Source organism: Pleurodeles waltl, chromosome 11 (assembly GCF_031143425.1).
Source record: "Pleurodeles waltl isolate 20211129_DDA chromosome 11, aPleWal1.hap1.20221129, whole genome shotgun sequence".
Taxonomy (NCBI): domain Eukaryota; kingdom Metazoa; phylum Chordata; class Amphibia; order Caudata; family Salamandridae; genus Pleurodeles; species Pleurodeles waltl.
Genome location: NC_090450.1, coordinates 602,003,051 through 602,075,139, shown reverse-complemented (window position 1 = coordinate 602,075,139; position 72,089 = coordinate 602,003,051). Strand labels below are relative to the sequence as shown.

Here is a 72,089-nt window from a genome sequence, read left to right as displayed (position 1 = left end):
CAGGGTAGGTACATCCTAACCCCCTTGCTATGGTCTGGGGGTTCCTGATGGAACCCACCAGTGCTAAAAACTATTTTCTTTACATTTTTAAATTTTTGGCAAAATCTGTGGGTGGATCCACAGATTTTGTTTAGAATTAAAACAAACATATTTGCAGTAAAACTTTGATGAGATAACTGTGCATGGTGGAGAGCAATTTAAAAAATTCAGAACCTAACTATAATGTCCCTCTAACCTTTGTTTTTTAAGTGAATATATATATATATATATATATGAAATTAGATATAGATATGTATAGCCATTTAGAAATACATATACATATGTATATCTATATCTATATCTATCTATCTATCTATCTATCTATCTATCTATCTATCTATATCTATCTATCTATCTATCTATATATATATATATATATATATATATCCACACAGTTAATATTTGCCGTACCGACGCCCAACGTTGCGGTTGGCTCCTGGAGGGGTGGCAAGCCCCAAATATCACCAACAAAACACGATGTCTGCTTCTCCTGAATATTGGGTAGGTCCAGAAGCTCCTTTAATATTGCAAGTAAATTATTTATTTAGTGAAAATGGCAGAAAAAATCAACGTGTTTCGGAGCTCCTGCTCCTTTTTCATGAGTTAAACAAAATATATATATATATATATATATATATATATATATATATATATATATATATGCCACAACCCGCACACAAATCTCCCACAGCAGGCTCTGACACTCAGGGGCTTCAATTTACCAAATTTATTGTTCACACAAGGCTGTGATAACGTGTTTCATCTTCAAACACATAAGATGCCAATATTGCACAGCTTGAAAAGGGTTGCATTGCACACCACTTGAATAAGCAACATTATGAACATGGAAGAGTTACTGCCTCTACTCCCCATCATTACTGGCAATTTTGTCAATATCCTACCACACAATGTTTCTTTATGAAAAAATGTGCAGTTAAAGTGCTAAGTGCATTAACTTTCTTAGCAATATATTGAACAATTTTAAAACAGTTAACAAAGCTTTTTTAGAAGGGTAAGCCAAAATAATATTAATTACCAAATTCATCACATGTCCCATTTTCATCAATTTATCTTTTCATTAGTCTCAATAAGGCATTATATGCTAAACAACTAATTGCATTAAATCTGTTTACTTTACAGGGCAAAATGCAATATAAATCATTTACTGGTAAAGCACTTTTTCTTAGAAACCATAATCAAACAAACTAAATGCCCCCCCCCACAAGTGGGTGTTCATTTGAGCCTATCTCATGTAATATAATGTCATTTTAATGTACACATACCATCTGACATCCTAACTTATTATTCTCAACATGGGATGTAACTCTTCCCTATTCTGAATTAAAGTGCTCAACCTTAACCATTACCCCCAGTTACTAGTGCATCTCAGTGACTGGCTGAAGGAAACTTTATTTGGCCAGCTATCCAATTCTTTTTATATAATCTTTACAGGTTACACTCAATTCTTCTTCTATGCTCAACCCTGTAGGGACCTTACAGTCTCAAAATGTATCTTGAATCTAGTCGTCTCAGTTGTTTCTCCTCGTTGCCTCCCTTGATGTTACTGGTTACTGCATCAATGACAAAACAGCTGAAGGCAGTCTCATCACTGTTATGGACCTCCTCAAAATGGCAGACCACAGGGTAGCCTTTGTCCTTGTTGTTTATTGCTCTGATGTGTTGGAGTATCCTTTTGTGCACCTGCAGAGTGGTGCTCCCTATACTCTTTGGGGCAGGTAAATTTTAACACATATACTGTATATTCATTCTTACAGTGGAGCACTCCTCGAACCCTGAAATAAGCTCCTGATGATGAAACCTTAATCTCAGTAGTGTTAACCCTGTGCCTACAGCATTTAAACTTTTGACACATTTGGAACACACTTCTGCCTTTTAGCCAATTGTTAGAGGCCATTTCTGGACTAGTGACCACTAGGTCCTGTCGCATAGATCTTGCTTTTTGGAATTTCACCAAAGGCCTGTTGTGCTTTCTCTACCACAAAATAGGGTCACTTTTAATTAGGTGGCAATGTTGTGTCATAATGTTTTTCAAACCCTGTGATGAATCTCAGTTCCTGCTCAGGGTTTATGGATATAGTTTTATTTTTAAATAGGAGTGTCTCTCTGCTGATCTCACCTACCTTATTCTAATCGGAACTCAATACCTTGTCACTGTACGCCTCTGCAGAAATCGCTTTCTGAGCTCATCCTGCACCCCTCTCATCTGGATGTCCTACCTGCAACTGTGTTTCATCCTCAAATTTTCTGCATAGGGTATGGTATGCTTGAGTTTGTTAGGATGAAAACCAATAGCATGCTACATTGCATTGCCAACGGTTGGCTTCCTGTATGTTTTCATGTGGATTTGACCTTTTTCTACAAATATGACCAGATCAAGAAAGTGGTCATGTTTGCAGCTAATATGGGAGGTGAAGTGAAAATTCAGATGGTTATCATTCAACCTTTCCGTAAATCTAATGGCCTTCATTTCCATGGCCCTCCAAAACATCTATGTTTCGGGTCCACATAACCACAATGTTCGTCCACTCACTTGCAAATTCTGACGAGACCACGTGCTCCTTGCACCAACCCATATGCAAGTTAGCATAGCTGGGGGCTAAGCATGTACCCATCACCATGCCTCTTTTTTGCCTGTAAACAGTTCTGTCAAAATGTAAAAAAAAAAGTTGTTATGGAAACACCAATATAGCATTTGGAGAAGCATTAGAGAGTGTTTATTCAGGAGGATTGGACTACTGCCCAGAAGGAATTCACCTACCTGCAGGACATCCTCATGGGAGATGCTAGTATAGAAAGCAGTCACATCCAAGGTGATAATCACAAAGTCATCCTCCCATCTCTCATCATAAATGCTCCTCAAAAAGTCCCCAGTGTTCTGAATATAAGTAAGCAAGTATTAGATGTATTCTTGTAGAAAAAACAAAACGTATCTAGTGTTTTTAAATAAACTCCCAATTGCTGAACGTATTGGCTGTCCTGGGGGTTCACCAACATCTTTGTGGACTTTGGGGATGACATATAAGATGAGTATGACTGGATGATCAATTCTCAAAGAAGCATACTCTTCATGATTGAGCAACCCCACCTATCTTTCTATACACACACACACACACACATACACACACATATCTATATATATCTGTGTGGGTGTTTGTACATACTTATTTAAAATTGGGAAATAGCTTTTGAAGGGTTTTGTAATTGTGGTGTGGATGGCACTAGCTAATTCTATGCTTAAAGACTTTGCTGCATACATGTCAAGCAGATTTGTTAGTTTTCTTGCTTGGTAGTGATGGCACTTTGCTAATCCTATGCTTAAAAACTCTGCTAGAAAAACTGATATTTGAGGTAACAGTGGTGTTGTAAAGTGTTCCTTATGAAGGAGCTGCTCTCCACCTAAAAGCTTGTAACTTCCCAGGGTTCCCTGCTTATCTTTTCCACATATTTTAGTATTCATTTAATTTATTTTACAAAACTTCCTGTTTGATGGGGTTTTAGAGTTACTGTTCCTTTTTTTTCTAGGCTCACTTGCTGCAAGCTTGGCTGGCATATATTTCCTTGTTACAACTGAGGTAGAATTAGAAGTGTATTTTTGAATAGCAATTGACATTTTTATGTGTGTTTTCTATTAGCATATCCCTGGTAACCCTGTTCTTAGATTTCTTTTAAGTCCACCTATTTTGTAGTAACTATTCATCATCCGCCACCCACATTTACTAATAAATCCTATACTTAGGTGGAGGGAGACCTCTGCCTATCTATCTTAGCTCTCCATATGGGAAGCTTAAGCGACACATAGATGGAGATCTCTTGTTGTACATTTCTGAATTGTGTTTTTTAGTAGATGAAGAGTACTACTATATTACAACATTGGCGGTATATACCGCCTACCGCCGTGGCGACGGCCACCAAAAGACCATCACCGCGGCTCGCACCCATCCTCCATATTATGACTGTAGCCGGAATTCCAATAGAAGGATGGCGAAAATGCGGCTGGGGCTATGGTGGCGGATGGTGGTAAGGTGGTGCTGCTGCCAGCAGCAGCGCCACAAAAGTAGACCGCCGCAGACTGTATCATGACACATGATATGGCCTGGCGGTGTTCTGCTGGTTGACGCTGCTGCTGGCAGCTGCGCCCCGTCCTGTCTCCTGCCGGAGGACCACCTGCAATCAGGTAAGTCAGGTGCTCCAACTGGTGAGGGAGGTGGAGGTGTTGTGTGTGGGTGTGTGTGTATGGCTGGGCATGCGTGTATGCGGGTGTGTGATGCATGTTGTCTGTGTCTGCATGTATGGATATGTGAGTGTGTGTATGTTGTGTTGTGTGCATGACTGTGTATGTGTATGTATGTCAGTGTGTGTGGATGTGTGGGAATGGATGTATGCATGCGTGGATGAATGTGGGTATGAATGAGTATATGCGTGTGTTAGATGGTGCGTGAAGGTGCATGTATGTCGTGGGGGGGTCTGGAGAGGGACGGGGGTTGGTGGGAAACCAGGGGATGGGGAGGGGGCGGGGAAGACCCCTATCAGTGACAGGGAAGAAATTCCCTGTCACTGATAGTGACTACCGCCATGATTTCGTGGCAGTAAGGAAGCCATAAAAACCAGGGCAGTAGGCGGGGTCATAATCCCACAGACGGGCCAGTGATGGCCGCCTGGCTGGAGACTGTAGTCTCCAGCCCGGCAGTCGTTACTGCCGTGGTGGAAGGTGTGGTACATTGGTTTGAGCCAAACCACCAATGTCATGTTATGGGGATATTCCGGCCTGTTGGCAGTACTTGTCACCATTTTACCGCCATCCGCCAGGGTTGTAATGAGGGCTTATGTCTTTATATACTTTGAAATGCCTTTTGTGAATCAGTCTGATGGTATTTGGCCTGCACTAAGTGATTGCCCTATTTTTGAGTGGCTCACATAATTTAAAGAGACAAGCTCCAGAGAGAGGCTCATCAATACACCCTACAACCCTTTGACCTCCAAGCTCTAATGAAACCACTTCTATCGACAGGAAGTCCCTTGCATTTCAATAAGGATTTGAAAATATTTAAGTTAGTAAAGAAGGAAAGGCCCCTGCTACAGTCAATCAATCAATCAATAGTTTATTCGGTCCAAATTTGGGCCATTTAAAAGATTTAAAAAATATATACATACGTACAGAAAGATAAAAACCATAGACCAGTACACAATAAAAGGAACAATAGTAAAAAAAAAGTAGGGGTCCGGTAGCTGCCCGAGAAAGATTACATAAATAGGAGGGGTGAAAGAGGTGCTCGGAATAGTCTCTGGATCTTACCCTGTACATAACCCTGAACAGTAGAATAATGATAACGTAAAAGCTGTTGTGTGGCACATCTCTATATAAAATCAGACATTGAAACTCCAGGCAGTAAAACTGATTAAAAAATTTAAGAAGTCAGACAGTGGTAGATGATGCTCTAGGTTAATTAGTTCTTTTGGGTTAATTAATCCAATAAATTGCATCTTGACAATTATAAAATTAAGTATAATTTTAAATTTATAAAACACTTTGGTTAAAATAACTCAATATAGCACTTATTCAGAGATACGGTTTTTTTGTGCTCAATAAGTCGCGGTTTACAATTAGAGCCCAAGGCTGATATAACAGGATGCTGATTTACTGTTTTCAAGACAACTCTTCAAACAGTGAGTTAAAATCTAGAATAGTCCTATTACGAATTTTCCATGCTGCTGCCAGATATTTAGAAACAGCGCTGATTATCAGTATGGAAGTGTCGTATTTACATATTCTGAATAGACTGTTGCGGGATAGTGGTTGGAGTGTTCTGCACAAGGGAATAATCCACTTCCCTCGGGGGCCTTTGTACAGAGGGCAGAAAAATAGGATGTGTTCAGCTGTTTCCTTGCATAAATGACAATTTATGCATTTGTCCGATGGGGAACTGTTAGTCGACCAACCAGCCGTGTAGCTATTAACCGCCAATGTCCCGTACCTGAGCTGGAGTAGTAGAGAGCGAGCACGGGCTGGTATGGGTAGATCCAGGGAGCTTTCAGGGAAGGGAACGTGTTTGACCAGCAGGAATTCAGCTGTCAGCCGACCTGACACATGTGAACAGAGAGATTCTTCGTTGATTTTTGCCCAATAATGTTCTTTGATCAGGCGTTTAGCACTGCCAGGAATCGTCTCGGGGTTCTCCCAGTACTGGGATAGACTCAGTTTGGTCCATGCCGCTTTCATCTCCCTGAGCCACCGTACCTTTTCCCATCCGTGATGAGGTGGTAATAGTTCTTTAACTGCTGCCCTGTAGGGTTCAAGTTCGTCTGTTTTCCATAGTCTAACCCAATACAGGAGTGGTCTTAGATATGCTATGTCTTTGATACTATTTAAGCCCAGGTCCAGTCTGAGGGGGAGCATTGGCGTGCCCCTCCCCAGTCTAGATATGTGTCTGAGGAAGTTGTTTTCTTTGGTTTGGAAAGTATCCATCTGTCTATGTGATCCCCAAAGTTCTGCTCCATATAGGGCCGCAGCACGGATTTGTGCTTTATATATTTCAGAGATAAGGATCAGAGGGGGGCTTGTGGCAGTGCTAGCTTTGCGTCCTATTACTCCACATCTTTGGCTGATTGTTAGTGCCCCTTTCCTTATGGCTGGCTCCCAGCTGCCCTTGTCGGATAGTCTAATGCCCAAGTAGTCATATTCCATTACTCTCTCCAGGGGAGTCAGATCCATCTTTATGTTTGCGCTGAGCTTCTTGTTCGGGGCGCTGTATATCATAAGTTTGGTTTTCTTATGGTTTATGTCTAATCCATAATTTCTGCAGTAAACACCAAACTGATTTACCAAGTTTTGAATTCCCATGGGTGATTTAGACAAAAGAATAGTGTCATCTGCGTAGAGTAGGCAGGGGACTTTGGTTCCAGCCTGCTTGGGAGAATCATTTGTGCAGTTTGCTAAGTACTTGATGCAGTTGTTTATGTATAATAGGAAGAGAGTTGGGGCCAGGACGCACCCCTGTCTAACTCCCCTATCAATAGCCACTGGTTCTGTGAGATCACCCTTCTTGCCGTTCCTGATTTGGGCGTAGGTATTTTCATGTAGGCGGGTAATAAGTTTCAGAAGGCCGTGCGGGACACCCATATTGGCTAGCGTCAGCCATAACTGGTTTCTGGGGACCAGGTCGAACGCGGCTCTGAGATCAATAAAAACTACGTAAAGGTTACCCCTTCCTATTTCTACAGTTTTCCATTTTATTGTTAAAAATCTTAGTACCTGATCTATAGTACTGACTGCTGGTCTGAACCCTGCTTGTAGGTCAGAGATGGCGTTTGTTTCTAAAATCCAGTCTTCTAGACAGGACAAAATTTGCTTTGCATAGATTTTTTGGAAGTTGTTGAGTAAGGAGATTGGGCGATAGTTGGCAGGGTTAGAGGGGTCGCCTTTCTTAAAAATGGGGACTATCTCTGCTCCCAACCAGGAGCTCGGAACAGGTGCTCCAGCAGCTATCTCGTTTGAGATGAGGTTTAGGTATGGGGCCCATACATCTGGATTTGACTTGTAAAGGTCTCCTGGTATTTTATCAAGGCCGGGGGCCTTTCCCCATTTCATTGAGATAATCGCAGCCTTGGTATCTGCCAAAGTGAATTCAATTTTGGGGGTCTCGGAGGTCATGATATGGATCAGATCCCGGGAAGCAGCATCGGTGGTCCCCAGGTATAATTGGGAAAAATGGTCGGACCATTCTGCAGGGAGTATTGAGGCACCAGGCGAACGGTGTGGTTCATTGCTGGCATCAGCTACCAATTTCCAAAATTTCGTGGTGTCGTTTGTTTTAGCAGATTCCAGGAGGAGGACCCATCTTGATTCATCCCATTCCCTACGGGCTCTACCTTGTTCCTTTTTGTAGTCTTTTCTAGCTTCCCTTATATAATCCATCTGGCCACCTCTTAGGGCTCTCAGTAACTTATGCTGTGCTTCTCTGCATGCAGTGTTGAACCATCTTGCGTTAGAGTTCTGTTTAGGCTCTGTTGCCGACTCTTTAGTAAGTAGAGTTTTTAAAGAGTTAAAAAACAGTGTGTGGGCTGCTATAAGCCCACCACTATCTTTCGTGGGTTGAAGTATATATTCCATATGATCCGCCAGCTGCCAGTACACTTTTGCCAAAGTGGTTATGTCAGTGTTCAGGGATTTCCATCTAACATTTCGCCTGTTGTTGGTCAGTGCGAGCTGCTGACTATAGGACTTGGGGCAGGAGGCTTCAAGTAGGGGTAGTAGGTTCCTGAGTGATAAAATCAATGGTTCATGGTCGCTTTCCTCATGTTCTGTGATGTTCATATCGACCATGTGACCCCAAAGGCGGATGTCGAGCAAGATGTAATCAATCTGGCTCTTCTGCAACCCACGTTTAAATGTGGGGTGAAGGTTAAGATCCGAACGGGAGCGGCCATTGCAAGCCCGGAGACCGTGTGCCAATGTAATGTCCATGAGCTGGTACGATAGTCTGTTGATTTTAGGTCTTTTGCTTGACACCAGCTGGGGGATGCCCCATGAGCATCTTCATCTTTATATAGTTCCTGGGCCAGTGAGTAGGGTTCAAAAGTGGTGTTAAAATCTCCGGCAATAAGAATAAAATGAGTGGGTGATTTATCGGTGAGAAAATTGTCTAAAATAGTCAGTGCGTTGGACTCATATTTATTGCCCAGGCTCCTATTATAGATGTTAATTATTAAAAGTGGTTTCTCTCTAAGGGATGGTATTGATAAACCCATTAGATCAGGGCAGCCCAAGTCAATTGGTTCAATTTGGCATTTGAGAGAACAGCTGAGCCATATTAGCAGGCCACCTGAGGGTCTCCCTGAATTCACCTTATTTGCTGGAACCCAGTAACTTTTGTAACCGATTCTATATTTAGGCTCCAGCGCCCATGTTTCTTGGAAGAGACATATTTTATGTTTGTCTATGAATTTTCCCCATTCAGGGTTGTTCATTTTACTCTCCAATCCGGCAATGTTCCAACTGAGGATGGTATCTAAGCCATCTGGTTTGTTATGGGGAGCTTCAGCCACGGGATTCTCTCTCGGGGCTAGGGTACCGTGGGGAAGCAATATGCCCTTCTCGGTCGTGTCTAGGGTGCTTCCAGCCCCATCTGGGACAGGGGGTGGTCTAAGCCAATCAGAAACCTGGAGTAGGGGTGGGTTTGCGGGTTTGCTGTGATCTAGTGGGTCTGTTGCTAAATTAATCTCAATCACCCAGCGCTCCTTATCTGTTCCCTCGATATGAATTTCGGAAGATTTAAGATAGTCTGACTGGGCGAGAGCGGGGGTTAGAGTAGACTCACTAGTGTTGCTAATGGGAGTATATTCGGCCCCACAGTTGATTTGCCCTGTTTTATGAGTTTCATTTTTCCCAGCTATAGGATAGGTTTTGTTCCAGTTGCTTGAACCTCGGGAATTAAGAAAAGTCATGTGTGATAGTCAATCGTTTTCGGAGAGTGTGGGCGAGGCAGGATTGCAACTTGGCTGGAAATCAGTTGGCATCTGAGCCCTAGGAAAATCTCTGGATGTCATTGTCACCCCCTTGAAACCTGGTGCAGGTTTATGGGGGTAAAAGGCCTGAAGCCTGCAAAGTGAAGTGGCCCCCCCTAGGGGGTTGAGATGGCATGCATTTAGGGAAAGCTGATCGACGAGGGAGGGCGCATTAAAGTTAATAACAATACAGTCCCCAGTACCAGGGTTTTTTAGTGGACCCACCCAACCCACCCTCCTCACCATTAATATTGAGGGTATCATATGGAATGCGAATCTAGCATGTTTATGCAACCAATGAATAACCTTGTTTTTTAGTTCTGTGAATGATTCGGGGATGATGGACTTGAGCTTAGGGACATTCGTAATAACAAGCACGTAGGGGCAGGCTTCTGGAGGTAGATGTAAAGTTCCCATGTTGATTCCTGAGTCCCTGCGCATCCGATCTACTGGGATATTTGGGTGGGTTCTATGGGGTATGGCGCCCGTGTTTGTGGAAGGGGCAATTTCACCAGTCCGCCTGCTACAGTCCTTTTCAGGGTAAGTGTCAGGCAAACCTAAATTAACCTGCGCTCACCCTCTGGTATCTTGGCACAGAGCAGCCAGGCTTTACTTAGAGGCAGTGTGCAAAGTATTGGTGCCACATGTCTAACAGTAAAACAGTGAAAACACCACCAAAAGAGATTCTACACCAAGTTAGAAAAATAGATCACAATTTAATAAATACAGGACCAAAACAATGAAAATCCAATAGTTAGAATTTGAGATATGATTTTTTAAAGAATAAACTGTAAAATAGCACTTAGAAGCAAGAAGCGCCAACCAGGGCTATCTGGTTGCACTGGACCGGGACAAAGTCAAAAGTGAGCCCATGGTAGTCTGCAGAGAACCTAAGCTCTGAAGTGACGCCTGGAGGGGCAGCCTTGATGACCAACACCCTGGGCTGTACCAAGGGATGTTTCAGGGCTCATTGACCCCATCACTCCAGCATCTTGGAAACCCCACTCTTAATGCTGGACCTCACCTTATTAGACAACCTGCAGATTTTACTCTTGAAAGGCAGGCTGCCCTCAGTATCAATATGATGAGTACACCATGTAGTGAGCCATGTGTAAGGGAAAATTAAAAAGCAAACTTTGCCCTCAACTGTTGACAGTGTCTCTGTTATTCTATGGTGAATGTAGAGAAGAGGCGGACACCCTCCACTGACCCATCCTGTTACTTTGGAGAAAGGAGGTTAGGAAGAGATTCACTCTCCTCTTTAACCCCGTCATCCGTGACAAGGAGCATGGTCAGTTCAGACTTCTCAAAGCAGGGCTTGTGGCGCTTGACCTGGAGGACCCTTAAAGGGTTTCTTGGGGTTTTTAAGTCCCCCAGGCAAGTTCTCACTCTTGCAGTCACTCACCTCCTGAAGCCCAGGCTAATGATCTTAGAGGGCCTTGGACTCCTCTGGCTCTACAACCCAGAGTTTTTGACCAGGATGAATCTTGACTAGACTGGTATTCTGTCCATACCACAGGGTTAAGTCCTCCTGGCTGGCTTCTGGGTTTTCCTGTGCTAGCTTCTGGAAGCATTTTGTCTGGTTAGGAAGTCCCAGCAGGTAGAGGCCCACATCCTGAGAGTCATTCCTATCAGCTTGCTCTCAGCCCTCCTTCACCAGACTGAGAGGTCCACTCACAGAGTGCTCATACAGAAGTTCAAAGGGGCAGAAGTTAACCCCTGTCTGCAGTACTTCCTTGTAGGCAAAAAAAAGGCTTATGAGGAGAAGATCGTCCCACTTCTGCCTCGTGGGTTCTGACAGATCCATTATAATGCCTTTAAGGGTCTTGTTGAACCTTCCAACAAGCCCATTGATGAGAGTGTGGCAAGCAATGGAAAACCTTTAGGTTACCTCACACTCCTTCCACATGGCCTTTATGTACATTGACATGAAGTTGGTATCCTGGTTGGCCACCACCTAGGGGAACCCCACATGGGTGAAGATCTCCATGAGTGCCCTGATCACTTTGGGCACAGTAACTCTTCTCAGAAGGACTGCTTCTGAGTACTGGATAGCATTATTCACCAAGACCAGGAGGAACCTGTTGCTCATGGTTGCCTTGGGGTCAAGATGCCCAATAATATTTAAGACTACCTGTTGGACTTTTGCTTTTGCAGGGTCATCCCCCGACTTTTTTGCCTCCTGCCTCCTATATTTTTCTGACATGTTGCTGTTGGCTTTTCAACTCTGAGCACTTTACCACTGCTAACCAGTGCTAAAGTGCATATGCTCTCCTGTTTAAATTGTATGTAAGTGGTTTATCCATGATTGGCATATTTGATTTACTAGTAAGTCCCTAGTAAGGTGCACTAGAGGTGCCAGGGCCTGTAAATCAAATGCTACTAGTGGGCCTGCAGCACTGGTTGTGCCACCCACATAAGTAGCTCTGTAATCATGTCTCAGACCTGCCACTGCAGTGTCTGTATGTGTATTTTTACACTGTAAATTCGACTTGGCAAGTGTACCCACTTGCCAGGCCTAAACCTTCCCTTTCCTTACATGTAAGGCACCCCTAAGGTATGCCCTAGGTAGCCCCAAGGGCAGGGTGCAGTGTATGGATAAGGTAGGACATATAGTAATGTGGTTTATATGTCCTGACAGTGAAATACTGCCAATTTCGTTTTCACTGTTGCAAGGTCTGTCTCTCTCTCATAGGATAATATGGGGGCTACCTTTAAATATGATTAAAGTGTAGATTCCCCTAGAGAAGAGATGGACAGGTGGAGTTTGGGATCCCTGAACTCACAATTTAAAAATGCATCTTTTAGTAAAGTTGATTTTGAGATTGTGAGTTTGGAAATGCCACTTTTAGAAAGTGAGCATTTTCTTGCTTAAACCATTCTGTGACTCTGCCTTGTTTGTGGATTCCCTGTCTGGGTCAGTTGACAGTTGGGTTGTTTTTCACCTCACACCAGACAGTGACACAAAGGGAGCTGGGGTGTGATCTGCATTCCTGATTAGCCATCTCTGCTAGGAGGGAGGGGTGGAGTGGTCACTCTCATCTGAAAGGACTGTGCCTGCCTCTGACAATGCTGTCTCCAGCCCCCTGGTGTGTGTCTGAGGCCTTGCCTGGGCAAGGCAGGATTTCACAAGAAGGTGTGAGTCCCCTTTGAAGGAAGGTGACTTCAAAGACTAAAATGGGTATAAGAAGGGCATCCAAACTTACAAACTTTAGAAAACACTTCTGGAATCAAGGGGAATCTCTGCCTGGAGAAGAGCTGATCGCTGAGGAACAAGTGCTGCCCTGCCTGTGACTGTGCTTTGTGGAGCTTTCCTGCAGTGCTGCTTCTGCCTGAGTAAGAGGGCAAAGACTGGACTTTGTGTGCCTTCCATCTTGAAGAAGAAATCTCCAAGGGCTTGATGTAGAGCTTGCCTCCTGTTGTTGAAGTCTCAGGGATAGCAAAGACTTCTTCCTGCCAGCACCTGGAGTCTCTGGAGAGACCCCTACTCTGCTCTGTGGTGCCCTTCCAGTTCCTGGGACCCTGAAAGGAGAGGCTGGCAGCCTAAGGACAAAAATACACGCACCGAGCGCCGTGCGGAGAAAAGATCGACGCGAATCCGATCGCGGCTGAGAAAACGACGCGACGCCGGTTCCGCAGCTGAGAAACGACGCCGCAGGAAACGCGACCGAAAAACCGACGCCCGGAGCAGGAGAAACGACGCGCAGCATCGCTGACGGAGGCTGAGAGATCGCACCCTGCGCCGCGGGACTTTCGGATCGTCGTGTGGCTGGCTTTTTCAACGCGCACCGCCGTGCCGAGTTGTTTTCGACGCACACAGCCGTGCAGGGTTACTTTCGACGCACACCGCCCGTGCGGGGTTATTTTTGACGCAAACCAGGTACATTTTTCACGCTAGCAGCGCTAGTGTGGTGTTACAACTACCTAAAGACTCTTTTTATTTTAAACCTTTAAAAAATCATAACTTGACTTGTGTATGTTGGATTTTTGTCGTTTTGGTCTTGTTTTGTCTAGATAAATATTTCCTATTTTTCTAAACTAGTGTTGTGTCATTTTGTAGTGTTTTCATTAAGTTACTGTGTGTGTTGGTACAAATACTTTACGCCCAGCACTCTGAGGTTAAGCCTACTGCTCTGCCAAGCTACCAAGGGGGTAAGCAGGGGTTAGCTGAGGGTGATTCTCTTTTATCCTAACTAGAGTGAGGGTCCTTGCTTGAACAGGGGGTAACCTGACTGTCAACTAAAGACCCCATTTCTAACATTGGTGACCAGCGGTCGGGATTTGGACTTGTATTTGTACTTGACATACAGTAATTGAGTGTACACTACTGTTTTTGATCTCAGACCACTACGTGACCACATACTACTTGTCTTGTGATTCTGCTTTTTGTTCTCTGATGTCCTCCTGGAAGTATTGCTAATATTTTTGGACTTGGGTTTTTGGTTGTGAAGCCTTTGCAGAAATGGAAGTCAATTTCTGGCACCTATCTATGTATAAAAAGTGGCAGCTTAAAGCATTCTGCATGGAAAGGGGACTGGCTGTGAACAAGGAATCCAGAAGGGAGGATCTTGAGTCAGCCCTGTTTCAGGATGAATTGAAACGTTGTCAGGCAACACCACCAAATGAGTCTGAGGAGGATAACTACTCTGAGGAGGAGGACTACTCCAAAGAGGAGGGCAGTGGCCCTGAGGAGGGAACAGAAAGAGATGATAGGCTCCTAGCTCGAATCCGGAGTCTGGAAGAGCTTAAGAGGGCCGAGGAGAAGAGAGCCTTAGTCCTGGCAGAAAGGAGGAGGGACTTACAGATTAAAAAAATGATTTATGCTTACGAGCTTAAATTGAAAGAGCTGGAAGTCATGAGGGCTGAGTCCAGCTGGAATGGTGGCAGCAACAATTGTATATCCAGTGATGCTGCAGAAGTGCGCATGCCCAGAGAGGTGGTGCCCTACTTGAAGGAGGGAGTTAACACACGCCAGGAGGTTCAGGGGTATGAGGTAGCTCCAGTGATGCACAGGGTCCCTGAGGTGGATTGGGGAACTGGCATGGGGAGTCATATTCCTACTGGTGGGAGGGACACTCTACTGACTCTAAGTGAGAGTGACAGGGAGAGGGGTTCCCCCCAGGTAGAAGTCCTGGTTATGGAGTGTGAAAACATCCCAGAAGAGTGTGGGTTGAGTGTCAGGGACAGTCAGGTACTGTCTCACCAGTCTCAGGAGGGTGATGTGGGGTGCTTTTTCAAAGCAGAGTCACTGGATGGTTGGGTGAAGGGTACTTTGGTTAATTCATGTGAGGGGCTGAGTGATGTAATTGCTGGAGAGCATATGTCTAGTCCTTATTTTCCAGAGCTATGCCAACACCAGGTGGAGTGTGAGTTCTCTGACCCCAGGGAGGTTACAATGGAGGCAGACTTCTGGGTGAGTACCAGAGAGTCTGAAGAGGCATTCGGGGGTGCTCCTGAGAGGAGTGGTCTAGGTAGTTCCCAACCAGGTGAGGTAGGGAAGGATTGTAGTGTCCCAGGTAGGTCCCAGTGTAGTGGGATGGGTGAGGGACCCCATGTCCAGTCTCAGAGGAGAGGGAATGGGGATGGGTTGAGGCCCAAGGTGCCCGAGATCCGGTCCCAGGTCCTGGAGGGTTCCCTGCGGGAACCCCAGGAGGGGAGCCTAGCCTGTACCATAGGGCCATCTGTTGAGGGAGACCCCACAGTGTCAGGAGAACTTGGGGGGGCGGCTGTAGCCAGCGTCCCACCAGTTCTGGTGTCTGGCAGTACCACTCCTAGTGAGGGGTTGCAGAAGTCCAGACAGAGGGTTGAGAGGGGGTTGCGGACCCCAGTGGAGAACCTGGAGGGTCAGGGGTCAGCTCTGAGTGCAGAGCCCCCCAGGAATGACCTTGGTGAGACCATTTCTGGGCTGGGGGGAATCCAGACTCTGTCAGATGGGCAGAGGTCAGGAGACCTGCGCCAGCCAGACTCTTGTATGGCCCTTGGGGAAAGTGTTTCCCTTGTGGGGGGTAGGTGTGCCCCCCAGGAAGTCCTGGTGCGCCAGGCAATGATTCAACCGCAGGATGGTGACTCTGGGTTGGATGATCAGGTTCAGGGGGTAAACTCTGACCTGATGGGGAGTACGTGTGCTCCCAAGGAAGTCCTGGTGTGCCAGGCAATGGTTCAACCGCAGGGTGGTGACTCTGGGTTGAATGATCAGGTTCAGGGGGTAAACTCTGACCTGATGGGGGGTAAGTGTGCTCCCAAGGAAGTCCTGGTGTGCCAGGCAGTGGTTCAACCGCAGGGTGGTGACCCTGGGTTGGATGACCAGGTTCAGAGGGTAAACTCTGACCTGGTAGGGGGTAGGTATGCCCCCCAGGAAGTCCTGGGTTGCCAGGCAGTGATCCAGTCTGTGGGTACAGACCCTGGATTGGGAGGCCAGGTTAAGGGTGTCCCCCCTGACCTGGAGGAAGGGGCTACTGCTAACAGTGCCCCTACCATGTTGTCTTCTGGGGGGGCCGCTCCTAGTTGGGTGGTTCAGGACCCCAGAAGAGAGGGCAGGGGGAGGGAAGCCTCACCCCTAGCCCTGGTCCAACCTGAAGGTACAGACCCCAGGTTGGAGGATCAGTTGCAGGTTAACATCCCTGCACTGATGGAAGAATTGTGCAGGACTGCTTCTACAAGCACCCTGACAGTTTTGGACTCTGGGGGTGCCGCTTCTGCAGGGAGGGTACAGAGCCCCAGAGGGGAGGACCAGGGTCAGGTTGTCATCCCTGACCTGGTGGAAGAGAGAGTGGTCAAAGGGTGCCAGGCACCTGGGGCTACCACCCCCCACTCTCCACAGTCACAGTGGTTAGAGAGGCCTGAGGTCGGGCTCTCATCCCTGACAGTTGTCTGGGGCCACTGTGGCTTGCTGTCCTGGTGGACAGAGTTGCCCCTGGGGGGGGAAGGACGAAAGTCACACCCCAGGGGTGGAGTGGGCAACACCATTGTGTTGGCCCTGGTGGTACTATCTGCCCATTGCAATACATCTGTGAGCAAAGTAAAGTTAGGTGTTGCACAGATGGTGTCTGTAGATGTGGAGAAGGGTTCCCCATGGGTTAGCTTAGTGGGCCCTGAGAGTATGGACAGAGGGATCCAACTGGAGTCAGGAAGGCGTAGAACTGGAACATGCCCCTGCTGTTGTGGGCCTGGGTCCCTGTTCTATCGCCCCAATCAGGGAAGTACATCAAGGTATTGATTGTTCTCCCCTGGCTTTAGGCTGGTAGGGGGTCGTGTTGGACTTTTGCTTTTGCAGGGTCATCCCCAGACTTTTTTGCCTCCTGCCTCCTATATTTTTCTGACATGTTGCTGTTGGCTTTTCAACTCTGAGCACTTTACCACTGCTAACCAGTGCTAAAGTGCATATGCTCTCCTGTTTAAATTGTATGTAAGTGGTTTATCCATGATTGGCATATTTGATTTACTAGTAAGTCCCTAGTAAGGTGCACTAGAGGTGCCAGGGCCTGTAAATCAAATGCTACTAGTGGGCCTGCAGCACTGGTTGTGCCACCCACATAAGTAGCTCTGTAATCATGTCTCAGACCTGCCACTGCAGTGTCTGTATGTGTATTTTTACACTGTAAATTCGACTTGGCAAGTGTACCCACTTGCCAGGCCTAAACCTTCCCTTTCCTTACATGTAAGGCACCCCTAAGGTATGCCCTAGGTAGCCCCAAGGGCAGGGTGCAGTGTATGGATAAGGTAGGACATATAGTAATGTGGTTTATATGTCCTGACAGTGAAATACTGCCAATTTCGTTTTCACTGTTGCAAGGTCTGTCTCTCTCTCATAGGATAATATGGGGGCTACCTTTAAATATGATTAAAGTGTAGATTCCCCTAGAGAAGAGATGGACAGGTGGAGTTTGGGATCCCTGAACTCACAATTTAAAAATGCATCTTTTAGTAAAGTTGATTTTGAGATTGTGAGTTTGGAAATGCCACTTTTAGAAAGTGAGCATTTTCTTGCTTAAACCATTCTGTGACTCTGCCTTGTTTGTGGATTCCCTGTCTGGGTCAGTTGACAGTTGGGTTGTTTTTCACCTCACACCAGACAGTGACACAAAGGGAGCTGGGGTGTGATCTGCATTCCTGATTAGCCATCTCTGCTAGGAGGGAGGGGTGGAGTGGTCACTCTCATCTGAAAGGACTGTGCCTGCCTCTGACAATGCTGTCTCCAGCCCCCTGGTGTGTGTCTGAGGCCTTGCCTGGGCAAGGCAGGATTTCACAAGAAGGTGTGAGTCCCCTTTGAAGGAAGGTGACTTCAAAGACTAAAATGGGTATAAGAAGGGCATCCAAACTTACAAACTTTAGAAAACACTTCTGGAATCAAGGGGAACCTCTGCCTGGAGAAGAGCTGATCGCTGAGGAACAAGTGCTGCCCTGCCTGTGACTGTGCTTTGTGGAGCTTTCCTGCAGTGCTGCTTCTGCCTGAGTAAGAGGGCAAAGACTGGACTTTGTGTGCCTTCCATCTTGAAGAAGAAATCTCCAAGGGCTTGATGTAGAGCTTGCCTCCTGTTGTTGAAGTCTCAGGGATAGCAAAGACTTCTTCCTGCCAGCACCTGGAGTCTCTGGAGAGACCCCTACTCTGCTCTGTGGTGCCCTTCCAGTTCCTGGGACCCTGAAAGGAGAGGCTGGCAGCCTAAGGACAAAAATACACGCACCGAGCGCCGTGCGGAGAAAAGATCGACGCGAATCCGATCGCGGCTGAGAAAACGACGCGACGCCGGTTCCGCAGCTGAGAAACGACGCCGCAGGAAACGCGACCGAAAAACCGACGCCCGGAGCAGGAGAAACGACGCGCAGCATCGCTGACGGAGGCTGAGAGATCGCACCCTGCGCCGCGGGACTTTCGGATCGTCGTGTGGCTGGCTTTTTCAACGCGCACCGCCGTGCCGAGTTGTTTTCGACGCACACAGCCGTGCAGGGTTACTTTCGACGCACACCGCCCGTGCGGGGTTATTTTTGACGCAAACCAGGTACATTTTTCACGCTAGCAGCGCTAGTGTGGTGTTACAACTACCTAAAGACTCTTTTTATTTTAAACCTTTAAAAAATCATAACTTGACTTGTGTATGTTGGATTTTTGTCGTTTTGGTCTTGTTTTGTCTAGATAAATATTTCCTATTTTTCTAAACTAGTGTTGTGTCATTTTGTAGTGTTTTCATTAAGTTACTGTGTGTGTTGGTACAAATACTTTACGCCCAGCACTCTGAGGTTAAGCCTACTGCTCTGCCAAGCTACCAAGGGGGTAAGCAGGGGTTAGCTGAGGGTGATTCTCTTTTATCCTAACTAGAGTGAGGGTCCTTGCTTGAACAGGGGGTAACCTGACTGTCAACTAAAGACCCCATTTCTAACACTACCCTTTCATGCCAATGATAGAAAAAGGTTGCAGGGGAGTCTTGCACTTCCCTCCAGGCTTGCCACTGGCCTGGCAGATAGAACAGGACCCGCAGGGCACATCTGAGGTCTTCCTCTTTTGGAAGCAGTAAAAGTGGGTGACCAGCCTGCCAAAGGACTCGGTCTGCCATAAATGACCTGCCAGGGGCACATCATGAGCCTTTTCTGATAGAAGGTCCTGTAGCACTGGGGGGCAACCAACAGACAGGTTGCACAATGCTCAGGAACCTTAGGCAAACTGCACAAGAGACCATTCTCCCAGTAAATCAAGTGATCACAAAAGGCGATGCCAGATACCTGGACCTCTGCCTGCCATCATAGGCCCACACGAGTAGGGTTTTTCTTGTGTGCCTAACAGAACTCCTCCCTAGTGGGACCCCCTTCATTCTACCAGCTGGCCAGTTCTTGTAGGTTCCGTGGGTCAGCAACATCCTACCCTGTAGATTGTGCGTCATCCTCCCCCAGGGTCAGCCTCTTCACTGACATGGGGGTTTCAGGAGTGGGTTTCCCATGCCCCTTGCCATTTCTCTTCTTAGCAGGCACCTGGCCCATTCTTCCAGACTCCCGGTCCTCCTGACTACCCTCTTGGGCTGCAATGGACCATGTGGTCAGTCACACTCACTCAGGCATCCCTAACATCTCAAAGTGGAACCTGAACTCCACCTCCTTCCAGATGATGTGCTCCAAGTCATTGTCAATCAGACACTCCACGGGCATAGACGGACTCACAGTTACATTTATGGAACCTGAGACTCCCCTCTATTTATAGGGAATCGGATCCACTGGATAGTGACTTTAATAGTTGTCAGCTGCAACAACTTGGTGGAATGCATTAGGGACCATCTGCTCTGAGGATAGCAAATGACTGGCTCCAGTATCTCACAGATCTTCCACTCAATTCCCAATAATCATAACCCACTGCCTATATTTCTTAGTATTGCTAGGCATGATGGGTCACTGTATCAGTATCATCTCTGTGTCACCCAAGGACACTAGGGTAACCTCCACTCTGTCCCCAACACTATCTGGGATAATCTCCTCTCCTAGTGCTACACTAGCCAACCCAGTGACTACCCACCAGTGGGGGGCTGTACCTACATGGAACACAGCATCCCTCTCCTAGTACCCTTCCTGTCAGTACTCATAGCTCTTGGGGGTGCCTTCCCTTCGTTACTTACTGTCAGGGAATCATATTTTTTTCTTCTCAGTAGGGGTAATGGGAGTCCTGACCCATGGAACTAGTTTGGGGGCTTTTAGAGAACTCCTTATTTTTCTGTTGGTACCCCCCTCCTTCTTCTGGTGGGGACCCTTCCCCCGCTTATGGTGATCCTCCCAGATACCTTCTTATGGTCCCTGGTGCTGACCCAGCGGTGTGTCACCTTTGTAAGCTACCTCCTTTGTAAGCTCCCTGGGATCAGGGAGCTTCCTATCAAATGTAAAACCCCTGATACTCATTTACTGCCATTCACCCAATCATTCAGTGCCTTGCAAAGGGATTGCACACAGTCCATCCAGGTCTGTTTGTCCAGTTTTTGACTGTCCCTGAACTTTTATCTGTAATTTTCTGGTGTCCGTCAGACCATACTTCCCAACAAGGGCTTCCTCAATGAGGGTATACCTCATCCTGTCTCCACCACCATTAGAGTGCACCTTCCCTCGCTTGGGATATGCCGCCATACACTAACCCCCGCAGGGATTAGACGCATCCATAAGGCATTCTCATAAGCCTTAAACCACTTATCAATGTTGTCCCTGACCACAAAGTCAGTTACTGGACCTTTGGGAATATGGACCCTCTTGTTTCCAGAGGGCACCGAAGAAATGCTGCAACCATTACTGCTTGGCTCTGCCTGTCTGGCCTTAATGTACAGCTTTTTAGGGCTCCTCTCATTAACCAAATGCTCAAAAGTAATCCTCTCCTCCATGGCCAGTTGCTTTGCCTATTTCTCCAGCTCCTTTCTGACCAGCTCTAGCTTAAGCCTCCTTCCCTCCCTTCTGTCCTGTAGTTCCTCTGGGCTCAGGCCCCTGGAAGACACAATGTTCCCTAAACAGGGAGCCAATACCAATTCAGGGGTCACATCATCCCCCTCAACTGCATGAGGAACCAGAGCTTCCTCTCTAGGCTGTTCCCCTCAGAGCTGATATTCAAATCGTCTCCTTCACTATCCATTTCATCCCCTGTTACTGTGGCCACAGAATGAAAGACTTCTGCCCAGGCTCTTAGGGCCATTTGTAGCTCCACCTTCCTGATGGTGCTATTTTCTAGAAGTCCCCTCTGCTTACAAAATTCCTTGAGCTGGGACACAGTGTAGGACTCCATGGTGGCCAGCTCTAACTCCATTTTAGCAGGCAGGCCACGGATAGACAGGTAGTGTGGGAATGAATTCAGGGAAAAAGCAAAAAGCCAATTAGGGGGGTTTTAATCTCAAATTGGTCTTAGATGTGGAATGGTAGTGTACACCAAATCATTGTATGGCACTACAGAAACACAAGTCCTCTGCTCACCATTGATCACCAATGTTAGAAATTGGGTTGTCGGTTGACTCCTGGTAAATCAAGTGATCACCAGAGGTGTTGCCAGATAACTGGACTTCTGCCACCATCATAGGCCCACAAGAGTAGGGCTTTCCTTCTGTGCCTAGTAGATCTTCTCCCTGGTGGGACCCCCTTCATTCTGCCAGAATGGGGTATGAGCCTGGTCAAGCAGCAACCACAGTCCTAGTCAGGGTAAGTGTCGAACAACCCGAAATTAACCTGTGCGCACCCTCATGTAGCTTGGCACAGATCAGTCAGGCTTAACTTTGAGGCACTTTGTAAAGTATTTGTACCATACTACAAAAAGAGACACCACACTAAGTTAGAATAATATATCAAAATGTAATAAATAAACAAGACCAAAATGACAAAAATCCAATAAGTAGAACTTGAGTTATGAATTTTTAAAGAAGAAACTGCAAGCTGTTCCAGACTGGAACAAAGTCAAAAGTTCAAGCTGACTGAAATGGGGTGCAGACTGACTACAGGGACACAGTTAAGAACGTTAAACCAAAGTATCTTAAATACTGGTTGTGGACTGCAGTCAAGGTGATGCATCGGTTCTGAGATGTGGTGACACTGCAGTGAGAGATTCTGATGTGTTGACATCAAGGATCCTGTTGATGGGCCTTATGATGTGAAGGATGGTGTTGAGGATGCATGGTGTAGTCAAGGTGATGCATTGGTTTCCATGAATAGTGAAGCTGCTATGTGGAAATTTAACATTGATGAGGCTGCTGTGGATGGGACATCCAAAAGATTTGCGCTGGGGAAAGTGTGGTGCAGTTGGGGTTCCAAAGCCGATGCTCAGATCTCAAGATGCAGGGAGAAGCAGCGATGTGAGTCTATTGCGTTGTTTCTGACCCAACCAGTAGCGGCAATGCTTTGGCTCTGCTCCCTGCAGCAGCAGCGATGCGTCGGTTCTTCTCCTGCAGCAAGGAATGCTTTGGTTCCGCTGAAGTAAACATTTTAGGCCCACTTCCAATGGTCCAGGACTGGGGTAGCACCACTTGGCAGGGTGGATTCACAGATGGCAGAGTCCAGGTGCAGAAGCAAGGTGGTTAGAAGTTTTTTATGTTCCACAGATTTCAGATCAGGAGACCAGCCAGCTGGCCCTTGGAGTCAATCTGGGTTCTGGATTTGAGAGATGCAGATCAAGTCCTTCTCACTCTCAGAAATAGAACAGCAGGCAACAGGTCAGCACAGCAAAGTAGACATCCAGCAGAGTGCAGTTCGGAAGAGTGGCAGTCCTTCAGCAGCACAGTAGTCCTTCTTCCTGGCAAATTATCCAGATGTGTTCTGAAGTGGTGGAGTCAGGGGTCCAGAGTACTGGCCAGTTGTGCCTTTGAAGTGGGGAGACTTCAAAGACATGACTTTGAAGTACACAGAGTCCCTGGCCTTCCTGCCCTGGTTCCAGACACACTGCAGGGAGTTATGCACCCCTGTGTGTGTGGCCAGGACACAGCCTATTCGGGTGTAAGTGAGGCTGTGCCCAGATCCTCCGTCCCATCCTGCCCATCAAGGCTCATCAAGGCCCATCAGGTCACATGTAAGCTCCCATTCTGTGTTGCTGCTGGTTGGAAGCTCGCTCTCTACATAGTGTGCAAAAACTATGTGCACTGTGCAGAGGGTCCAGACAACCACACCTTGGTATCCAGAGGCAAAAATAGAACAACTAATGTTCTATTGTTGTGGAAGCATGGTCAAGCAGTTAGGCTAATCCATGGGATATGCTAAGCATTTGTTGTACTCAAAGTATCAATAAATGTGGACACACACTCAAAACAATAACTTGAGACAAATTTGCAAAAAATACTTTAGGTTTTTATAAAATTTTAAGATCAAGATCATCAAAATTTAGAAAGTACTTTTTAAGTTATGATTTTTCAAAGTTTAGAAAATGTTCTGTTTCTGTGCATAATTGTGCACCATGGGAATCTATAGGAGAAAACTTTAAAATTGCGTATAAAATCATGCAATGCTCTCACAAGTGCCATAAGGATGTCCTGTGGGCCAGCTGGAGAAGTTCGGGTGGCTCTGGGTTCCAGAGGGGGCAGCGGCTGAAGGTCCTGGAGCTGGTGCACCACAGGGAAGAGGACCACTTGGAAATGCGCTGAACAGGAGGACTTAGAGGTAAGTCCGGTGGGCCCCCTTGTATTGTGGAGATTGCAAGGGGTTAGGGACCCCTAGAGCACAGCTGGGGCTCCGATGCAGGGGCCAGGGAGGCCCCACGCAGAGCACATAAGTCAGCCAAGGGTTGCTGAGCTAGGTGCAGGTCACTTGGAGGGTGGTTTGCAGGTCAGTAGGGCCACTCTAGGGGTGGTTCTTGGGTGTCCTGAAGTCCTCAATTGGTGCTTGTTCCTGGTCCTTGGAGAGTCCAGAGTGGACTTTTCTTGTGGGTGTCTGATTTTGGGGGTCCAGTACCTCTTGCTATTGCGCGGTTTTGCCACTGGAGGTTGCAATGCCACCAAACGTGGCACACTTGCAGGGCTTGTCCTATGGGTGCGTTGGGAGAAATTTGGTCTGGCTGCTGTGTCCCGTTCATTGGTCAGTGGCCCGTCAGTGAACTGGACTTCACTGGGTCTTGCCGGCTGGGTGCAGGGAGTGATACCTTCACTCTGGAGGAAGGTTCTTGGCAAGTTTTGGAAGGGTGGAGGTTCAGTCGAGCACTCAGTGGCGATTGTCGAGTCCTGGGTGCAGCAGGCTGGGTTTGAAGCCTTTTTCTTTCTGCAGCAGGTCTTCTGTTCTTGAGCCTTGGGTCCTCTTTGTCACTGACCTTTTGTCCATTGAATCAGATCTGCAGGTCTAGGGCTGCCACTAAATACTGCAATTAGTGGGCATTTAGGGGAATACCTGGTAGTGGTCAATGGGCTACTTACCTTAGGGTGGCTACACCCACTAAGTGAACCCTTCTTGTGGGAAGGGGTCACATACCTCAACTAGATAGGCAATTTTCATGACATCTAAGATGGAACATGGAAGAAAATAAAATGCATTAGTCACCTCATCTGTCACACCTGAGGGTTGGGGCAGGGTGAGGGTGTCCACTGCTCGTAGTCTTTGTGCATTTTTCTGCCATTTCTCCTGCTAAAAGTGGGTGATTGAAATTGAGGTAGTCATCTGCTGCTAGCAACATGGCTAGGGGTCAATTTTCAAGGGTGGCAAGCCCTGTTAGGCTCGCTGGATGGGCAGTACTCATTCCTGGGGGAGTAGGTGTAACATCTATGCACAGGAAGGGCTTTGATTTCCGGTCCCAGAGAGCAAAAGCTCTCTCCCCAGGGATCCAGACACCTGTCTGGTGGTGGCAGGCTGGTTTGAACTAACAGCAACCATTCCAGGGTGGTGCAAGTTTTGAAGGGACCCCTCTAAGATGGGCCCTGGGTACATTTTATAATATGTCCGACACTGGTACCACTTAGGATTTATTACTCTGAGTTGTTGAATACCAAACAACCCAGGGTTCAGTGTAGCCATCATGTACTGAAAAAACTCACAATGCCCAATGTCCAGCACATGTTCTTGCTATGGATTTCATGTATATTTACTATGCCTTCAGGTTTTGTAAAAACACAGTAGGGGCAAATTTGCCCATGCAGCTATATGCCCTTACATGCATTTTAGTGTACCCAGCCTTGGGGCTGTAAGGCCTGCCAGAGGGGTGACTTACCTATAGTGCATGCAGTGTTAGTATACAGGGCACTCTTGGTGAGTGCCATGTCGAGTTTGCAACTTTTAAATACAGCTTGCCATGTACTTGCAATGGCAGTCTGCATGAGGCTGGTGTGGGGTCTCTCAGAGTGGTACAATAGGTGCTGAAGCTCTGGGGGGCCACTTCAGCACCCATACCCTGGGTACCAGGTGCATCATTTACTAGGGACTTACAGGGGTGACTGAACTGCCAATGTATAGTACAGTTTTGGGGAAGAGACCTGGCCCTGAGAACCTGTTTAGCAGGGGCCCAGGACACTTACAAGTTTGAAACCACATCATTTTCTAGGCAAAAAGTGGGGGGCTAATCATGCGAAAAGAGGTTTCTCTTACATGTCTATGATGAATACACAAAGCCCAGCTGTCACCCCTCCCCCAGACATGTAAGTAGAGCCAGGGAGAAGGCACCAAGTGGCTAAAGTAAGAAAATGCCAACTTTCTCAAAGTGGAATTTTTAGAATTACAATTTAAAATCCGACTTCACCATAAGTGTTAGTTTTAAATTGTGATTCCAGAAAAACCAAACTTGGTGTTCTCATCTCTTTCCAATTGAACCTAATACTCATAAAACATTAAAAGGCAACTCCAATATTATCCTATGCAAGAAATAGGTCTTGCAGTTGTGAAACAACAAATGTAAGAGTTGTTCACTACCAGGGCATATAAAACTTAAACGTACATGTCCAACTTCTTAAGTACATGCCACCATGCCCTTATGGTTGCCTAGAGCCTAACTTAGGGGTGACTTATATGTATTAAAATGTAAAAACTACATCTGGCAAAGAATTTACCTTACCAGGTTGCATGACAGTTCAAAACTGCACACGCAGGCTCATCAGTGGCAGGCCTGGGACATGTTTAGAGAGCTACTGAAGTGGGTGGCACAGTCAGAGCTGCAGGCCTACTTCTCATTTACAAGCCCTGGCACATGTAGTGCACTTTACTAGGGGCTTATAAGTAAATTAAATATACTAATTGGGGATAAGCCAATGGCATCATGTTTTAGGGAAAGACCATAAGCACTTTCATACTGGTTAGCAGTGGTAAAGTGTGCATAATTCTAAGGCCAGCACAAAAGAAGTCAGCAAAAACAGGAGGTTTGAAGGTAAATGTCAGGGACAAACGCGCTAAGGATGCCAGGTCTAACAATGGCCCTGTAGATCTTGCTTGCTAATTGGCTTCCTTCTAGACTATCTAACCCTTGGGTCCCAGAGAGATTGGGCTGTTTTCAAAAGAGGGCCCACTGTGGTCAGTATCCTCATAAAGGAAGTCGGTCTCACATTTTAAAACTCCTAAGGGACAACTGGGCCAAGCTCTATGCAGCCCCATGTGGGTGGCTCACCTGTGTGTCCCTTACTCTATCTCAAACTGAGACACAACTCTAACTGAACTTCAGGATACACCCTGTCTGTATATACTGTCAAGAAACAGTTCCCTACATTAGCATCCCAGGTGCATCACTCACTCTGTCACTCACTCTGCACTTGGTTCAGGCTTACCTGACTACCTCATCCTGTTTTTGATAAAAATATTTAGATTGCTTTTTCAAATTACAACAGAACAACAGTGCTTCTGTGGAGAACTGCAACATAGTAAAGCAAGGTTTAGTACATCTACATATCAGACACAGATATAATCACATGACGAGAATAATGATATGAACAAAATACAGAGATCAGACCAATCACTCAGGAATATCAATTGATTCATCTACGTCTCTCATTCTCAGATAGGGGCAGAGAGGAGGCCAGATATCTTTAGGTCTGGACGTCGGGGGGGGCTGCAAAGATGCATAAGGTTCACTAATAGTGTTGCAATATATCATGTCCTTCAACCAATCATTGGTGGTGGGTGGTCTAGTATTGCCCCAAAGAATAGCTATGCATTGCTTGGCTAAGAGTAATGCCTTAGCCAAAAACCTCTTGTGCACCGGATCTTGGGGTTTAACATATCCCAGGACTGCTAGGAGAGGGCCGGGCAATGGTTTGCTCTAACAAGGTAGAGATCGTGGTAAAACTGGCCTGCCAGCAAGACTGTACGATAGTGCAGGTCCAAGTAAAATGGGCAAAGTCATTGTGGTCGGTGGTACACTTAGAGCAGTTATGTGACCACAAAGTGTCAAACTTAGCAAGGGCCTGAGGGGTGGTATATGCTTGGTGGAGAAACTTGTAGTGAAGTAGCTTATGTCGCTATTGATGGACACTAATTTGGTCTCCATGCTGCAGTAGCACAATGTCTTCCCTGGAATAGTGTAGCCCATTTCCCGTTCCCATACCACTTGTGATGCAGCCGTTTGCACAGGTCTTAATCTAAGCATGTGTGGTACAAGCAGGAGATCTGTCTAGTGTCCTCCAAAGTCAAAATCACCATTGTAAGTGGGGGAAAATCCCAGGGTTCTTCGAGTTATGTTGGCAATATTCCATACAGTGTTTTGCAACTGGAGACAAATAAAGTCGTCCATTAGGGAGGGGCTCCCGGCACCCCAAATGCAGTGTGAAGGTCAACCTTGCCATAAACAAAGAGGTCACCCATAGTGCGTAATTGGTGATTTGAAAGTGTACGTTGTGATTTTTCTTGTGTCATGGGGAGCCATGGGTTGTCAATAATTGGAATACCTGAGGAGTATAGAAAGGATGATTCTAAGTATAGACGAAGTTTAGACCATGCCCAGCAGGTGTTGGAGCTCGTGTATATATCAAGGGGCTCGCAAGGTAACCCCTTGGGTAGGATTGAGGACAGGTGGAACTGCTCCAGCTGATCACGCTCCGGTTTCAGATAGTGGGGTCTGGCATCCAAATTGTACCACTACTTAGAGAAGTGGTACTGTGTGACCAGGACGCATAAGCAAAAGTCTGGTACACTGAAACCCACTTTTGTGTAGGTAAGTGTGAGTCTCCTGTTTGATCCTGAGTCAGTGGCCCTCCCACATCAGTTGCGTCAGAAGGCTATGCACTGTAGAGAAAAAAATAGTATTCAGGGCGATCAGGATGTTGATGAATTAATAGAGAAATAACGGGAGCAACACCATTCTTATGACGGCAACACGCCCCGCAAGGGACAGAGGCTGTACGAGCCACCTGTCTATCTGGGTGGTTAGCTTATCAATTTCAGGTTCCTAATTATGACAAATCACTTCATCTTTCTGTCTATGGAGAAAAATTCTAAGGTGTTTGGGAGAGACATCACACCATCGCAATGGGTACTTCACAGAGCAGGAAGTAGTGGCATCAGTTAGTGGGAACACTTCTGGTTTGTGCCAGCTAATTGACAGGCCTGAAAGGGCTTTGTAGTGCATTGTTTCCCTAATGAACATGGCGATGATCCCATACAAACAATATTATAGCATTTGCATAGACAGATGTTAGTAGTAGACCTTTCTGGAATCGTAACCCCTGTGCATGTGGTATTCCTGGAGGTGACAAGTCAAGGGTTATAATGAAAAGTAGAGTAAAGAGGGGGCAACCCTGGTGCCCCTGGAGATGTGTAATGGGTCTGTAAGGGAATTGTTCAACCATAAAATGGCTAGAGGATTTATGTACAGTAGCATGATTAGGTCGCGGAATCCATGAGGTATACCAAGTTTGAGAAAGGTTGCCTTCAAGAAAGCCCATTCTAGGAAATTAAACTCTTTTTCTGCGTCAAGGAGTAGAACTGCCGCCTGAGAGTTGGAGATATTTGATTCAGAACAGCAAGCATGGTACACAGATTAAAAGCAGTGGAGTTATGGGGGACAAAACCTGACAGGAGTGGGGAAATAATCTGTTCTATAAGGCATGCCAGATGGGTCAATACAACCTTGGCAAGTATTTTATTGTCATAATTGAGCAAAGGCAAAGGTCTGCAGGATGTGCAGTGGGGTGCCAGTTTGCCAGGTTTAATAAGGAGGGTAATGACTGCCTCTCGCAAAGTAGGGAGAAGAAAGCCTTCCTCAAGGGCCTCAGCTTGAACCTCGGATATATGGGGTATGAGTGCATGTTTAAAAGCATTGCACAAATTTCCTGTAAGCCCATCAAGACTGGGGGCTTTGGATCTGCCTAGGTTGTTGGTAGCGTCTATGATCTCTTCTTGTGTAATGGGGCCTGCCAAGAACTGCTGTTGCCCATCGGTGAGCCAAACCATAACAATCTCAGAAAAGTGAGAACCAATCTCATCAGCGTTATCTAATGAGCGTGCAGTGTAAAGAGATTGATAGTTGGCTAGGAGTGTCTTGATAATTGTTGCTTAATCGGTAATTGACTCACCACTGTCGTTGAGTAGATGGGTAATAAAAAAAAATTGGTAGTGAGGTCACAGTAAACGTTCTGGTGTGCAACCAGGAGAGTCACCCTCCCCATATCTATGAGCTCTAGTGTATCTATCAGGATAGGCTAGTTCTCATTTTGCCAAGTCACAGAATTCTTGTATCAAAAGTGATTGCTTGTGTAACTGAGCAGGCTGTGTGCATACAGTAGCATCAGAGTTGAGAACTTAGAGCTCTCATTCTATGTGAGTCATATCAACATATATGCTCTTCAGGACGCCTGAGTGGGTAGATATGCAAACCCCTCTGACATAAGCCTTGAAGGTCTCCTACAAGGTAGCATGTTTAAAGACTGAGCCTAAATGGTAAAGTATTTGTTAACAGATGTGAGAAGCTCAGACTTAAAGAGGGCATAGTGGAGCTCATTCACCGGAAACCACCATTGTCTGGGTGATTGACCAGAATATGGTATATTGAGTATAAGTTTAACAGGAGCATGGTCGGATAGGGTGTGGGGCATGTCTATCATGTCTGTCAGCCAGAGAAGAAGGATATAAGAAGGGAACCAATAATATATATGCGGCCATGTGTCATGGGGAGTGGAGTAAAAAGTGAATCCTTTAGTGTATGGATTGCGGGTGTGCCATGCATCAGATAGAACATGTGTATCAAACAATTCTGAAGTGCTCATAATGAGCAAGATTTTGCACTGGTAGGGGCTCCAGTAGTGTCCATGGTAGGTTGATAAGTAATACTTAGGTCTCTACCCATTATAATCAGGTCAGTATGCATGCAATTTACGAGGCTAGAGAGGTGATGGTAGAATTTGGGGGTGTCAGTGTTAGGAACAAAAACTTTCACTAAGAGTGGTGACTTGCCAGCCAGGACAACGGATACAAGTATGTACTGGCCCTCATCATCTGCGATAGGGTTGTGATAGCTAAAAGGTATAGATTTGTGTATTAAAATACATACTTTGCTGGAGTATGAGCTATAGTAGTTAAAATAGTGGTGGGTACTCCAAATGCGTGCATATTGGCAACTGTCTTGGGATGATAAATGAGTTTCCTGCAAAGACTCTGTGATGTGGTGCCTGCAAAGATTTGACAATACTTGTTTGCCTTCTCTAGGATTATTCGATCTACGTATATTCCAGGTGATACTAGCTAGGTCTACCTCTAGCGGGTGCAACGGACATCAGTCAGATGTGATGCTAGAGTTCAACCTGTGGATAAGGGAACCATTGGAAATGGGATGTAGTGGAGCAGTAATGAAGTAGCAACAAGCAAAAAGTCAAAGAATAAGAAACCCATTGAAAAATTAAACAACCCACCCCCACCCACAGCAGTTTTAACATCCTCAGCAACTAGCGAGCAAAGCATGGAAGAAAACATTCAGGCGTACACCTTTAGGGGGTGGCAATGCCTCTGGGAATGATACCCTTTGGAATGGAGTTAGACTGCATTTGTTTTTGCAGTCTAGTCTAAAAGTGCTCAAATAAGTGACCATCATGGAAAGGAACATGATAACTGGTGTGTCACATGTAGGGGTGGCTGTCGACATCAGTACATCAAGAGAACACAGTAGTAGATGAGCATTAGTCATGGGGTTGCGCGTCGATGATGTTGCAGAGGCTATTTGTTGAATGATCTGGAGATCCATGGCCAGAGGTAGGTCTGCCTCCATGGTGCCGCTTGCAGAATTGGATTAGCTCTGCAGGCTTAGTAAAGATCTGGTGGTGACCATCTGCCGCCACCCTGAGGTGGGCCAGGGATAGTATTCCATATGTCAGTCCCTGTGTGCGGAGATAGGCTTTCACATCTGTAAATTTTCACCTAGCCTCCTGCACTAATTAAGTCAGGGAAAATAAAAAGCATGGACCCTTTATATTGAAGGAGGGCTCACTCCCTGGCCAAGCGAAGTACTGTGTCTCTGTCCCTGAAGTTAAAGAGACATGCGAATAAGCGGGTGCGTGGGGCCCCTGGAAGGGAGTGGTAGCCTAGGGTTCTATGTGCACACTCCACCACAAATTTGTTTGTAAAAACCTGGCAGGTGAAAAGCATGGTGGGAACATTTTCAACAAAAATATAGGTGAGGCCCATGTTTGTGAATTCAGAAACTACCATGATACGTGTATTGTTCTGCTGTGACCTTGCCTCAAGGTCTTCATTCTTAGCCATAACCATCTTAAGCATGTGCTCCACTTTCTCCAAACATTTATTGATGTTGAGTGTGTCATCATCTACCTCAGAAAGGAAATGCCCAGCTTTGTCAAGGTGTGTCGCATGTCAGTCTCTGTATTCCCCAATGCGGTGTAAGCGATTTCTGAGGGCATCAAAACAGGCATCAATCACCTCGAAGCCCACATGTAATTTCTTCATAATGGCAGCCATGCTGTCAATAGGTAATTCAGGAGCATCGTTGGAGGGAGTGTCTTCAGAATCTGAGGGGCAGCAAAGCTGTGATGGGCCCATTGCAGAGTCAAAGGAAAGTTTGTGTTGTTTTCAGTTGCTGCACCTCATAATATGTAATCCCCAAGGAGGGAGCAGGGACACTGGTTGGATTCAGAGATATCAACCAGAGAACACATGCAAAAAAGTTCTAATAGATGGACACAGTGCCTTCGGTAGTATAGTAGCAATGGTAGCAAAGGAGGACACAATAGTAGCACAATTAGGGGGCAGCTGGTTCTGGTGTGCAGGTCTGCAGCATTTATGAAGAGGTCTTTTAGGCATTCGTGTACCGTCAATTTTGCAGGCCTGAGTGATCACTCTCCCTAGTAGTAACCTAAGTGCATCTGTTGGTATGCAGGTGGAACCCCCAGCCTTTCAGTTCCCCCAGGCCCAGGTTGGTAATGGAGTATTTGGGTGAAGGTCAGTAGTGCAGGAACATTCACTGGAGCCCATAACTGTATGTAAGAAAACTGTGTGGGAGCTACAGTGGGGGCAACACAGCAGCACATACAGCCAAAAGATCCACGCCGGTCACATGGTGCATGGGCCACCCACACCTCCTCACAGCTACCAGGGTCGCTACAAGCCTGATCTTCACATGTGGAAGGACCAGCAGTTAAATCTCCCAAGGCCACCGCCTTCGAGCGGCAGACACACAGGTAAGCATCCGCATCCCCCACTGTGTCCCTGGGAAAGCATAGCGGGCCAGTGCCAAGACAGAGATGAATCTGGCCCCTGCAGACAGCCCTCATTTAGGCTCAAATGCAGATAAATCGAGTAGGTATCCTGGTTGGCAGTCCCCAGTACCGCAGTTCCCACAGCTGCCGGGACTATCAGTTCAGTATCATCCATCACAGTGCTCCCTCCAGGAGATCAAATCTCAGCCCCCTAGATAACGCAGAAAGGCTTATGTCATGGCCCTGCCCTCAGCATCACCCACAGCCGCTTTCGTTGCTGGGCCTCCAAAGGCCGCATCAGGCTGGGATGATGTAGGAACATGCACAGTGCCCCAAAAAGCCTCCACAGATGCTATTCTGCATCAGGGTGCCATTGGGTGGTGTGGCATACTGTATTGAGTGCCCGATGCCAATGCCTCAAGTCAGATTTCACAAAATCGCTGCATGTCGGGCATGTCTTTCCTGGGTTCTTCAATGCTGTGCAGCCATCTTGGTTGCCGGGTTGGCCATGCCCCCCCCTCCCTACATCATCCTTTCTCGCAATATCTGAACTTTTTTCTAGGCTCACCAATGGCCATTTATAAAACAAGTGCATTACCCAAAAATATTCTTCCCTACTTTGCTCACAATATACAGATGGCAGCCCGCATTTGCATTTTCTGAATGTCATCTATTAAGAACACCAGCGTAGATTGCATGAGTAGTCCTAACGAAACACTGCACAGTTCCAAAGAACACTGGAAGCTAAGTACTGGGATGAGGGGATGGGGGAAATAACATATAGCCTCAGTAAGCATTTGTAAAAGCCAAAAAGTGAAGTCACTTTTTTGTTCTGTATGTATGCATTTCTTCTTCTTAATATTATTATTATCATTATTATTATTATTATTATTATTATTATTATGGCACAAAGTGAGTTGGAAATGGTAGAAACAATTTAGGAGGAGAAAGCCTTGTAGTATAAAATGTACTTCAATTCTTTCCTAGAACCAGGTAGTTTGTTATACTATTGGTGTTGTGGGGGGGTTGTTCTAACGTCTTGGGTGACGAATTGCAACTGCAAAACGTCTTCTGAGTTTTCTGTTTCTTATTTTCGGGTCGTAGGGTGTAACAGAAACATAAAGAGGGTCGGACTGCTGTAAATCCTACCTATAGGCTACATTCATATCTTGTATTCAATAACTATTTTTTCGAAGAAATATTGGTGAATAGCCCCAGTAGATGAACGTGAACGAGGTTACATTTTATGGGGATTCACGCTTCCAAATTCGAGTTACACTTGTTCCATATATGAGGTTAGGTGCTGTCTGTCCAAAAGAGGTGCTACCTGGAATTGTCAGAAATCATATTTTGGACTACATACAATGTCAATACATGTTAGTAGAGAAATACTTTGCTGCGAATAAAGAGATATGCGAGTCACATGCCACCACAACTGGGATCGACAGAATCATGATAAAACTATGAGAAATGTCTTAATGTTTGGCCAATGATTACACCTGCCATCACACCTCAGGTATGTTTACCAACCGGCCTGGTACAAGGTACGTAAACACTGACAAGATTGTGATAGGGAAATGACCTGCAGATGGCGAATTTCCCAGGAAACGAATCGGTTGCCTGGTATAAAAGCTATGGACTCACTCCCACAATATTTGCATTCCCCTAGGGCAAAACCTGAGGCTACTTCAGCGTGAACATGAAACCGATAGTACTTGCTCTGACCGTGCTCTGCCTTGTAGGCCTCTCGGGTAAGATGCAACTTTTCTAATATGAGAACTTTAATATCACAAGCCTGTTCTCTTTTAATCTGCGTAGAGTAGTGAAAGCTGAAATGCTCAAATGAACTGCAAGATTAGAAGGAGCGACATGCGACATGAGCCTGGGTAGGTATGCTAGCGTGGTTTGCCGAACGTGGCGAATCCTGCGTGAGGAATTTGATGTTTAAAGCAACAGAGCCGCACCGGGGGCATATTATAATAAAAAAATAACTACATGCAGCAGCCAAAGAAAGATTGTCTGTTTCCCACTTATATAACAGGCACCCTGACTAGCTGTGCAGGTACAAAGTATGGGCGAAAAAGTAGCGCCTTTACAGAATGGTGATCAAACCCACTTCTCTGTGTCTATCCAAGGGTTGGGTCCATTCTTTGTGGTCATTCATGGTCCCGTTGTGGTGGATGTCTTTATTAGCCCACCACATGGTCACCGAATTACACCGACTCCATGAAGGTGATGGTATAGCTTACATTGATGTTCACAAAGTTGTGTGCCTATTTCAAGGGGTGGAATAGTTTGTTTCCATAGGGGAGAGCCCGGCGGAGGCAGTGGACCCACACATGTGCTTCCTGGCTGTAGCTGGCTTTTAGACGAGGCCTGCTATCGCTAAAACAAAAAAACAAAAAAAACTCACCACTTAGAAGAGAGTACTTTGGCCTTCCTTGCTTCTTTCTGGAGCCCACGGCCTATGTGGGTGCGGAAAACATATGCTACAGCAGGAGTGCTTTACACGCTTAGCTTCGCTTGGATGGTGCTTCGTCCCTGTCCATACTGGATATGAAGAGCATTGCACTTTTTTGTAGGTGTTTTCCTATATTCTGTTTCAAGAATGTAAATGTGTCTCTATTACATAACATTTTGGAACACTCTGATGCACGACAATAGGTTGTTTCTGCAGATCGATGCATTCTTACATCATATATAAGAAAACAATTTCCGTGCCTGTTTTTAAGATATATAAGGAAAGCGTTATTTTTCGCCTGATATTTTGAAAAGGACCTGTAATGAGATGTTGCGTAGACTTCTCTATATATCCGAGTTTGATTTCAAACCACCACTATTAGTAATGTGGTTGGCCTTTTAAATAGTGCTACTCAATATGCTTTCTAGAACTTATGGAAATAAGCTCTTCCTTTATGTTCGAACAAATTAAGGTTTTACACAGCTTTCAGTTAGAGGAAAGCTCTTCCACAATTTGGATCCATTTACAGATTATGATATAACTCTTTCGGTAATTACTTCGTTTGCACACTAAAGTCTAGCCTTTCAGAAACTGTATGTAAAATGACTCTCTGTTCTGCTGCACTAAATATACTTTAAGCATTGTTTTACTAGTACTTGGCGCTAAAGCCAATGAATAGTGTGATCAAGGCTAAGCAATAAATGACAAAACTGAGAAGCAGGTGATAATTAGATAATGTAAGCATTCCCTTGGTGCTACCGAAATCCCCGCAAGTGCAAGAGCAGTACCTCTCTAATTTGTTCCACCCCACTTGTAAGGTGTGCATTACAGTCCAATATGACTCTCCAGTCCAACAACACAAGGGGAGTTTCAGACCAGGGAAACCAGGTTCTAGTCTAGGTGTCGTTCAACATCCTGTCATTCTGGGCACATCAATTTCCCCTTGCTTTAAAAAAATGAATGGGATCTTGTGCAATGTAACTGGTGTTCGTGTAAAGCGCTCCGATACATTTGAGTAGAGTCCGCGCTTTATAAAAACACAAAACACCTCTTCTTGGGCAGTAGGGAATGACCGAATCAAAAAGCCAATTTTCATTCGAATTCACTGCCTTCAAACCATTAAACCATTCAGAATGTATCTGTGTGTTCAGGCCATTGTGGTTGGCTGATAAGCATCCTATCGGCTAGTATGTTGCACTTACATAATTGTAATGCTACGCTTCCTTTATCTCTGTGTTCCACTGTGGCTCTGCCTGTGGTCCGCTTTGGGGACAGGACCTTTCTCAGTGACAGGAACATATGCAACTCTTAAGTCATCGTATAGTATGTGCTCCGAGAGTGAGTGTCTTTCATAGATATTGTTCTATTTCATTGGAAGATCTTTGCATTCACAACGTGTAGAAAACAACAGACTAAACCTGAAATATCCAACACAGGCCAGGAAGCTGTATTGATGACAGATTTTCAGAATAATCACAGCCCATGTAAGTGTGCTCTAAGCTAACTACATGCACATATATCTTATGCCCCTATCCTAAATATTTGCAATAACACCTGTCCTCCTAGACCTAACTTTGACATCACAGGACAAAAGGTTACTAAATGCACTCCATAAATGATGTATGCTACCATATCGAATAGCACATAACTGAACAAATGTTTGTGAGGTTGCTGGGAAACGCAAGCTGACCTCAAAAGTAAAAGTGATTGTCTGCCTAGGTAATTGTGCAGAGGACCCTCACCTTTCAAAATGTCCATCTCTTGGATAACTTTAATTCAGGCCTGGGGAAAATCTTGAAAATAGCTCCAAAACTTCTAAACACAAGCAACTAGGAAATCAGAAAAAAACAGCATCGGAATCCATTTAGTATTATGAAAAACAGAAATATCTCTGGAGCCCTCGTAGGACACTCAATAAGAGTGATTGAAAAAGAAACTAGGCGGTAGAATCAAAATGACGCCACCTATTCACACAGACATAAATAAACAAAACACCAATTAAAAATGTTTAGAGGTTGGCACTGTCGAACCACGCATTGGATTACTACAGGAGCTTGATTACATCCATCATTCATGGAAAGCGGTGGAAGGAAAGATGATAATCTAAGACCACTAAGCTCTGTGTCATTTTTATCACCTTTTAATGTTTTGTTGTTCCATAGCAGTTCCTAGGGATTTTTCCTTCTGGGAAGAGTTTGTGGCCCCCCTGCCTGATAGTAACATTCCAAACAGCAAATTTAAAATGTTATCAGGGAAAACTCTTGCTGTGAATTGAAAATGGAGAGAACTTCCATTTGTGTCCCCTCTTAAAGACTAAAGGGGATATCCCACTATGATTCTATTTGAACAAACCCCTATTGGTGGCCGCTAATTATTATTTTTGGGATGCTTCGGTTTACACAGGGGAGTTTTCTATTAAAATCTAGTAAATATCTGTAAATTGAGTCCAGATACGTGTGCAGATAAAGGTCCTTTGTTTTTTTTTGTTTTTTTTTGTTTTGTTTCAATGAATGTAATATTTGCCAATGTTATGTGAAGTCAGCTCTGGCGCAAAGCTATGTGAACATTAGAATAAGTGGATTACAATAACAGGTTTTGAGATCATGAAAGGTGTAACTGTCATTATATTTCCTCATAAATGCTCCCAAACATTTTCTTTAGTGTAACATGATGCTTGGAAGGTGGACGAAGAGTGCCATCTCCAGAGGACAACCTTGTTATGTGCTCCTTCTCCCATGTTCTTCTTTGTTTGGATACCCAGTACTTTCTTAGAAACTGAGAATATCTATGCCAGGCACCTCTTTAAGAAGGATAAGACTGAAACCAGTGCTATCAGCTGACCCTTTGAATTTGAGAGATGCACTGACTGTGATTGCCAACGATTTGCTGCTACCCAACTACCTGGTTTTGAGAATATAAAACTGCTTTGCTCTGAAGCACACTGAACATCATTTTGGATTTGACATGTATTGACCTGCTGCTGCAGATGCCTTCCACAGCATGGGGCATGCGTGCTGCTCCTTTCTCCTGGCCAGGGTAAAGCATATTGGCCTTCCTGAACTAGGATATTGCCCTATGTGGAAGCGTCCAGCCAGCTCAAGGAATCTAAAATGCTCATGGGGACCTGAAGCCCTCTCACCATTAGACCATAGGTGAGCTGTGGAGAAAGTCACCACTACAGTATTTGATGGTTGTGAACATTCACTGATTGCCATGAATCCCTCACAAGGGACTGAGGTGGGCTGTATGTGAGAGCAAGAAGTTGAAACGTGGCAAGCTACCACTCCCAGTAAATACTTTGTTTTTTTTTTCTTTTGCTTCCGTGAAACGTCAATTTGCTTTGCTATTTACTGACTTATTTGTTTGTGGACTTTGAGGGTAACAAGCCATAAATTGTGCTGAGTGATATAAGGTAACCCAATTTAGATGGGGCAATTGTATACATCAGTTTTGAGAGAATATTCATTCCCAGCTTCATAAGCATTAGGAATTTGAAAACTCTGAATGATTGTATTGCTTATTCAATACTGAATTCCAATGATACTCAATGGCATATTTAAGTGCTCCTAGTGAAACCGTAGCACCGCCATTGCATTATTTTTGTACATTAAGGCATCGCTAAAGTAGCTTTTTCCATGCGTCATATTTACAAAGTGGTGCAATGCATTCATTGGGCCACTTTATAATCCCTTGGACCACTTTATGCTTGGTGCTTTGCTCCATTAGGGGGGCCGAAAAAATGGCACCAAGAAATCAAAAAGATTTCTTTGTGCCATTTTTGGGCATTTTTAACGCCTTCACATAGCAGGCGTTAAAATGGGCCTCCCTTTGTTTTTCAATGGGCCTCTAGGTGCTTTGCAGGATTAGTATCAACATTTTTTATGCTAATCCTGCAAAGCGCCAAACTAGCATAAAAAATTCTGATGCTAGTTCCCTAACTACCGCCATGGTGTGCCGTATGGTAAATATGGCGCACACGTTGTGGCGTTGGGGAGGCGCTAAGGGGTGGGTTGTATGACGGAACCACGCATGCCTGAACAACGCCGTCGGAACAACAACCATGTCGTTTCTACGCATACCTTTACCATGCATGCCTTTACAGCAATTTTTCGTTGTAAAGGCATGCCTAGTAAAGGCATGTGTGGAAACCGCATGTGTGGTTCTCTCATGCCACCCCTACCCTAAAAATAGAAGTACTTCGACCCCCCACCATTAAAAACTATCCCGATACCCCCCACCCACCCTGAGCCCTAAAACCGACCCCCACCCCAAAAATAAAACCCAACCACTAAAAACGAAATAACCCGACCCCCCCACTCTGCCCCTAAAACCAGAAGTACCCCGACCCCCCACCTTTAAAGGCTACCTCGATATCCCCACCCACCCTGAGCCCTAAAACCAACCCTCAACCCCCAAAAATAAACTACCCAACCCCTAAAAACATATCTACCCTGACCTACCCACCCCTGCCCCTAAAAAACCAACCTCGCCTGTCCTGAATACAAAATTACCCCAACCCCCGCCCCTGCCCCTAAAAACCTGACCACCCCACCCGCCCTAAATACAGAATTACCCCGACTCCCCCACCCTTAAAAACCTGCCCACCTTAAATACAAAATTACCCGACTCCCCACCCCCACCCCTAATACCCCACCCGCCCTAAATACAAAATTACCCCAACCCCCCACCCCTGCCCCTAAAAACCTGACCTCTCACCTACGCTGAATAAAATACTACCCCAACCCCTACCCCAACCCTAAAAACCTGAGCCCCTACCTTCCCTGAATACAAAATTACTCCAACCCCCACCCTCACCCCTAAAAACCTGACCCCCCACCCGCCCTAAATACAAAATTACCCCGACCTCCACCCCTAAAAACCCACCCGCCCTAAATACAAAATTACCTGGCCCCCACCCCTAATAACCTGCCCCACCCGCCCTAAATACAAAATTACCCCAACCCCCACCCGCCCCTAAAAGCCCAACTGCCCCACCCATTCTAAATGCAAAATTACCCCGACCCCCACCCCTAACAATCTGCCCCCTCACCCTCTCTAAAGACATAATTACTCCAACGCCCCAAATACAAAATTACCCAGATCCCCCACCCTGCCCCTAAAAATGGGACCGACCCACCAGCCCTAAATACAAATTACCCTGACCCCCTGCCTCTAAAAACCCAACCCCCCACCCTCTAAATACTAAATTACCCTGACCCTCCCGCCCCTAAAAACAAAATAACCCAGTCTCAACACCCCCACCGTAACAACCATAGTACCGCCCCCTCACCGCCGCCCCTTTAAAAAAAAAATAACCTAACCACCCCAACCCCTTCACCCCCTGCCCACACCCCTAAAAACTACTGCAAACCGTGGCCCAGCCCCACTTACCTGACCGCGTCCTCTCCCGATGGATCTTCCTTTTTCTCTGCCTTAACCACGCATGTGCGCTGTTCAGCACATGTGTGGTTAAAGCAGAGAAAAAGGCCTGCATTGTTCAGGCAAGCATTGTTCCCCTTGCGTAAACAACACAGGCGTGGTTCCGGACGCATTGTTCCGGATCTTTCCCTTAAGGAGTGCAAGGAAAATGGCACTGCACTGGGTTCTGCAGCACACATAGAAGGAGTAAATTGCCTCTATTGATTGTGTCCTTTCCTACACGAAAACAATCACCCCCACAGCTCAGGCTCCCTTGCACCATGAATAAACCTTCGTAGAAAGACACAAAGGTTTTGTATTTATATAATATTACCAACAGACTATTTTTGCTACCATGATATTGTTAAGTGTAGAGGGACATTGTAGGGTTGGGATGCATAGATCCTGACAAAAATAAGCAGAAATGTAAATCAAATGTTTTGTTTCCTGTGCTAGTACATTTCTTTGACATCTTTGTTACAGGAGGCATGCGAGGCAAAGAAGGTACTGGCAAAGATGAACTGCAAGATGGTCGTCCACGAATGGTAACGTTTCTCTTACTCAACATTGCCAATTTCAACTTTTTATTTTCATGGAGGTTTGTCTGTGGCTCTTTCGCTTCTTAGAGAACCTTACATTCGTCCCTTTGATAGTCATTGATCAGATCTGATCAAAATAGCAATAACTCATGTGCCATTTGACATTATATATAATGGCCTATGTGTTGTTTAAAAAAATCTCTCTGTTGACTATAGTTCTATCTATTATTATCCCCAACGGGGCATTATTTCTAAATGATAGGGAGGGTGAAGAGGCTCTGATGTACTTGAGGGTGATGGCAATAAAGGCAGTTGTAACAAGTACAGATTAAAATATTGCAGATAATTTATAATACGTCCGATTTACTATGCACAACTGTAATGAAGATAGTGAGCTGTGCCTGAGCAGCAGTGACCACATGAGGATTTTTTATCACACAAAATGGTCCTGCCCTAAACTAAGGCGATAGGAGGTTCACATACAGCAATGTCTGGCTCATAATACTGATACACCACAAGTAACACACCAATCAAGCACAGTAAAATTCTACTTGACATAGACATGGTTGTGGTGGGTAGAGAGATTTTTAAACTGTAAGGCAGCTCTAGAATTCGGGAATACAGGACGGGTAATGGCTTGGAGTATGGTGGAAGTGAGGTACACTTAGGACTGCAGCCGCTGTCGCCAGAAATTTGAAATGGTAAAGTGGTCTTAGCGAGGCCATTGTGGAATGGAGAGATGATGATATGGGGGGATCTTATCTGGGCGGGCACTGTAAGGTGGATCGCCCTTAGGAGTAGGACATCTGAAGAAAAGAAGTATGACCTGTTGCCTGGAAACGTATGTGCCATGTACAGAATGATTTAATTTTAGTACCTTGTGCTAATTGATTGTTTTCTATGAAAAACGTGTTTTAAAATGAGAAGGAAGAGCCAGTTGATGTTCCAGTGTTGGAAATGTTGCAGTTTGCCACCTTTAATCGAAACTTCCCACCATGATTTTTTTAAATTGCACCCCTACTGTGTGCGCAAACCCCGAAACACACACCTACACATACACTATGGATAGGTGCTCAAATCCTGCCTGCACACAAATCTTCCCTAGATATATCACTGCACCCACATACTTACAAGTATATAGACACATATGTGCGCATAGTTGCTGTGCCAAAGGGTTCACCCTGCATCTTATTTATGAAGTTCACCGAGGCAGAAAACAATCAGTGCTACTTGTGCCCTCACTCGACGGGGATGTGGCTATGCATGTTGGATGGACGACTGTTGTTGGGTCGGGCAATGTAATAAATCTTACGCACCACTTGCATTTGGGACCTCTCAGCTATTCGGAGCAGCGTACAACATGGCTCTTAACCTCGTTTAAGGAGATGTCACTCCATGTAATATTTCCTCCTAAAAAGACAACAACGTCAATTGATTTCAATAGTGTCATCTTCTCTGCAAACATTTCTCATCCTTCAAAAAGTTTGAATGTTTCACCCTTTGGCATCTTTGAGGAAACCAACCAGACAGAAAGAGCTATAATAATCCTCTGTGGATACATGAAAGTAAGAGAAGAATAGCAGTACACTACGATTGAGAGATGGGTGGCTACTGGGATGATATGGGTTAGTGTGGTCTGCATCACTGAGGGAGTAAAATGAGGGGGCATTAGGTGGCAGGGTTTGAGCTGTATGGTGGAAGATGAGTAGTGTGAAGATCGAGGAGAGAATGTGTCACAGCTGAGGAGCTGTGTTGATTCTAATAACATTCTAGAATTTCGGGAACTCCTACGGCCGTCAGACATGAAATTTCGCACCACATAGGTAGCAGCGACAGCAACAGGGCTAGCCTTCCCCCACACCTGCTGGAAATGCTCATCAGTCGTGCACGCCTTTCTCACACTAGGAACAGATACATCATAGATGTAGCAGCAAGATTGCCTCTGGGAAAAAGGATAGCAGGGGATGTGGCAATGCAACCCTTACATACACAGGAAAGGTATTGTAGGGACAGCGGTAATGCAAAGCCCCATTATGAAAACAAACCAGGTGCAGCACTGACGTGCATTGAAAGAATTCCTCACACACAAAAAACAGCCTAGTTAGTAGCAATCCAAACTTCCTTCTCTCTCTCTCTCTCTCTCTCTCTCATACGCGCGTGCGCGCACACACACACGCACGTGGTATAGGACAGCAATGCAAAGCTCTCTTATACAGACGGAAGAAAAAAATATTGACAACATCATCAGGTCCAGTTTGTCTGTCCTTCTCTTACCAGTTGTTAGGGTATGTTAGAATCCACTTAACCCGAGCCCGGTCTTCAAATCTAATTTATGCTTCTCATTTAAAAATGTTATGGTAAATCTAGCGTTCGTGCAATTGCCAGCAAACATAAAATGATATTTACGGCTTTTTATCACTAACTGAGGAACAATTTGTAGTAGTAACTTTATCAAACGTGTTTGCGCAATTATGTGCTTTAGCTGTGTGTAGTTAGTTATATGCCACCTGTCGTCGTTAGCAAAAATGTGATGCCGTTCTTCTGTAATCGCAGGGCATATTACTGCATCACTCTAAGGGCCATATGTACCAAAGCTTTTTCCCATAGACACAGAATGGGTAAAATCCTTTGATACATCTGGCCCTAAATACCTAATCATTTTGTACAGCAATATCGATACTGCCTCTCATATCACTACCGAGAAACTCTAAATGAGCACCTGTGTGTGTGTGAATGAACACTAGATGGAGAAAGAATGAATGAAAGAGAGAAGAGTGAGAAAGACTGAATAACTGGATGAACTTATTTAGCATCTCTCACTCCTTATATATGGATTGTCTTGACGCATCTTTTTGTTCTTTCTATTTGATTAACAACGATTTTTAACCATCATATTACCAACCATGAGCTGGCATTTTTTTACCCCTAAAATCTAATGGCCTAAGCTAGGATCGAAGCTATTGATTTCTAAACATCTGCCGTTCTGGGTGTATAATAAACAAACAATAAACTTCAAAAAGAGAACGCGATTTCGATGAGTGACCTAAATACACAGGGGCAGATTTAAGAAAGTGGCACTGCACCTGCTACTGCATCAACATTTTTGAAGCTATTGATGTAATATTCAGGGTTAGCGCCAAACGTTTGACGCTAACCCTGAACAGTACATAGGAGCCCATTGAAACCAATGATGTGCTCCTTTTTAACGCCTTCTCTGAGCAGGAGTTAAAAACTGCAGCAAAAAATGGTGCAAAGAAATCCTTTAGATTTCTTTGTGCCATTTATTCGGCACCCTTAAAGGGGGAACGTTCCCACTTGCATACATTATGCCTGTCGCAGGCATATTGTGGCGCAAGGGGTTACAAAGTGGTGCAGTGCATGCATTGCACCACTCTGTAAATTTGGTGTGGTGATTTTGTCCTCGTTGGGCCACATTAGCGTAAAAGAAATGATGCTAATGTGGAGCAAGGAGAAGCTAGGCCCTCTTAAATCTGGGCCATAATGTTCTACGTGAACATCACATGCGTCTCTACAGGGGGACCACATGGTGCCCGTGCCTCAGTTTAATTTACCCTGTCCCCCTTGCTCCTTGGCCCCACCACCACAGCTGTTGGATGTGCCAGGACGCATTACACATTGAATGTTCCTTTGCAAATACATTAAGCTGACATAACACCTTCACTGCAAAACAGTGCTGTTTGCTTGAAATATTTATATCTAACTTTTTAATCTATTTTTATGCTATGTTTGGGTATATATTTATAAACATTCGTTCACGCTAATTAGAAGTGCATGGTGAGGGTATGACATAAATACTTTCGGAGACAAGTTATAACTACTTGAGATAACTATAACTGGTGAAATTCAGTGGTTTTATTTGTTTAAAATGGTAAGGTTATTTTAAATATAAAGTAAGCTAATATTACAACTCCAAACTATAATAACACTTTAACCTTTGTTTTTCTCAGTGAATTTCTATATTTTTTAAACCTAAAGTTAGAAGTCCAGCCAGATATTCATTCCAAGTAAGGGAAAATAAACCTGTTAAGAAATATAAAAAACCCACTCTAGGATGTAGCACTGACAACCTGTAACTACTATTGCGGATTCGTTACTGTTTAATTAGGCCCATTGACAATCACAAGGTAGATAAAATGATGTCATGTCCACAGATGTAATATCAACTGAGGCAGAGGGAATTCCTGCAGTCTAAAGCAAAGAAGGATCTGGGAGTCCATGTGTGGCAATTGTGATAGAGAAGCTGGCAGCTTTTACTGAACGCTCAAGTTGATTCATGTGGGGCATAAGTAGTTTATCCAGGCCAGAATTTGTCCTTTGTGTTGTGGTACTTGTTGTTTTTCTTACTTTCTTTCCCCATTTTAAGTCCAGACAAAAACAGGATTTAGCAAGCTACTCACATTTGACATATGGCAAATCTCTTACTTTATAATTTTCGATTATGCTAATTACGTTTTACTACGTTCACTGTGGCCCATCATGCCTGGTTGATCGTTTTTTTTTTTTTACCTAAGACTCTTTAATGGTTTAACCACTTAATTCAATCAAGTATACACACTGTTAACCCTGTACACACGTTGTTATATACAGGTTAGTTAAAATCCTAAAAGTGTTTGTGGATTTCTGCCCCTGAAAGGTTGTATGTCGCATATTGACTGGTTCTTTAACATTTCTAGACAGCTTCGATAATACTCACACTCTCTGCAACACTTTCAGGATTATGCAAAGCAGTGCTGCTGCACCATACCACATGCACCTCACCCAACGTCTCTGTTGGACTTTTTTGCTTATGCAGGGTCATCCCCAATCTTTTTGTCTCCTGCTTCCTATTTGTTCTGACCTGTTGCTGTTGGCTTTTGAACTCTAAGCACTTTACCACTGCTAACTAGTGTCAAAGTGCATATGCTCTCTGTGTAAATTGTATGCAATTGGTTTATCCATGATTGGCATATTTGATTTACTAGTAAGTCCCTAGTAAAGTGCACTAGAGTTGCCAGGGCCTGTAAATCAAATGCTACTAGTGAGCCTGCAGCGCTGATTGTGCCACCCACATTAAGTAGCTCTGTAATCATGTCTCAGACCTGCCACTGCAGTGTCTGTGTGTGCAGTTTTAACTGTAAATTCCACATGGAAAGTGTACCCACTTGCCAGGCCTAAACCTTCCCTTTTCTTACATCTAAGGCACCCCTAAGGTAGGCCCTAGCTAGCCCCAAGGGCAGGGTGCAGTGTATGGTTAAGATAGGACATATAGGCACTCATTACAACATTGGCGGTAAATTCTGCTTACCGACGTGCAGAACACCGCCAACACACTGCCACGGCTGCGGAATTCCGCCACAGCTATTACAACCCTCAGCTCGGAATCCGCCAAAATCCAGACACCCACACAAGTCCGCCACACCAAAGGTCAGTGATAAATTGGACATAACAAAACCGACACCGTCTCGCCAACAGGAATACGCACACACTATCACGACCCACGAATCCACGCAGCGGTCTTTCAACCGCGGTATTCCATTGGCGGTACAAACCGCCGCGCTCAAAATACACACACATTTCCAAAATACAACCACATTGGACAATTCGAAATGCACACACTGATACACATACACACACCACTCCCAGACACCCAATACAATATAAAACACAAACCCACATCACCCACAAACCCTTACAACAAGAAATTTAGACGAAGGCCAGAGAGACAGCACAGCAAAAACAACACCACCATACAGAGGCATACAACACCATCACACATACACATCCACGCACAAAACACCACACACCCCTAAACATCACCCCACACATCACAACACACCATCTCACACATCACCCACACCACCCCATGGCACTGCAAAGAAACCCCAGGTTTTCTGAGGAGGAGCTCAGGGTCAGGTTGGAGGAAACCATCCGGGTAGAGTCACAGCTATTCGGATCACAGGTGCTGCACACCACCATAGCTAGAAAGATGGAGCTATGGCACAGAATTGTGGACAGGGTCAACGCAGTGGGACAGCACCCAAGAACACAGGATGACATCAGGAAGAGGTGGAACAACTTACAGGGGAAGGTGCGTTCCATGGTCTCAAGACACCACATCGCAGGTCAGAGGACTGGCGGCGGACCCCCACCTCCTCCCCCACAACTAACAACATGGGAGGAGCAGGTCTTGGCTATACTGCATCCTGAGGGCATTGCAGGAGTAGCTGGAGGAATGGACTCTGATAAGTCAAATCTTAACTACCATAACCCCCACCCTACCTGCATGCTATCACATACCCTCACCATCACCCCCATCACTCCAGCACCTCACATGTGTCCCACTATCACAAACCATCCATCCCAACACCAAGCCCTGCATTCAACAACAAAGCATGGACACCCATCACCAAAGCATGTCCACTGCACATACCCACACAGACCCCTAAACAATAAGCGCACAAGGTCCTACACCAGAATGCAAACACTGGGGTACAGGGTCACCCACCCATAGCACACCATGGCACACACAGATGCAATAATCATGCCTTTACACCCCTGCAGGACCCCTACCCAACGTCACTGGACAGGAGGTTCCAGACGTGTCCACCCCCTCCAGAAGAGGCCCACAGTGATGACAGCAGCTCTGTCCAACTGGATCTAGATGACCAGCCTGGCCCATCTGGGACCTTGGTACAGTCGGTTCCCCTCACACTGGCACAAGCCACAACAGAACTTCCCCCCTCTGGAAACACCAGCACAGCACCCACCCAGCGGGCCCATATCTCTGGCCCCAGGACACGTCAAGCAGCAGTGTGTCCACCACTACAGGGAACCCAGGCTAACCCACCACCCCAAGAACAGCAGGGTCCTGGGGGCAGTGGCAGTGGGCACACGGTTCAGGGGACAGAGGCCCAGGAACACAGGGGAACTAGGAGGGCTGCTTTGTGACAGGGGGAGGACAGGCCCAGGGAACCCACTCTCCACGAGGACCTCTCCAACATCATGGGAGCCTACCACCATTCCCAGGAAACAATGGCAACGGTACTGGCCAAGTTTCAGGAGACCTACCGGCTGCAGGAGGAACAGTATTTGGGGTTCAGGGAGGAACTCAAATCCATCAATACCACCCTGGGCACCATTGTAGGGGTGCTGAAGAAACTCGGCAACACCAGGAGGGACACTCTGGCACAACAAGGGGCTACTGACACTAGCCTGGACGATGAATTGCCCACCACCTCTGCCGGCGCTAGTGGACAGGAGGCACTGTCACAGGACCACGACACCAGCACCCACCCCCTGCAGATGGAGAACCACCCGCAAGCAGACCCTGAGATCCAGGACAAAGATAGAGAACCATGCCAAGACCCCCGCCAAGAAATGAGACCACCCTGAATGTCATCCTTTTGTCCCACTTTGTCACCCTGTCCATCCATCAACTGCCTCAGCTCAACTTCCTATGCCCCTTTGGACAATGCACCTGTGAGACTAAGAGACCGGACTCTGCCATGGACATTCCTCCACCATCACCCCTGACCATTTTACAATCCCCTCCACTATTTAGCACTTAAATAAACACCATTAAATCACAAAACTATCTGGAGTCAGTCTGTGCTTTCGCAAATGTGTATTTGCAATAACTGAGTAAAGATGCCATATCCATTGTATTGTCAACATACCTATGTCACACAGCTCTAGTCCATGAGGAAACAAAGCAGATGTCACACAATTGGACCCACATCTGTGAAATCGAAAGGGAAATTGACAACTCAGGGTCCATACACTGGGTGAAAGTGACAGACAGATGAGAGGTAGAACAAGTGTATCAGATGTAGCAGGCAGTGATGTCTTATTACCTGTGTCTCACTGGAAATATTGATGAATCACTGTGTTTCTGTTGTCAATATCCTCTTCTTCTGCTTCCTCGTCTTCACTGTCCACAGGCTCCACAGCTGCCACAAGACCTCCTTCAGGACCATCCTCCTGCAGAAAAGGCACCTGTCGTCGCAAAGCCAAGTTGTGCAGCATACAGCAGGCCACGATGATCGGGCACACCTTCTTTCGTGAGTAGAATAGGGAACCACCTGTCATATGGAGGCACCTGAACCTGGCCTTCAGGAGGCCGAAGGTCCTCTCTATAACCCTCCTAGTTCGCCCATGTGCCTCATTGTAGCGTTCCTCTGCCCTTGTCCTGTGATTTCTCACTGGGGTCAGTAGCCATGACGGGTTGGGGTACCCAGAGTCACCTGCAAATGTAGAGGGACAACTGTTAGACACACACTAACCCTTAGGGACAACCCCAGACCCAGACACCTAGTCACACTGTATAGGGTCCATGTCCTCACCTAATAGACACACACAGTGCCTCTGAAGTTGCCCCATCCCATAAGGGATGCTGCTATTCCTCAGAATGTAAGCGTCATGCACTCAGCCTGGAAACTTAGCGTTCACATGGGAGATGCACTGGTCGGCCAAACACACCATTTGCACATTTATTGAATGGTAACTCTTCCGGTTTCTGTACACCTGTTCACTCCTGCGGGGGGGGAACCAATGCCACATGTGTCCCATCAATGGTACCAATTATGTTGGGGATATTTCCCAGGGCATAGAAGTCACCTTTTAATGTAGGCAAATCCTCCACCTGAGGGAAAATGATGTAGCTGCGAATGTGTTTCAGCAGGGCAGACAACACTCTGGACAACACGTTGGAGAACATAGGCTGGGACATCCCTGATGCTATGGCCACTGTCGTCTGAAAAGACCAACTTGCCAGGAAATGGAGTACTGACAGGACCTGCACTAGAGGGGGAATACCTTTGGGATGGCGGATGGCTGACATCAGGTCCGGCTCCAACTGGGCACACAGTTCATGGATTGTGGCACGGTCCAGTCTGTAGGTGACAATTACATGCTACTCTTCCATTGTCGACAGGTCCACCAGCGGTGTGTACACCGGAGGATGCCGCCATCTCCTCACCTGCCCCAGTGGACGTGCTCTATGGAGGAGAACAGACGAGCAGATGGTCAGCCAACACTGAGGTACTAAAACACAACTTGATTGCACACATTTTTAAATCCGCTATGTGCCTGTCTTAGTGTGTATGCAAGGCCTAGATATGTGTGACGCATTTAAAAATAATGCCATGTGGCCCTCTGAAATGGCGTCTGCCTGACCTGTAATGTGGGACAAGGGAATATGAGGTAACTGCGCTGGCGTTGTACACCGTCGCGGTAGGCGGTTGAAGACAGTGGCGCAATCCTGCATTGGTTAACATTGGACCCTATGGGTCTCAGGAGCCAATGACGATTTACGACGGCGGTGACGGTACACACCGCTGCGGACGTGGCCGCCATTTTCTATCTGTTCACTCACTTCGATACCTGATCTTCGACAGGAGAGGACCTACACTGCAAGTGCTGCTGTGACCTCAGTCTGGAAGAGACAATGGCTCATTTGTCTGGGAAAAGGGCCCCTGCCTGCACCACGGAGGAGTTGGAGAAACTTGTGGATGGGGTCCTCCCCCAGTACACGCTACTCTACGGTCCTCCAGACAAACAGGTAAGCACACTGTGAGCATGCTGTATGGGCAATGCCTGTGTGGAGTGGTGTGGATGGAAGATAGGGGGGGCAATGAGGCATGCATGAAACGCTGGTGAGTGCATGTGCGTCATGGCAAGGGTAGGAACGTGGGCCAATGACTGTGACAGTCCGGACGGTTATATCTTCTCCTTTTCCCCTGTACTATTCCTGTAGGTCAGCGCCCACCAGAAGAAGGATATTTGGCGTGCCATCGCCAAGGAAGTCTGGACCCTAGGGGTCCACCACAGATGGAGCACCCACTGTCGTAAAAGATGGGAGGACATTTGCCACTGGAGCAAGAAGACGGCGGAGGCCCAGCTGGGGATGGCCTCCCAACGTGGGAGGGGTGCCCGTTGCACCATGACCCCCATGATGGTCCGGATCCTGGCGGTGGCGTATCCGGAGTTGGATGGGTGCTTGAGGGCAAATCAGGAGCCACAAGGGGGTGAGTACAATCTCATTCAGCTGAATCAGCGCGCATTGGAGGTGTCTGGTGTTGGGGAGGTGGGCTGTGGGTTCCCCTAGGCCAGGGCGAGTTTAGTAGGCAAGGTCCCTTCGTAAGGCAGGCCATGTGGCACCCCACCCCACCAGTGTTCTGAGCCAAATACACCTAGTCAGGCTCGTGTGACTTCCATGTGTGCAGCAATCGGGCATAGGCCTTGTACCCCATGACCCTGTGATTAATTAGGGAACTCTAAGTGCATGGCGTAGTGCAGAGGGCTTCTGTGTCTGTAGTGTCCACCAGCGGTAATGGGATTGCATGCACTGAACATGTCTTTCTTCTGTCTTTCCCCCCCTTTTACTGGTCTCCCTGTTCTTGTGTGCAATAGCATAATCAGGCGGAGGAGCAGTGGCACCGGAGCAGGAGGGAGCTGCATCCCACATGGCCCTGGAGGGCGAGACAACGGAGTCTGAAGGCACCAGTGGGACGGACGGCGAGGGGAGCTCCACAGCGGGGACTGGAGCTGAGACCAGCAACACAGACTCCTCCTCTGATGGGAGCTCCCTTGCGGTGGCGGGCCCCTCTCTGCCCCCTGAATTTCCAGGTACAGCCGCCACCCCCCCTACCAGCACCGCCCTCCCAGCAGCTCCTCAGCGTGTGCCCTGGGCCCGCTCACCCAGGAGGGTGGGCATTTCCTTCGCCCCAGGCACCTCAGCCCCTGTCAGCCCTGCTGCCCTCAGTGAGGAGGCCATTGACCTCCTCAGATCCTTCACTGTTGGGAGTCTACCATTCTGAATGCCATCCAGGGTGTAGAGAGGCAGTTGCAACAGATGAATGCATACCTGGAGGGCATTCATTCTGGTCAGGCATCCCAACAGCAAGCTTTTCAGACTCTGGCCTCAGCACTGATAGCAGCCATTGTCCCTGTGTCCAGCCTCCCCCCTCCAACTTCCTCCACCCAGACCCAAACCCCTGTACCTCAGCCTATCCCAAGCACACCATCAGACCAGCATCCACACACCTCAACACACAAGGGAAGCTCTGGCAAACATAAGCACCACACATCCCAAAGGCACTCACACAAGCATCATACCCATGCAGACATACCAACATCCACTGCCTCCACTGTGTCCCCCTCCTCCTCGTCTCCCTCCTTCCTCCCTGTCACGTCTCCACTCACACCTGCATGCACTACATCTTCAGCCACTACGTTCATCACCAGCACACCCATCACCACACACCGCTCACGTGCACTCACCTCCCCCACTACCATTCACATATCCCCTGTGTCCTCTCCCAGTGTGTCTGTGAGCCCACCTCCCAAGGTACACAAACGCAGTCACACACCCACCCAACAGCCGTCCACCTCACGACAGCCTCCAGCCCATGCACCTTCATCCAAAGTCAGCAAACGTACACCTACTACAACCACTACCTCTTCCTCCACTCCCAAACCCCCTCCATCTACCCGTCCCAGTGTGTCTAAAAAGCTTTTTTTGTCCAACCTTGACCTCTTCCTCTCACCTCCCCCACCCCTTCAGTCCCCTAGGGCATGCCTTTCCAGGTCCCAAACCAGCACCTCAGCCACCACATCACCGGGAACAGTGGTGTCAGCAGTTACCGGCTTCTGGAGTGCGCCAAACAGCAGGGCAGCCAGTGTGCCAAGGAGCCAGACCACGGACAGTCCCCCACCTCAGAAGCATAAGAAGTTGGCCACTGCCCGGATGGAGAAGGGCAAAACACCTGCCACCAAGGGCTCTCTCAGGACTACAGTTGGGAGTGGGAAGACAGCTGCGCCACCAGGGGCACAGAAAGAAAGAGAAGACCGCCACCAGCACCGCTTCCCAGGACACCGCCACCACCAGCAATGCTGCCAAGGACACCACCACCACCACCACCACTTCCCAGGACACCGCCGCCACCAGCACTGCTGCCAAGGACACCGCCGCCACCAGCACTGCTGCCAAGGACACTGCCGCCACCAGCACGTTCACTGAGCCACCCACCTGCACCTCAGGCCAATGAGCACCGCAAGCACGGCCGCTACTGAGGCTGCCACAAGCAGGATGAAGCACTCTGGGCACCAAGCCCTCTCCAAAACCAGTGGAGATTCACATCCACTACCTCAGTCCTTGGCAGGATGAAGCACTCTGGGCACCAAGCCCCCTCCAGAACCAGTGGAGATTCACATCCACTACCTCTGTCCTTGGCAGGATGAAGCACTCTGGGCACCAAGCCCCCTCCAGAACCAGTGGAGACTGTTATCCACTTGAGAGACTGTGGCTTTGCACTCCCCAGGATAAAGCAGTGGGCAAACCACCCACTGGAGAGACTTGAGAGACTGTTGCTTTGAACTCCCCAGGATAAAGCAGTGGACAAACCACCCACAGGAGAGACTTGAGAGACTGTGGCATTGCACTTCCCAGGATAAAGCAGTGGGCAAACCACCCACTGGAGAGACTTGAGAGACTGTGGCTTTGCACTCCCCAGGATAAATCAGTGGGCAAACCACCCACTGGAGAGCCTTGTGAGACTGTGGCATTGCACTCCCCAGGATAAAGCAGTGGGCGCACCACGCACTGGAGAGACTTGATAGACTGTGGCATTGCACTTCCCAGGAGAAAGCAGTGGGCAAACCACCCACCTGAGAGACTTGAGAGACTGTGGCATTGCACTCCCCAGGATAAAGCAGTGGGCAAACCACCCACTGTAGAGACTTGAGAGACTGTGGCATTGCACTCCCAAGGATACCTCAATGGGCATGGAGCCCCCTCTTGGATCTGGTGTCGTGCACTCTTCCGGCTAAGGTGCCCCCCTTCCCTTCCCCCTGAGGTGCCTGTTGTATTTCTATCTGATGCCCCTGCAGTGTTCTCTCCGTTTTGATCAGGTATCTTGTGTGGGCTTCACCCATGCATTTTGGTCCCAGTGATCCACGGATTATGTATGTGCAGTACATGGACTTGAATTCTTGGTGTATATATTTGTTGATAGTGTATATATATATTTTTGAGTACTGGATTTTAATTGATTACAATCGTTACAATAATTTCCTTTTGTCTTCGCATTCTTCCGGGGGGGTTGTGGGGTGTAACTTTAATATATCAACATGTATTTGTGTGTTGTAGTGGGTGAGAGTGGGGGTGTTGCGTGTCGGTGTCACTCTCTTTTCCCTTCCCCCTCCCACTCCCCTGTGTCGTAGGTGCAGTACTCACTGTGGTCTTCGCCGCCGGCGTTCGTGCTCCTGATAGAGGAGCAGGAAGACAAGGGCAGGTAGAATATGGAGTTCAGGCTCCATGGCGTCCTGGTTCGTCGTGGGGTGTGTAGAGGTGAGCGTTTTCCCTTCCAAGTCCTGGTTCTGCCATGTTTTTGTTTGCTGTGAATCCGCCCAGGAAAAAGGTGGGGGATTGGTCTGTTGTAATACTGTGGGCTGTACATTGTCTTCTGCCTGTCTGTTGGCGGTTACCGCCGCGGTGTTTGTTTGTACCGCCGTGGAGGTCCGAGTGTTAAAGTGGCTGTCTATGTTGGCGGTTTCCTCCATGGTCTTGATTCCATTTTTTTTACCGCCGGCCTGTTGGTGGTTTTACCGCTGCTTTAACACCGACCACCAGGGTTGTTATGACCCCCATAGTAATGTGTTTTATATGTCCTGACAGTGAAATATTGCTAAATTAGTTTTTCATGGAGCAAGGCCTGTCCCTCTCTTAGGTTAACATGGGGGCTGCCTTTAAATCTGATTAAAGTGTAGATTCCCTTTGGGACCGGATGGACATGTGGAGTTTGGGGTCTCTGAGCTCACAATTTAAAAATACATCTTTTAGCAAAATTGATTTTAGAAAGTGAGCATTTTCTTGCTTATACCATTTCTGTGACTCTGCCTGTTTGTGGATTCCCTGTCTGGGTCAGTTTGACAGTTGGGCTGGTTGCACCTCCCACTAGACAGTGACAAAAAAGGAGCTAGGGTGTAGTCTGCATTTCCTGATGAGCCATCTGTGCTAGGAGGGAGGGGAGGAGTTGTCACTTACACCCGAAAGGGCTGTGCCTGTCCTCACACAATGCAGTCTCCGACCCCCTGGTGAGTGTCTGGGGCCTGGCCTGGGCCAGGCATTAGTTCACATTCAAAAGAGACTTTACTTTGATGTAGGCCTACTTCAAAGGAGAAACTGGGTATAAGAAGGGCACCCAAAATCACAGATTTTAGATCACTTCTGGACATCAAGAGGAACCTCTTCCTGGAGAAGAGCTGAAGAGCTGAGGAGAAGTGCTGCCCTGCCTTTGACTGTGCTTTGTGGAGCTATCCTGCAGTTGCTGCTTCTGCCAGAGCAAGAGGACAAAGACTGGACTTTGTGTGCCTTCAATCTTGTGAAGAAATCTCCAAGGGCTTTATTTAGAGCTTGCCTCCTGTTGTTTGAAGTGTCAGGGACAGCAAAGACTTCTTTCTGCCAGCACCTGGAGTCTCTGGAGAGACTCGTGCTCTGACAAGTGGTGCTCGATCCAGTCCCTGGGCCCTTGAAAGGAAAGCTGGTGGAAATCCAAGGAAATTGACTTTGGACGACTTCGGACCGCCGCTGTTGCTGAATCCGGTGACGCCGCCTGCAACCGACTCCGTGATCTTTGCTGGAACGTGACGACCTTCGCAGGCCCAATGCCGCTGCAGCCCCGCTGAAGTCCATGACTCTGTGGAAGTCGCCACACCACGTCATGACCGACACAGCTCGAAGTGCGCAGATTCAAGGTTTCGCACATCGACTTGTTTTCACTCTTCATCAAAGGTACTGTACTTGGGGGTCTACGTGACTCCATGTCCGGCACCGCTGGTGTCAGCTTGTTGGGAACGACTCCGTCACTACGCCGTTTTAACACCTCATTGAAGCATTTTGTGTTTCTAAGTGCTATTTTTTAGTTTAATCTTTAAAAAATCATAACTTGACTTGTATATGTCGGATTTTTGTCGTTTTGGTCTTGTTTTGTTTAGATAACTTTGTCCTATTTTTCTAAACTGGTGTTGTGTCATTTTGTAGTGTTTTCAATAAATTACTGAGTGTGTTGGTACGAATACTTTACACCTAGCACTCTGAATTTAGCCTACTGCTCTGCCAAGCTACCAAGGGGGTAAGCAGGGGTTAGCTGAGGGTGATTCTCTTTTACCCTTACTAGGGGGTCCTTGCTTGAACAGGGGGTAACCTGACTGTCAACCAGAGACACCATTTCTAACAGTCTTTATTCAGGTCAAACTACTTCTAATTCCCTTTTCCACTATGCAATATAAATTGTATGTCAGGAATCCAAGGCGTGCTAGCACACTTTGCAAACTTGTCACAGGGCTGGAAAGTTATATAAATACTACAAAAGAAGACAGTATAGCATCAGAACAAATTCTTTGTAAAGTGAACAGGCACAACGTGCACACATTATAAAAATACTCAGGGTGCCCACACATTTTTATGTTTCTTATTGATGGGAAGAGTTGAGGGAGCGCAAGACCCAGATAGGGGTAAATATTTAGCAAGAAGATTTTCTATTCATTTATATTTTTACTTCTTGCTTTTCATATATCAAACTAACACAGCAGCAAGGTAATGGTTTTCAGTTGCTAGGAATGTCACGATTTACAGAATGACTGAATTTATCCACCCATACACTTACTTTTATAGTATGTTAATAATTATTCTTTATTGTTGTTTTGTTTTCCAGCCTGTCTGTTTAGAATCGGCTGCTTCATTATGTCCCTTGAATCTGGCACCATTGTGTGGTACTGACGGAGAGACCTATGCCAATGAATGCCTGCTCTGCGCGAAAAGAATGTAAGATGTCAGAACTCTAATTACCTCTCAGCTCTTGACACTGAATAGCCTACAGGATAATATTTGGGTGCCATACTATGCTTGCATTTTTTCATGCTCATGTGCCCCATATGTTCTATAGAAGATACCCCACGTCAGAGGCAAGGGGGTGGGTAATTTACACACTGAAGATTGGACTGCAGTACAGTGAATATGTGCTGTAAGTGACACAGAGGGTCTTCAGTACCTAGTAAGATGTGGAAGGCTTTGGCTAACTTTATAAAGACACAACAAAATGAAGCAGTTAAAGTTTGGGACACAATGTCTTATGTATTACCATTAGTGTGACAGCAAACAAAATGCTGGATACAGAGATTAAAATGCACATAAAAGGTCCCTGACCTCCAAGCCAATTCACTAATGGAAAATGCCTGATTCTACAGACATTAATGCTAGAATAAAGGCTAACATTCCCACTCTTTGAAGCAAAGTGGAATAGAAGAGCAGGAAGAAGAGTGTGTTTATTTCTACATCAAAAATGTGAGAGCCTTTAAACCAGGTAAGGCAAATCTAATCTTACAATACTAGGGGTCTAAGAACTGTTGGGCTGTCCACCAACTGATGTAAAAGGTGAGCCAGCACCAATATGGTAAAGCGGGTTAACCAATGGCTATCCAAATACATGCTACCCTGACAAGAAATCAGTCTATCTTTCTTTACTGCCATGTTCTCTTCTACCCACCAAAATCTGGCAGCTGGCCTTGCACTTTTGCAGTATTAGAAAAGAAGAGATCCTCTAGCTCTATCTAGAAAAATAAAGTATCACTACTCCTCTTGTCTTTTTTCAATCTTTCTGAGTCTGGCTTTTAAAACTGAGGTTGAAGAAGAATGAAGGTTTCTGGCCGAGATACACTTAGCTGCTCCATTCCCTGCGGAGGTCGAACTTGATATGCCTACCAAATATATATTATATATGGACCACCAGCTCCCCAGGGCTACTTAATTAAATATGTATGGTGGAGATGCAAGGACATCCTCCCAGCCCCCAGGGATTACCACTTCACTGCAGCTAGTTAATAAAATATTTAAAAGGGGGAGCTGCTAGGACCCACCTGAGGCCTTGGGGACCACCAACTCCCTGGGGCCAAATACTTTATTCAAAAGGGAAGGGTGCTACATTGCCCCCCTCTCTAGGCTGATGTCGGCCCCTGGGACCCCATCCCCCAGGGCCTGGCTACATATTACTGGGTGCCCAAGGCAGTGTAAACCAAGGAGAACCGAGGGGGGTGTTTGAAGTCCCCACGGTCCCAGCCAGCTCTTGCAGGAGCCAGCATTGCTCTCCCAAGCAGGGAGCTGCTTTCAAAAGCAGTTCCCTGCTTACGGGAGCACTGTTTTACCTCTTTTCCTGCACGCATATTTGCTTGCAGGGAAAGAGATAAAAACTTTGCTTTCAAGTGGGGACTGAAAAAAAGGGGATGGCCTATTTTTCTAATTAATTTGGGATTGTTATTGTTTTCCATTTCAAGTTTAATATATTTTATACTACTGCATAAATACTTCACATATTGCCTCTAAGTGATGCCTGTCTGCCCTGAGCCTTGGCTACAATGGCATTAAACTCAGATGTATTTAGCGACTTTAGTGGTTCATCCTGACAAGGATCTGATTCTTACTTTAGGTGGGCATTTACCCCCCCCCCCCAGTTAATAACCAAATTTCTTACAACCAAAGATAATAATGACCATCCCTTTTAGCCAGTAGAGGGTCAGTGAAGACTGAAAACTAATAGCAACATGCAAAAATAAGCCAAGCAATGACATGCATCATTAAAGGTCAATTAGTATAGTGAAGACATTTATTTGTATCTGCTCCAGTGTTTTCTTTTGATCCAGCCTTATATAGCCACTAATGGCGATATGTGTCCTTAAGGCTAAACCTAAGATGTCACTGTGCACTATTAAGATTAATCTTGTTATTAATGGTGCTGCAAAAGTGGAAGTGAGCCGTTGCTGAAATGATGATTCTGAACTTGGAACCCAATGGGGTCCTGAAAATGTACAGGCCCATTGTGAGGTAATGGTACTGCAGTCAATGGTGGTGAACCATTTTTTGAAGTAAGGCTACACATTTCTTTATTTCATATAGAGAAAAAGTAAAGCCTGGTATGAGTCCACCTTTTTTGGAGTCTCCACTTCATCCTATAATACAGAAGAACTAAGTCAATGACATTGATCAGCTCAAGATGACTGCCTAGTGAAGGAGTCACATGCAGTTAAATATCTTTATTTAAAGTCTGCTCCTCTTGGATACCAGGACCCAATTACAGTGTTTGTAAGACATAGTTGTAGTCTGGTTGGTTGAAAAGGTGACTGGTCAGATTGCAGAAAGAAATACAATCAGCATGGCCACCCTTTTTGGAAATCAAAACATGCCTATGTCTTATGGGGGTACTCTGACTGGTTGCTGTTAGAAAACCATACATACTGAGGGTCGCCAATACCTTCCCGGACCATATTTTGAAGTTGATGGAATTGCAGTTAGCCGACCAAAGACATTTTCTTTTATTAGGCATGAAATCTACCAATTTTGCTAACCTGCCTATGGGTCAGAATTTGGTATTTTTTACATAATTTCACTCCTGATAGAAACTGAAGAAAAAGGTAGATGTCACCAGTATTTCTTTTTGCAAAGTATTCCACTCACAACTAGTTGGGAGGATGATGCCATTGATATCAATGTAGGTGAGCCTTATTAGGAGATGGGGTTAGTTTGTGGGTAGTTCATTGTACTGAAGTCAATGGGGAGGATTAATTGCAGGTTTGATAAGGTGGTTGAATCTAAAGAAGACAATGGAGATAGACCATTATTGGCAACCTGATGTTGTATAGTAATTCTTCCCGAGGACTCCCATTGACCCTGGTTTGATCTGTTCCTGTTGTGGGATCTAGGCTGACCACAAAACTGTGGCAGTGTTTTTAGTGGGATAAGAGGGAGGACACTAGAGAGAAGGTAATTTGTGGATGTCCGATGATTCTGGTTGTTTTACATCACCGAAACAAAAGGAAAAAGAGTTAGCTTAGACAATGCTAGAGGTTTGCAGAGTTTTGTGGATGAGAAGTCTTTGTGGGATCCATACAAGAACACCACCCTGGACTCCTGTGGGTGTCTAGTTTTCAGGAATGTTTGAGTTCTTTCAGGTTTCCTTTTGTGGCTGCTGAGCCGGGACCCAAAAACAGCAGCTAAACCTTTTGTTGATTTTGCTACATTGCGACTTGGACCCATTCCAGTCATGGATGCAAGACCAACCCACACAGGCGAGGTACCATTGTTATCGTGAGACGTGTAAACGCTGGGTGGTAGGAAATTTATGGTTCCCTTGCAGATACCAGTACTTTCACTCACAGATGTATGAAGAAAATGTATATTTTAACCAATGTTTGAGGTTTGCAAGAGCTTCTGGATAGAAAAAAAAAACTTGTGTAATACACATGAAACACTCCATGCTGGAGTCCCCTGTGTCTAGTTTAAAGAAATATCTGGGTTTCATAGATTTCCCTAGGCACGAAGTACACCTTTCAATGAAAATCAGAAAGGACATATCTGACTCCACAAGCATTTTCTACTGAAGTGCACAAGCATACTGGCTGGGCCTGTCATAAGGGTGAGTGAAAAGTTCAAAACATATTTTTTTGGTCAAATGATTTCACAAAAATTATGATAACATAGAAATTACTACTAACCACTTATGGTGCTAATGATGGAACGGTTCTGTCCTCAGCCACGGTGCTCGTATGCTGAGGGCAGAACCGTTCCATCCTCATCACATGATCTCCAAAACCCCCTGCTATAAACAATAGAGGAATTTCATTTTTTTTTCACCTCAGAGGCAGGGAAAGAGCTTCCCCAGCCAACTAAGAATTTTATTTTGTTTTAATGTAATGTAAATTTCCTTGCGGCATGCTGATGTCATTACATTGAAAGTGAAAGTGAAATAAGCCAATCAGCTCATTTCTCTTTCACTGCTTTGGTACTCGTGGGGCTATCTCAGCCCCCCCAAGCACCAAAGCACACATGAGAGGTATTGTTGGAAAGGGGAGAGTCTCCCCTTCTCAATGGTAACTGTCCTAAGTGGATCGCTGCTTGGGGATCGTTCAAGGAATGTGATACCCTAGCAGGAATCCACGCCACCAGACACCAGGGATTTGTTTGGGAGTAGCCCCTTATGCAAAAGCTGCTCCCATTATTTGGGAATACTTTTTGGCTGTTTTCTGCCTCCCATCAAGGGCAGATTGGCCCTACCTGTAGGCCAATATGCCCCCTAGGGACAGATACCACTAGACACCAGAGAGAAAATTTTTTTAAAAAAGTTGGTTGGTGGCCCTTTGGACAAGGGCCGCTTCCTATTATGGGGCGATTGCTTAGGCTGTTTTCTGCCTTTCTAGCCAGTCAGATTGGCCTTATTTTTAAGTCAATCTTTCCCTCGAGGTGGGGTGAGAAAACCACTAGACACCCTTTTTTTTTATTTGTAGGAGAAGAGGCCGTATCTACAAAATTGATCCCACTTACCAGCCCACAATTCTGCAACCAGATTTAATACATAAAGACCCAGTATTTATATTACAATTTTAACAAACATCATCTTTACTTTTATTTCATTCTTTTTTATACATATCAGTATTTCTCATAACATCAGTTGCTGCATTTCTGCATTTAAGAAATCACACATGTACATTGAATAATACAAAAATATAAAACACATAATCAAAATATCATCATAATCTACATTAATACTAGTAAGTCATTGAAAATCCTCAAAAACCAATTTGTCACCTCCTTCTTACACTCACCTCTTCCACACCATTCATAACATAAATCACACACTTTCCAACCCCCCAGTTTGAAAAAGACATCATACACCAGTCCCAAGCTAGGGGGAGTCCAATATTCTTTCTCCTTCTGTAGTGGTGTCATCAAACTGCTTTTAAATACTGTCAACATACGTTTTGGCGGGATAACATCTCTATACTACTTTCTTCAGCACCTCAGTATATTATGTAATTAAAAACTGATAGGAAAAAATGGAAAATGTGTTGCTATTGAGAAGCTGGTTACAGCTGCTCCATACTTAATTCTGAAGCTCTCCCCATTGGCTTTATACGTAAGGTGAAACCATACAAAGGATAGGTTCCTTTTAATGGTCATACACAGTCTAGTCCTTTGTTCGTTTCTCTCCCTATTGACATTACACGCAAGGTTAATTCTGATGGTGGGTAGATTCCCATTACTGCTCATGCACTGTCTGGTCCTTTTATTAGTTCCTAAATTCCCGGGCCTCCTAAGACTGATTCACTAGCCATCTTGTCAACTTGGTTCAGCTTTGGCTGCCACCTGTATACAGCCTCAGTCTGTTATGTTCTCTTGGGGCAAGATGAGGGTGTTGCACTCATCGGCCATTCCTTCCCTGCTTCAATTAAGTGCTGTTTTTAAGTCCTGATAGGCTTTACTACATAACTGGTCAAACCAATGATCACCCCTCACAATGGACTGGGGTCTTCTTGGTAAAGTAAGATAATTCCTAATGGCTTCACATAGTGTGCCAAATGGCCTCAGAACCTCAACAGGTTCAGAGGATGGACTCAGAAAAAAAGTCCAATTCTCTACAAGTTAGTTAACACTAATTACCCATAAACCCCCCTATAGATATTTGTATCCATTTTAATCGCCGGCCTTCATTCATCAGGACTAGATCAGAGGAAACCGGGGCCATTACAGTCCGCTTCTGAGATGGACACCTAAGAGATTAAACTATGGGGTTGTGGTCACTCCAACCATACTCCACACCCTTATACTCAACCAGCGTAATCAACAGGATAGAAGAAATTAAAAGATAATGAACAATTGTCTCACACCACCTACCAACATAGGTGGGATCAACCAGTGTACCCGGGACAATCAGATTCAAGAACTGCCCTAGAAAATTAACCTGCTTACCTTGAGATGAATCTTTAAATTGCATATCATAAGAGTTCTCACCCCAGGTAGCATCTTAGAATCTCTGCAAACCTGTTTACAAGGGTGAAGATTGAATTCATTGACAACAATAATTGGAGTAAATAAAATAGAGATTGTGCCAGAGTAAGAGTCCAGGTAGCCGATCTCTCAATTCTCCATGGTCTGGCCCATGGAAGAAAAGGTGTCCAAACAAGGTAAGTGACCATTAAAGTTATAGATATTAAATAAAAGAAAATTCAACTTGGTGATCCAAACTGCACCTTAATTCAGGGAACTGGATTTTAACTCTACCATGGAGCAGTTTAGTGATAACGATATCAGAATACTCAACGCAGCCTTAGGATGACTTGAGGATGATGGAGCGGCAGGACGAAAAACAGTGTACAAAGCCATTCAAGAATGGTGTGGTTCTACCTGACCAGGTTTCTTGAAAGGCCAAGATACCATACTATTTTATAAAATCTAGCCAATTCCATTCCTCAGTCTTCTCCTCTAGTCCAACAATATTCCAAGACAAAAAAGTGCATTGCTCAATAGAAGTATCCCTTACAAGAGGTGACCCACTCCTTCCATCCTTGATGTTATAATTTGCCAGGCAGTGAGTGGGAGGTAGTCCATTTCCTCCAGTGTAGCAAATTCATCAGATTTGTTTGAAATAGGTAGGGTCCAGAGATTACAAAGGTGAGACAAGGCTAACTTCTCTCTCTGTTCTGCTCTTTTTAAAGGCAAAATGGAAACTGGTACCCAATCAGAGCCCAATCTATAAAAAAACAGTGTGTCCTAACCCCTATACTCTCACCCAAAATAGACTTGGTTACACTATAGGCAGAAATTCTGCCTACAGCCTTGCTGCTACAGAAATTAACCACAATGCAGTCACCTAAATACATTTTCACTTCCCGGCCCACCCACCCAGTCAATTCTGCATGTCATAATTATTTGTCCATGAATGTTTATGTTGCACCCGCCCCTGGTAGTTACCCATTGTGATATTTTATTTTTCGAAAGCTCGTATTTTCGCTACCATTTGCCTTCTATGGGGATACACTTTTCCGAACCATAATATTGTAGTGAATGGTAGTTCGTTTTAATGGGATAACAGGAGTTAGCTTAGCCTCTGGCTTTCTGACTCGTGTCCCCGTCACCTAGTGACTTTTAACCTACTTAGCTTGCTCTGTCTTAGCCCATTTAATTATTTAATTCTTCTAAGATGGCTGCCTTGCTTATATTTAGGCCACTTGTTATGATTTACATTATCAGTGTCACCGCGCTAAGGCGTCAAGATCAAGCAACATAGACAAACAAACAGTAGGTGTTCACACTTAGGGATTTTCCCTCTCTATACTTTCAAGGGATTGTTTATATTAATTGCCGTCCCAAGCATGTCTGTTATCTATTGTTTGGGAACACAGCTACGTCAGGGGTCCTTGTAGATCTCTATAAATACATTGCACTTAAGACAGATAATCAGAGGGATTCCGACCAGAGGGCATCGCCACCATCGCTGATATCGATGCTGCACGTCGTCTTGACGCTGACCCAGTCTTCGTGTCCCTGCAGAGTCTGAGATAGAGACCTCATTCCAAGGTAACATGGGTTGGGGGCTCCTCTCATGGACATGGCATTGGCAGATTAGGTTTAGCAAACCCAGCTCTCCTTTAGGTAGGAGGTTAGGCCTCTCACATTAGGGTATTAGGGCATATTACATCTCGCATGTCTTTTTTATGCGTTGCAAGATGGTGGGGGTCTTTGTAATAATGACTCTCGTCTTCACAATTCTGTTTCTTGCATTATTCATTATCCTAATCATTGCAGCCCATGCAACGTATCGCAAATTGCAGTTATGTTAAATAAAAACTATTAAAACTTTACTGCATCTTTGTCATTGCCTGTGTTTGTATGAGACATGATATATCTGTGAGAAAGGGGTGATCTCTGTTTAACCACAACATTCCCTGAGATGTCTTGTTCTCTAGTCCATGCGTAAAGGCTGCCACAAATCACAATTGTGTTTCTGGTGAGGTGCTGCTAGTGAGCCAGTAAGGTTAGGACAACAGTCACGATTTGTTGTAGGATAGGCATAGTCGCCTACAAACAAGAGTACTCTCATCCTTTAACCAGCAATCTTGACTAGAGCAAGAGTCAAAACTACGACAATATAGGGAGCACATTCAGGGGGAAAATCCAAGTGACTGGTAAAAGGCAAGGAATCACTAAAAACCTACCTGTAATCTGGAATCGGGCTACCACTTCCCTCTACTTGTGGCATGGAATTAGAAGAGGAATTTATGTGAGCCATCATCCTGGTGTCAGTCGCAGGGGGCAAAATCCCTGTTCTCCCTATCTGACCTATATTGCTGTAGTAAATAGCTTTGAGAGTGGGCAGAGGAAGTGTAGGGCCCACAGGACTAGGGCCACCATAACCATTACCCAGGGCACATTATTCTGAGGCAAACATTAATGGGTTAAGTATGCTGGATAATTACAGTGCTTATACAGCAACATTTTTCAAATAAACCATTATTAAGATGAAACCTTTGAATTTAAAGAAGATATACCGTCTTTTCCAGAATTAAGTTCTGCTCTCAAACTTCTCACAATGTATGTGATGGAATCGGCAGAAAGCCTCCAGAGTGAAATTATCAATGGGGAAATGGTTCTTACCCACTAGACAGCATATGAGAAGAAGTTGTATAAGTGGCAACAGCTTCTGCAGGTATAAAAGTAGGTAGAATGGTCCCACTATGTTCTGGATGTGCCTCGGTGCCAGTGAAAATTAGGTGATCTAGCAGTTCTGGGTGGAGAGTGAAAGGAGGTGGAACCCTATCTACCTCTGAGTGCTGTTGATGACCCAGAGGAGATTTAGAGGTACCAAGATCGACATTACTTGAGCCCACTTTGCAAAAATGAGATATCTTGGTTTTAGAAGCCTTTGGGGAATGCAAGTCATTCAGGTGGTGTCCTTGAGTCAAAATGTCCTCAAACTCCATGGTAGAATTGTCAAATTCATTTAAGGTACAGTTGTCGGCTGCATGCCTTGGTTGTTTTGGGCTCCTTCCCTACTCTCATAGTATACTTGTTTGCCATTCTTATACCCTTGGCAGAAATAAAGAATGGTTCCAAAATACCATGAGATGGAAGGTAAGGTGAAAATCATTGGCACAGATTAAAAAGATGACTTACTTTGAAAAAACTCCCAGCCGCCATTACTGACCTAAAAAACCAAGGGTAAGGAACTCTAAAGTGCTCCCATCCGGTGGAGCAGAAAAAAAAACAGTGATGGATGTTGGCAGTGGAGCTGGTGGGCTGTGGGGGCCTTGGGCTCCCCCCTGAAGCTCAATATAGAAATAATGTAAGGTGGCTTGGATGGGCACAGAGGTACCCCAGTATTAAAATGCATCTGCTAAAAAAGTGTTGGTGGCTCCTGCATGCCTATGGGGCTGTTTGCAGAGAGCCAAGAGCTCCCACTGCAAACTCCAATGAAAATAAAAAATGTGAGGGCCTTGGGTGGGCACCGGGACATCCAAAATAAATTAATAAACAAATAAAAGAATAGAAAGTGAGGGGCAGAAGCTGCTAATTTATTATTACCTGCTCCACACACTGCCCTGCAAAGGTTTTATACTGATCTTTTCAGAGTATGGTGGTTTCCTAGAGGGGGCAGGGGCACCACTCAGTATTTTTCTTAAATATTATGGTGGGCTGCAAGGAGTGCAACAATAAACTAAACACTAACAAAAACAGTAAGTCTCCTGGGTCATTATATCCAGCTTACCATATTTGTTTATAGCACTGCTAGCCAAACTGTATGCTCTTCAGCTGGAGTGCATGGCCCTATTTAGTTTTTTTATAGCCTTATTATTTGGAAAGACATTGATTTTGTTTAAATACGGCTTTCATTTTTTATGGCAATTGCTTTTAATAAACATTGCAAAGTGTGAATTAATAAAAAATACACTAGATTATAACCATTAGTGATTTTTTTTGACAAAAACAACAGGTTGATATGCTGGCCCCTTGATAAAGTCATAGTTTCACTTTTTATATTTTGGTGTTCTCAAGCTTTGACAAATCCAATAAGTCTGCCTTACATGAAATACCACCTTTTATACTGTAACATCACATGGCTTGCTGGGGGTTTCTTTAAATAATACTATGAATAGCTAATAAATGTGTATATTTAAACATAGATGATAGAGAAGTCTTACAAGTGAATACCTTTTTACATGTAAATTTAGCTTGGTGACATGATCGCTTATAGCGTGATTTGAAAGCCCTGTTTTGAAGATCTTCAATTTATGTTTTGTGTTATTTCAGTCTTTATTTTATGTTGAGAGTATCACTGAATATGCAAAGAACATTTCAGACATAAAACTTGATTTGTAACCATTAGAAATGACTAGCATTGTAAAATGTTTTACAAAGGTAGTTTTTGCAATAGGTAATTGGATTACAACAGCAGGAGGAGAAATAATAAAACCCATATCAGTAATTATATCAATTGTTGGTATTTGTTTTCTGGCCTCATTAGGGGTATACAAATATATCTATTACTAATAAAAGAACAGAGAAAGAAAGAAACACATAAAAATAATGTAGAGTTAAGTGATCGCACTAGCAAACAATACAATGCATTTAAAAAGCAAGAACATTTAAAAGAAAGAGAAAAGACTCCACTTGAGATGAGATTGTGCTTTGATAACATCTGTTTTTATGATCTTTAGAAACCATCAAAGCGGGGGGGTGTTGTTACAGCATTTTAAATAATGAACAAGTAATACAATTAACACGTAGAAATTATGTGTAGGCCCTAGATGAAAAGGCATATTTTAAAGCAAGTGAGCATATGCATATTATTGATGAATAGCTGGAAAATTCACTTTTTACAGAAGCTGACCTACGTTAAGAATCTGAAATGTTAATTTTTAGTAAAGCAGGCAATGGAATGAGTGGCTTAGAGCAAAACATTAGAATTTCACCTAACCATAGTCTAGCTGTTCACAGAATATAATAATGTATTAAAATGCTTAGCTTACTTTCTGCAGATTGTTTCTACATGAACAATAGTTTAGTCAGCTGAAAAACACAAGAAACCTATGGTCTAATAAAGTGATGTAAAGGCCTAAGCGTGAACTGTAGTTTTCTTATACCAGAGTAATGGTGTGAACACTCTTGAGTCTTTACAAACTGTTTCCGGAAATGTTTCATTCCTTTTTTTAAAATTAATTTTATTGATTTTTACATACCACTTCCTCATGAGACACAGCAGACATAAAACACAAAGAAAGCACATTGCACCATACATGTGTATGCAAATACAAATCCCTCCTCAACTTGATCAGTAATCGAGGGCCAGGCTAGTTCTTATCGATTTATACGGTCAAGTGCTAGTGCATAGTTCTATAAAGTTCAAAACAAAACAAGCTCTAGGTCAGTTTACAGAGAGGTACAGCCATGACCAATAAGTATCCAGATAATATAAAGTGCATATGCATTGATATACTAGGAATCATTTACATGTTTGTAATATAGCAGCATAACTATAGCCATTGCCATAGAGTGTAGATGCCTAATCACAAAGAGATATTCATGGTATCAAAGTGAGGCTATAAACATCATCACCATAAATTAAATGCCAAAATTTCAGACATTTGTAAAGTGCAGATGCATAATAACAGTGATATGATCGCAAGGCAATTGATAACCTATTATAATTTTAAGAGAATTTGGTCACACATTCTCAAAAACATTCAGAAGCCAAAAAACAGTGCACCCCCTAGAAATCAGAATATAGAAATGAGCCTATGACCTCTGGACAATGGCTAATAGATCCCCTTCCAGGACTCCAATAGTTACCCCATAGTGCTGCTACCTTAGGTTCCTCAATGCCCAGAGAGGTCCTCCTCCCAGCCAATTACTGCGGAACAGATCCCGGCCCCCCAAGTCTGCTTCCTGCAGCTCTTGCATTTATACAGACTATATTCCATGTTGTATATTGCTAGAAATCTAGACCTCCACATTAAAATGATGGAGGCTCAGGGTTTAACTACTCTGATGTAATACCAAGTCAAGCCACCGCTGTGGCCATAAATAAGAAATATGGGCCAGATGTAGCAAAATAACATTTTGCGATTTGCAAATTGCGAGTCATAGAGACTCGCAATTTGCAACTCGCAAAATGTTATACAGAAAGGTGTCTCAGACACCTTCTGCGACTCGCTAAGGGGTCGCAAAGACCCACCTCATGAATATTAATGAGGTGGGTCGCAGTTTGCGACCCCATAGCGAGTCCATGCACTCACAGGGATGGTGGCCTGCTGGAGACAGCAGACCACCATGTCCGTGACTGCTTTGTTAATAAAGCAGTTTTTTGTTTCTTTTTGCAGCCTGTTTCCCTTAAAGGAAAACAAGCTGCAAAAAGAAAAAATTCCGAAACCATTTGGATCCGGTTTTTTCAGAGTAGGCAGTGGTCCATAGGACCACTGCCTGCTCTGAAAAATATTTTTTTTGGCATTCACAAAGGGGAAAGGGTCCCATGGTGACCCCTTCCGTTTTGCGAATGAGTTACTAACTGCGAGTTGGTTTGCGACCGCATTCGCGGTCACAAAGCAACTCAGCATGGCGATGCGGTCGCAAATAGGAAGGAAACACCCCTTCCTATTTGCAAGTCGCAGCCTCAAATTGCGAGTCGGTACCGACTCGCAATTTGCGGTTGTGCATCGCGTTTGGCCTTTTGCGCGTCGCAAACTGCGTTTTTCGCAGTTTGCGAGGCGCAGAAGGCTTCCTACATCTGACCCTATGTCTCTCTCTTCACTGCTTCGCTACCCTCAGAACCATCAACCACCTCCTTAATCATTAATGCAGGGGTAATTTGGTTAATTTTCTGATGCATTGGCATAATATGGAGTTACTTTTTTTTTTTTAAATAATTATGGGACAAAGATAGTGTTGCAACATTTGAGTTTTGATTTTCATTGTTTTGGCGAGTGTGAATTATATTTAAGGACATTTTCTCTGAAATTGACAAATAGCACCTCTAATGAATTCCAGTCTGTTGAAATCCAAGAAGACTGTAACTTTCCTTGTCCTACATTTCTACTGTTCTATATATTTTCTGTCCCTCTAACTAGGAACATGTAGGGCCTAATAAGTGACCGGACACCTGCTACAAAATGGTGGTTTATTTACAGTTACTTGTATCCAGAATACTTGATAACAGACCAAAAACAGGTCTTTGTTTGACCGTTTATGGGAATGCAACACACAAAAAATAATTGTTTTTTATATTTTGCACTTTCAAAGAGAATCTGTGAACTTACCAAGCTGTGGCTATCAAAGCCATGGCCTTTCTATGTAAAAAGGTGCATATATAAAAATAATGATACAGCTGTTTAACAACCCACTTTTGAAAATGAAGAAGATAACTATTGTCAGAAGAAAGAATCCTAAGAATATAGTTAACATTGCAACACCCCTCTGCATCCTCTTTTCATTTTTCTTTTTATTTTCTTTCTGATGTCTAACCTTGCCCTGACTGGAGGAGCATCACTAACTATATGTATTAGTTTGCCATATATAATGGTACTTCTTTTAGAAACCTTGGGGAAAGTAATGAATGAGTAGGGCGACCAAGGTTAATAAAAAAAAGGTCAAAGCTCTGACACACTTGAATGGGGTTAAAGACCTAGCTCCCATTCCACAATCTTTTCAGCCCTTATTTCCTTTCATATTCCCAACCTAACCCTCACTCTGGAATCAGCTCTGACCTCATCCATTAGCTTAGCAAAATACTCCAGACTGGACGCCAACCTACTATTAATAACTAATGTTCCCTTACCTTCCTCCTGATATAGTCTTATTTTGTTTTTTTTTTGAATACGCATCAATATGTAGTCTAGATTATACTAATCACAAAATATTAATATTTTTATTAAATAAACTACTTCAAACAATTCACATTTCTTATTCTGTCATTCCAGAAAAACAAAATTGGACATTCGTATCAAGAAGAATGGATCATGTTGAAGAAGACCAGTTCCAGAGGGTTTGGGATTTAAAGAGGAGTTTTAACCCACTTAATGGTTGCCTAATAATTGCAATGTAACCTTAAATAAAACTCTTGATTGAAATGTTTAAATTCTGTATTTTATGGTGCAATTATTTTCTTTTAATATCTAGTAACCGCATGGTTAGCCTTATATTGATCCCACCATGATTTCTTATCCACAATGCCCTGAAAACTTCAAACCTTGCTTAAAATCTCACATTTTCTTATATTTCTTTGATGGAAACTTGCAGAATCTGCAGAGATTGCCAAAACCTTTGCCATCGAGAATACCCACACTTGTCCTGAAACAATAGCTAGCTCTCATGTGTGGCTGGGCACATTGCCAGTGACAGGAAAAAATCCACCATGAACAATATGAGTCCTTCACAAGTACTGTCAAGTTTTCAGAAATGTCTGGGTTTGGTATGTTTGCCTTGGTGGCAGCTGAGCTCAGAACAAAATTCAGATGTATCCACATTTCAAAAGAAGGGTTGATTTTTAATAGAAAACATTGATCTGGCCATGTTCCTTTCTGAGGCCTTTTCTGTCAAGGATGGTCAGCCCGCTAGCATAAGTTTGACACTATTTTTATTTTATCCAGAGAGGAGAGGGAATTTAGGGTAGTAGGAAATGTGTGGATCCTAGCAGATTCTTAAACTTTCACAAAGAACTGTGAAGAAAGTGTTTGTAGCCAAAGTTTGATGTTTTGCAGTGGCATCTGAGTAAAATAAAAATCTTGTGAGAGCCACACATTTCACAGCACCATTGATTCCCCCAGGTGTCTAGTTATCAGAAATGTGCGGGCTTACTATGTTTACCTTGGTGGAGGCCAAGCATAAGCCTGAAATCTATAGCTGACCAGGTTATTTTTGAGTAGAGAAAGGTGATCTGTTCATGATGCATTTTGGGGCCTTTCCTGTTGTGTATGGGAGTTCTGGGTTGCTTGACATTTGTGTATCCCCAGAGATTCCAGAACATTCCCTCACAGAAATTTGAGGAATATATTTGAAAGGGTACCTGAGTGAAAAAACGAAAATGAGAGATCCACATAAGTTATACCAACCAGGACTCCCTCTGGTGTCTAGTAATTCTAGGAATCAGACACGTCTGGCTTTGGTAGATTTTCCTGGGTGGCAGCCAAGCCCAGGCCCAAAATCCTCAGCTACACAAATTGCAAAAAAAGGTTCAGCTGTGAGTGGAAAAATCTGATTTATCCATG

General features: G+C 45.1%; 1 protein-coding gene across 1 annotated transcript; it reads left to right on the top strand.

Annotated features, from left to right (window-relative positions):
- The first annotated feature begins 34,245 nt into the window (after positions 1–34,245).
- On the top strand, positions 34,246–70,960 carry LOC138266650 (chymotrypsin inhibitor-like). The gene is made up of 4 exons (XM_069215460.1): positions 34,246–34,342; positions 40,954–41,015; positions 56,723–56,832; positions 70,803–70,960. Exons 1-4 carry the CDS (start codon positions 34,291–34,293, stop codon positions 70,846–70,848), a joined length of 270 nt encoding a protein of 89 aa, XP_069071561.1. The 5' UTR covers positions 34,246–34,290; the 3' UTR covers positions 70,849–70,960.
- The last annotated feature ends 1,129 nt before the right edge of the window (positions 70,961–72,089 follow it).

Excerpts from the sequence above, each read along its gene's own strand:
- LOC138266650 (XM_069215460.1), top strand. The coding sequence starts at position 34,291 with ATGAAACCGATAGTACTTGCTCTGACCGTGCTCTGCCTTGTAGGCCTC. Across the intron at positions 34,343-40,953 it reads CTGCCTTGTAGGCCTCTCGG|GAGGCATGCGAGGCAAAGAA; the intron begins GTAAGATGCAAC and ends TCTTTGTTACAG. Across the intron at positions 41,016-56,722 it reads AAGATGGTCGTCCACGAATG|CCTGTCTGTTTAGAATCGGC; the intron begins GTAACGTTTCTC and ends TTTGTTTTCCAG.